This window comes from Lygodium microphyllum, chromosome 30 (genome assembly GCF_053477565.2).
Source record: "Lygodium microphyllum isolate KBCC chromosome 30, Lygodium_microphyllum_v1.1.10, whole genome shotgun sequence".
Lineage (NCBI taxonomy): Eukaryota > Viridiplantae > Streptophyta > Polypodiopsida > Schizaeales > Lygodiaceae > Lygodium > Lygodium microphyllum.
Genome location: NC_141164.1, coordinates 105,332,554 through 105,389,358, shown reverse-complemented (window position 1 = coordinate 105,389,358; position 56,805 = coordinate 105,332,554). Strand labels below are relative to the sequence as shown.

Sequence of the window (56,805 nt, the reverse complement as noted above, 5' to 3'; positions counted from 1 at the left end):
TGTTTTGGTTATAGTGCACGTGGCATTAGCTTAATTGGGGAAAATTGCAAGTTTTTCAATGACATTTTGACAATTTTAACCAGCTTACTAGTGAGAAGCTTGATAATAATAATTATCATGCTTAGAAGTTTAGGATGACTAATTTCTTGAAGGATAAATGCATTTAGAACTACATTGTAGGAGACATGGTAGTGGCACCCGAAGCCCCTTTGTGAAATGCTATTGTTGCAGAATAGATAAATGCTAATAAGAATTGGGAGTAAACACATAACAAAGTGATGTATTGGCTATCTGTGAGTATTACAGATAGTATAATGGTCTACTAGCATTCCGCACGTGCTTTGTTCAATAATCCATTTCTTATCTTTCTCTCTCCTCTTTTCCCTCTCTATTTCTAATTTTTTTCTTCACCCTCTCTCTCTCTCTCTCTCTATGCCCCCTTTTCTTCTCCTCCCCTTTCTCCTAATTTTCCTTCTTTTCTTCTCTCCCTCTCTCTCTTTTAATTTTATCTTCTCTCTCTCTCTCTCTCTCTCTCTCTCTCTCTCTCTCAAAAATTATTTAAATTTAAAAAATACTTTTCTCTTTCCTCTTTTCCGCCCATATCTCTTCCTCTTTTCCTCTTTCTTCTTCTTCTTTCTCTTTCTCTCTCTCTCTCTCTCTCCCTGCCTTTCTTCTCTCTCACCCATCTCTCCTCTCTTTTCTTTCTCTCTCCCTCTCCTCTTTTTTTATTTTTTTCTTCTTCTCTCTCTTCATTCTCTCATTATTATTTTTCATTTCTTTTAAATTTTATCTTTTCTCTCTCTATAATTCTCTCTGTGTTCAAATTCTCTCTCTTCTTTTTATTATTATTTTCTATCTCTCCTCTCCCTTTTCTTCTCCCCCCCCTCTTTTCCTCTCTCTCTCTCTCTCTCTCTCTCTCTCCTTATTTTTCTCTTCCTCTCTCTTTCTCTTTCAAGTTTTTTTCTCTCGATCTCTTTTCTCTCTATATATTTTTTCTTCTCTCTCTATTTTTCTATTTCCTCTCTTTCCCTTTCTCTCCCCCTATTTTCTCTCCCTTTCAATTTATATATTTCCTCTCTGTCTCTCTCTCTCTCTAAGTCAAAAACTATATAAAAAAAGGTTTAATTCAAAAAAGACAATTCTCTATTTTCTTTCCCCCCTCTTCCATCTTTTTCTCTTTCTTCTTCTTCTTCTTCTATCTCCCTCTCAAAGTGTGTGAAAAACTATGTCCAAGAAACTTTAAATTAAAAAAACTTTTAAAGATATTTAATTAAAATAAAAACTTTAATCTAGCACTGAGAGAGAGTGTGAGTGAGAGATAGCTCATAGGCCCTACAATGAGAGAGAGAAGGAGGGGGGAAAGGGGCTTTTAATTAAAAAGGGGAGGGGGAAGAGAAAAGGATAGATTACATGTGAGAGAGAGGGGAGGGGGAAGAGAAAAGGATAGATTACATGTGAGAGAGAGGGGAGGGGAGGGGGTTTTAATTGAAAAAGGGGTAGGTTTGGGAAACCTTCTAGAGGTTCAGGGCTTTCCAAACCTATAAACAAAATAATATAGTAGTAAGATTTGAAGGAATCTGAAACCCTTGTTCTTACTTAGAAGAACCTAGCAAGCTTATTTGAGGTAAACACAAAGGCCAAAAAGCTGTAGCTTAAGTTAAAACTAAATCAAGTTAAAAGAGGGAACTTGCCTATCAACGATTATGCATTAAAGATCAAGACTAGTGTGGAAGCTCTTGGATCTATTAGTGTGGCAATTGATGATTATGATGTTATGCAAGCATGTTTAGATGGATTTGAAGACAAGTATAAGAGCTTCAAGTCATCTATGAATACTAGGGATTATATCCCTAACTTTGCAGATTTGATTCCTGTGTTGTTACTTGAGGAGAAGAACCTTGGCTTGGATTCCTTTTCTTCTCAAAGTAAAAGCAAGTTTGAATAGGTGTTTTACTCTACTAGAAGAGGTATAGGTCATGGTTGAGGTCAAGGTGGTGGTTGTGGTCAAAGTTGTGGTGCATGATAAAATAGGCGAGGACAATCTCGAGGAAGGGGTAACCAAAGAGAGCAAGTTGCGTGTTTTAATCACAATAGGAAAATTCTAATGATAATAGGGAATGCTAGCATTGTGGTAAGAAATGATGCGTTTCCAATAATTGTTTTAAAAAGAAAGTTGAGATTAGAAAAGGCAAAAAACAACAAGGCAATTATGCTTCCACTAGCAAAAACAACGATGACAAAAGTGAGCAGCTTTTTGTCATGCAACATTTTATGAGTATTATAACTACTAATTGTTCATCTAAGAATGATGTATGGTATGAAGACTGAGGTATGTTTAACCACATGGCTTCTCATGGAGAATGGCTTAAAGAGACGTGCAATCCAGAGTCTCCAAGCTATGTGGAGACGGGGGATGCTACAACCCATCCCATTACCCACATTGAAAATGTTCTCTTGAGTATGCATAATAGTAAAACAAAGTACTTACTTGATGTGCTACATGTAGCAAACATAACTAAGAACCTAGTTCTATTGGTTAGATGGTAGAACAGGGATTGCAAGTTTAGTTCACATTTGATAATTGTTATGTTTAGCATCTTGGAAATGTTTGTAAGATAATTGCAAAAGGTAAGTATACTTACATATTGTTTACTCTTGATGTAGGTCTACCTAAAATGGATCCTACTATGTTTGCACAAGGTTCAAAAGTTGTGGTGAACATTGCAATTTGGCATACGTGGATTGGTCATGTAAATGTGTAGCATCTGAAAAACATGTAGTGTAAACAAATTGTAGATGGCTTATCAAAGTTCATAGTTGATGGGATGCATAAAGTATATCGAGCGTGTCAATTTAAAAAGTAGTTAATGTCAAGATTGTGGGAGAGAAGGAAGGAGTCTCACTTGTAGCTTCCTTGCTTGCACAATGGGGGAATACACACAAGGGTGGAGGCTGAAAACAGTTTTCCTCTTCTTAGTTGTGTAAGCCAAAAGAACTCAAGTACAAAGAAATAGAAGAACCCTATATATGGGTCTCAAACCAAACTCAACTAACTAAGGTGGCATACTAACTGAGCCACGAACTAGAGTAGATAAGGATAGCTATCATCTAGCTATTATTCATGGGCGGTGTACTAACCGCATCTACAACTGACAAGTCGGTGACATAAATACACAACGGTCACCCTGGCGTATCACAAGTGGAGCTCGATATCTCAACACTCCCCCTCGAGCTCAATCCCAATTCCTGCACACCAAGCAAGTCTCTGAACTTGCGCAGCTTCTCTGCGCCCAATGCCTTCGTGAATATGTCAGCTACCTGATCCTCTGTGCTGACATAAACTAGATCAATAAGACCTAGTAAAATCCTCTCCCACACATAGTGATAATGCACCTCAATGTGCTTTGTTCTAGCATGATAGACTGGGTTATTTGCCAAGTGTATACTACTCATGTTGTCACAATAAATGACAACTCGTCCATCTGTAGACTGATGCATATCATAAAGTAGCTTATGCAACCAAGCTACCTCACATGCAGCCATTGCTGCACCCCTGTACTCAGCCTCTGTGCTCGACAAGGCAACTGTAGGCTGTTTCTTGCTGCTCCAAGTGACTGCAGCACTCCCAAAAGAGAACACATATCCACTGGTAGATCGTCTATCAGAAATGCTACCAGCCCAATCAGCATCAGTGTATCCATGCAACTGTATCTGAACCCCAGTCTCATAAAATAGTCCATACTGCAATGTGGACTTCACATACCTGAGTATGCGTCTAGCCGCATCCAAATGTGGTTTCCTTGGAGCCTGCATAAACTGACTTACCAATCCAACAGCATAGCTCAAATCTGGCCTGGTAATAGTCATATAAATCAAACTTCCTACTATGCGTCTGTACATAGTAGGGTCTTCTAGAAGCTCACCTGTATCTATGCTTAGCTTCACATTCTGCTCCAAAGGAACTGAAATAGGCTTACAGCCTGTCATCCCATATTTGGACAGCATGTCCAATCCATACTGCCTCTGCAAGAGCTGTATCCCACTTGGTGATCTAATCACCTCAATGCCCAAGAAATATCGCAGCTCTCCCAAATCCTTCATCTCAAACTTCTGCTTCAATAGCATTTTCACACGAAGGATATCTTCATCACTGTCACCTGTCATAATCAAATCATCAACATAAATGACAAGTAGCATAATACATTTCTCTGTCTCACATAAAGTGAGAAATCTGCCTTGGAAATCTGAAAGCCAATAGTGACAAGATACTGTCCTATCTTGTCAGACCATGCTCTAGGTGCTTGCTTCAAGCCATACAAGGCTTTCTTCAACCTACAAACAAACTCAGGATGAACATCATGCACATAACCTGGTGGATGCTCCATATAGACCTCTTCTTGCAAATCACCATGCAAGAAGGCATTCTTTACATCCATCTAATGTAAAGACCATCCCTTTGATGCAGCCATAGCAATGACTTCTCGTACGGTTGCCATCCTTGCAACCGGACTGAATGTTTCTTCATAGTCAATGCCATATGTTTGTGCATACCCCTTGACTACTAATCTTGCATGTATCTGTTCACAGAACCATCTGCATTGTGCTTCACCTTATAAACCCACTTACAGCCAATTGCATTCTTATCTTTAGGCAAAGGTACCAATTCTCATGTAGCATTTGCTTCCAAGGCATCCATTTCTTCATCCATGGCTTTCTTCCATTTTTCTTTTCCCATGGCTTGCTCAAAAGAAGTGGGTTATGGTTCCTGTATCACTTTGACCATATATGCATAGTGAATGGCTGTAAATCCATCATATTTTAGCCTATCCACAGGATACCTAGCTCTCGTAGGCCTGCGCAAAATAGGTTCACTCCCAGGTGCTCTCAAAACATCCCTGGTCTTCCTTACTCCAGGTGTAACAATAGAAGGAATACCCAACTCATCATCAATGCTCTGTTCTGAGCCACTGGATTCACCATCCACATAAGAATGACCTGCATTCACATCAAACATGGGCTGATCAACCTTCTCTTTTCCTTTTCGTGATACCTGCATACCACTATCTGCATTGCTTTGAGAAGATTCTCCTGATCTCAATCTGCCTGTCCATGGCGAAGAATGTGAACCACTGCTAGAGGACGCTCCAGGTCCACTAATATTTTGTGACTGCTGCTGTGAATTCTGTGCAGCATTACCATTTTGTGCATCTACATCATCAATCAAATTTACTGGTTTATACCAGCTACTCATCTCATCAAAAACATCTCTGCTCACTGTAAACTTACGAGTAGAAGGGTTATAGCATCTATACCCTTTTTGCTGCAGAGAGTAACCAATAAAGATGCACTTCTCAGCTTTTGGATCCAACTTGGATCTCAACTCATCTGGCACATGTACATAGGTAATGCAACCAAAAATTTTCAAATGAGAAATATCTGGTTTCCTACCAGTGTACCTCTCCTCTGGAGTCATCCCATGTATTGCTGCAGTGGGAGTCCTGTTCATTATGTAGATTGCTGTAGCAACTGCTTCAGCCCAATAAAAATCTGGCAGGTCTTTTTCATTGAGCATGGCACGAGATACCTCTCCAATATGCTTGTTTTTCCTTTCTGCAATTCCATTTTGTTGTGGGGTATGACTGCATGAATATTGCTGCTTTATGCCATGCTCCTGCAGGAACCTTGCAAACTCATTTGAGAGGTACTCTCCCCCTCCATCTGACCTTAGGCATTTTATTTGCAGACCTGTTTCTTTTTCAGCCATAGCTTTAAGAGTTTTGAAATGCCCAGAAACTTCACTTTTCTTTTTCATAAAATACACCTAAACTTTTTTGCTATAGTCATCAATAAAAGTGACAAAATAATGACAACCTCCAAGAGATGCAGCTTTAGTAGTCCACACATCAGAGTGGATTAATTCCAATGGATTCTTACTCTCTTGAACATGTCTAGGAAATGGTTTCCTTGCCTATTTTCCAAATTGACAGGCTTCACATACCTTATGCATTTCTGCAACCTTGAATTTAGGCAATCCTGCAACAATATATTGGGCCTGCATTGGTTTAAGTCGATGTACATTAACATGACCAATGCGTTTATGCCAGATATCAATATCTGCAACTACACCGATCCCATGTGCAAACATTGCTGCACTCAATTCAGGCATGTCTGCATCCAACGTAAACATTCTGCCCTTCTTCTTTCCTTTTGCTATCAAGCGACCTTTATTTTTCATATCCTCAACAAAGCATTCATGAGGATTAAATCTGACCTGCAAGCCCTGCTCAACCATTTGACCAACAGAAACCAGATTCTTGGTGATATTCGGGACATGAAATATATCGAACAGGTATTTCTTTTTCCCATCCTGCATAGACAAAGGAAATTTTCCAATCTGCACAATAGGATGTGCAGTATCATCACCAGTCTCCACAAATCCTGGTTTTTCCATTTTCCTTGCATCCTCCATCCATTCTACATGACCTGTCATGTGGTTTGATGCACCTGAGTCAACATACCATACATCGTTGCTTTCTTCTGCACTTGTCACAGAATTGTTCATGTGCTGCACCATAAACAAATGCTCATTTCTGTCATCACCCTGTCTACTAGAAGATGAATAATTCCCTTGTTGCAATTTCCCATTCATGATGTCATTCTGCTTTTTATAGCAGTCTTTAGCCATATGACCCATTTTACCACAGTAGTAGCATTCAACATTGCTGTTGGCATTTTGGCCTCTGTGCCATCCACCACGACCTCTTTGGCTCCCCCTGCCTCTAGTGTTACCACGTCCTCCTCCATAGGACCAGTTTTCTTGAGTTTGCTGCATATTCTGATTTCTACCACAGCCTCCAAATCGGCCTCCTCTATCTCTGCCTCTACCTCTTCCAACATTTGAGTAGAAGACAGCTTCTTTTGAAGTTCCTCCTAAAGAAGATGCACCACTATTTCTCTGCTCCTCAGAAATTAGAAGAGCAATCAACTTCTCAAAATCAGGAAATCTTTCACGGACGGAAATGGATGTTCGAAACTGTGCATAATCCTTTTCTAGACCATTCAAGGTCACAGAAACTAAATCATCATCTTCCACTGGTGACCCAATGGAAGCAAGTGCATCTGCAATCTTCTTCACCTTCATGTGGTAGTCGTTGATGCTCATATTTTCTCTTTGCACATTGTGCAACTCTTGCTTGAGCTGCATTTTCCTGGGTTGAGTATTTGTGCTATACATTTTTGACAAAGTATCCCATGCCTCCTTTGGCGTACTTGCATCTTGAATATGCACAATCATAGAGTCTAAAATGCTGATAGACAGTCAGTACATAACTTTCCTGGCTCTCTCATGCCATGCTTTAAATGCCTGCATTTGTTGTTGATTGGGAACATCAGGAAGAACTGGTTCTTCTTCATTTCCTGCAACAAATTCCCAATATCCTTTTCCCATAAGGAAATTCGTCATTCTAAACTTCCATGCTTGGAAGTTATTCTTGTCAAGCTTTTCAGTGACAATCTGTGAAAGAGAATCAGACGCCATTACAGAACACTGCAAAAAATTCTGTCACTGCAAAAAACACAGCTTCACCCTCACAAGGGCAAATCTGCAAAACTGGCGAAAGTGGTATTTGACCACACAGTCACTTCCTAGTGACGATTTTGCATAAACAGGAACCAAGGATGATTCTGTAACTCCCAATGTCTCTGCACACAAGCATACGATGCAATTTCTGTGGCAACTTTTCACCGACCTGTAGAACAGTGGTCACACAACATAAAACAGGGCTTTTTCCTAAGTGCATGCAGAAAACTTCTGCTTGCAAAACAGGCCCCGAAATGGCCTCAAATAAAAAAAACAGGGTCACCTAGGGCTAATGCCCTTTCCCGCAGCATATACTGCCCTCTTGCTTCACCGCAAAGGGCGTCTCAACCTGAGACAATGCACTCTTGCAATTTCCAGCTGTGCTACCTGCAGAGATCTGCTCCCAAAACAGAAAATGAAAGCAACACTGCTCCTCTTACCAGAACACCGCGAGCTTGGCTTGCTTTCTTGAGCTCCTTACCACGAACAAGGCTCTGATACCATGTCAAGATTGTGGGAGAGAAGGAAGGAGTCTCACTTGTAGCTTCCTTGCTTGCACAATGGGGGAATACACACAAGGGTGGAGGCTGAAAACAGTTTTCCTCTTCTTAGTTGTGTAAGCCAAAAGAACTCAAGTACAAAGAAATAGAAGAACCCTATATATGGGTCTCAAACCAAACTCAACTAACTAAGGTATACATTTCCACATGAAAAGTATACATTTCCACGAGTGGAGCTCGATATCTCAACAGTTAAGGTATACATTTCCACATGAAAAGTATGTATGCAAGAAGGCACTTGAATTGACACCTTCTGATGTGTGGGGTTCTATGAGTGGTTCCAAGAATTATTTCTCTTTCATTGATGATCATACTCGAAAAGTATGGGTTTATTTTATGTGTGAGAAAAGTGAGGTGTTCACTCACTTTAAAAGCTTTAAAGCTTTAGTTGGGAAAGAGAGAGGGTTACATATTAAATTCCTAAGAGCTAATGGAGGGGGAAAGTACTTATCTGATGTTTTTTTTAATTTTTTGTAGAAAAATGATTTTTGGAGGTAATTTACATGTATGTATACTCCACAGCAAATGGAGTTGTTGAGTGAAAAAATAGGCATATTATAGAGGTGGCTCAAGCATTGATATCTAAAAGAAACTTGCCTCACTACTATCGGGTTGACGTAGTTACTATTGCTATATACATTATGAACATTACACCTACAATTGTTATACATGGTATGATACTTGAGGAGAAGTATGTAGGTTAAGAGCCTAATCTATTACACTTGAAATTTTTTGGATTTGTTGCTTATGTGTATATTCCTGATGAGTTGTATAGTAAATTGGATCCCAAGGTAGAAAAAAGTGCATTTGTGGAATATTCTCTTATGGATACATATGTTATGAACCTATTATATGTGAGTTAAGAGTTAGTAAGGATATTGTCTTTGATGAAATGAATAGCTAGTATACCAATGTGCAAGATAAAATTGTGGCTGATGTGTATTAGAGTGTAGCTGTGTAGAAAACAGGTCAACAATCGAAGACATTGAGTGGGCCATAGGATTCTCCTAGTCATGGGTATGTTGATAAACCTTAGAGTGGTAAATTATAGTCACAGGTCACTCCACCAAGTATATCACAAGTGTTAAGGAAAGGCAAGGAGAAGATTAGACACTCACCTATTATGATTGATGTATCATCATGTTTATTTCATGTTGATATGGATTTAGATGGTTTTGAGCAAAGCTTGGATCAAGAGTTTGGGATTCAATCTATTAAGACACTTGTTGTAAGGAAGGCACAAGAGGATACCAAGGCACTTGGTAGTGATCCAAGTCCATGTAGGTCAATAAGAGTAAGAAAGCCCATTAATCAATTAACATATAATAGCAATGTAGCTCATCACTATGTACACATGGCTAGGTTGTGTAGAATATAGAATCCACTAGTTTTGAGGGTGCGATGGGTAAAAAGCTTTGGGATACTACTATGGATGAAGAAATGGCTACACGTAAGGCAAATGATACATGGGATTTGGTGCCTTTACCTAAAGGCAATAAAGATATTGACTGCAAATGGGTTTACAAAGTGAAGTATAAGTTTGATGGATCAGTTTAGCATTATAAGGCAAGGCTAGTTGTCAAAGGGTACATGCAGAATCACGGTATTGATTATGAGGAGACTTTTGCTCCAATAGCTAAAATGGCTACTATGAGGGCCATCATGTTAAAAATGCCTTCTTGAGTCAAGAGTTACAAGAACAACTTTATGTGAGCAGCGACGTGGTTATATGGATCAAAGTTATCTTAATTATGTATTTAAGCTTCGTAAGGTGTTATATTTGCTAAAGCAAGCACCTAGCACATAGCATGATAGGATTGTAGAATATATTGTTAGCATTGGATTTTACAAAACATAAGTCGATCACTCACTTTATGTATATGGGAGTGATGTGTGTATTGTGATGATTACTATATATGTAGATGACTTGGTTATTGTGAGTGATAGTGAAATAGAGATTGACCATGTAAAGAGTCTTCTCAAGGTTGAGTTTGAAATGAAGGAATTGGGAGAGTTATGCTAATTTTCTTGGTATAGAGATAACCATGACTCCAGAGGGTATATGGTTGTCACAGAGATAGTATGCTTTGGGTATGTTGAAAAAGTACGATATGGCTGATTATAAGCCAACCTCGATACATTTGGATGTCAATGCTAAGCTATCCGCACATGAGAGTGATGTGATTGAGGATGTCACTATGTATAGAAAGATTTTGGGTAGCCTTATTGCTTTGACGATCACTAGGCCAAATCTAAACTACAAAATTGGTTTGGAGAGTTGGTTCATGCAACTTCCATGAAATCTACATTTGGATACAGTGCAACATAGATTGCACTATGTGAGGTCTACACTTGATTATGCCTTGTTCTATGCAATAGATATACCCTTGGACTTTCATGATTACATAGATGCAATTTGAGTTGGTAGTATGTTAGATGGGAGATCTATTGGTGGATCTATGGTTTCCTTTGGGATTGATGTTGTTACTTGGAGTATTAAGAAATAACCTACACGTGCACTATCTAGTACACTGAGGCCAACTATAGGGGTGTTGCAATTGTAACTCTAATAACCTTAGTAGCATTCACTTGGCCAAGAACCCAACGTATCATGTGCAAACCAAACACATAGAGATCCATTACTATTTCATTCAAGAGGGGGTTCTAGCATGTGATATTAACTTGGTTTATGTGAGAACATAGGATTAGGCTGCTGCACATATTTTCATCAAGGCCTTGGGAGCTGAGAAGCTTTGCTGCTTCAGGACTATGCTTGGAATACATGAGCTCATGTTGAGCTCGCGGTGAAGTATTGAGATATCGAGCTCCACATGAGATGGCATCCACTACATGCCTTGATGATATTGAGCTCCACATGTGATGGACATGGAGGATATCCTAGTGATTCTACAATTGGACTATACCAACATAGTTCACTATTGGTCATGACATATTCATTGTGCCATCTCATCTATCCCTAGCGAGTTCACACTTAGTGATTGCATGTACATATGCCCTAGCACTTTCATATTAGTCTTTTATCATGTTGTAGACTAAGTTCTTTTGTACGGGAAAAGAAGAAAGAAGAAGAATAATAATATTTTAGCCCTACTTCTTTGTGTGCTCGAGTCTCGATGTGTGTGTGTGCTCTTGGTTGCTTCACCTCTCTCTCCTCTTGTTTGTTTACACATATATATTCATCAGTGTGTAAGAGAGTAAGGAACCACAAAGGAGAAGCTTCTTCTCATCTTTTTCTTGTTTTCATCCCCTTGGCAACATGGATTAGAGCAGGAAAGTGGTCAATCAAGAGCTTGGCACACGAGGAACAAATATTTGCACCATGAGGCCATCTATCACTCCCCCTTGGTGATAGACCACAATGAGAAAGTGTTAAATATGTAAGCCTTCTAAAAACTTTGTGTCCTTCACGATTCCTTTGTTTCCATGGGATTGCACCTTAGAGATAGAGTATGAGTGAACTAAGTGAGAGGTAGTCTTATCTCAAGTACAGAGGAAAACGACAAATATGTGTTTATTCAAAGTTTCACATTGTTGAACTCTCATAGAACCTAACTATTCAATCAATTTTTTTTTGGAAAAGCAAGAACAATATAGGATTTAGTTAAATGGATTGCCTTTCTAATTTCTTTTTCTACATTATGAACAAAAAGCATATCTAAGGTAGAATAAAGGTGTTTAAAATTAGCATGGTTTTTAAAAAACTAATGAAAAAAAGAGTGATTCCTTTCTTTGTGATCATCATTTAGCAATTGTTAGCATGAAGTCTCAAGAATCTAAAGTGTACATGAAGAAAGTTCAAGACTTTTTAAGTCCATTGCACAACCTTATAGGTCAGGAGCAAGACTTATTACTTGAAGGATTTTCTCCTATGAAGTACTCAAAGAGGTGGTTTTTTAAACAAGAAAAAGTAAAACTTCTAAAAATGATGGTTTGCCAATTCAATTCTTTTAGGAGTTTTGGATCTTTGCTCAATTGATTTTTGCACTGTGCTTAATGAAAGCAAGAGTGACATATTCCCTCAAAAGAGGTGAATGTAGGAAAATTAAACTTATTCCAAAGAGTCTTAGGGAGCTTCAATGTAAGGATTGGAAGACTTTGCCCATGCATGATAGATCTTACAAAATCTTATGGTGAAGCTTCATTGTCAAAGTTAAATATATCATTGCAAATGTTATGCATAAGCAACTTGGTTTTGTTCATGGGAGAAGGATATCTTGGTCTTGATAAAGCCTACAACAAGATTAGGCAGGAGTTTATCTTTCTAGTCTTGAAGACAATGGGATTTGGAGAAGCCTTTTGTTAGATGTTCTTGGCTCTCTTTGCAATGCATAAGCTTCATATATGTATCAATGGCTATGCGAAGAAGTCTTCCTTTTTATCACATTTGTGAGACAAGTTTGCCATTTTTGCTCCATTGCCTTGTAGTTTTTTATGATCCTCTTTTGAGGAGTCTTGATACTATGATGAATGTTGGCACTATGAAGGGATTGCCTTTGTAAGAGGGAGCTACATTTAGGTTTAAATGTTTTGTAGATGATACTGCAAACATTCTTGAAAATAGTGAATAAAATTTGTAGAATTCTTTTTAGGTCTATCAATTATTCTATGAAGTTTCTAGATCTATGGTTAGTTGAGAGAAAGTTGAAAGTCATAGGTTGCACTTGTATGGAAGATGCTCACAAGCTTTAGGTTAATGAAATTGTGGTTAGTTCTAATATCATATACCTTGGATGTCCTATCAATATGATATCACTTTGAAGAAGAGTTTTTGTTAGCTATTGGAAAGATTCAAAGTGAAGTTTGAGGAATGAAGGAATTACAATTTATCTTTTAGTGGTAACATGATTATGTTAATAATATTCTTTACCCTACTACTACTAATATTGCTTTGATTTTCCCCTTCTTAAAAGATGCTTAGGACAAATTTGATATGCTTGTTTTAGAACCTTTTTGTGGTCTTTTGATGAGATCATGAAACATGACATTTGATTGGATGGAAGTCAATCATTACTAGAAATTTGAATGGTGGATTGGATATCTCTGATTTGTACTTGATTTGTAGTCAGAGGCTATTCAATTAACGTGGAAATGGCTTATTGCTCTTCAAAAGTCTATGCAATTGTGGCCAATCTTATCAAGGCACTAGATCTTTAACTATCTTGTTTTTGGAAGAAACTCTCTTATTCTTGGAAGAAAGTGGGAGATGGACAAAGTACTTGCACTTCCTTGGAAGATCAAATTTGTTGATTACGAAGTGGTGTCTTCCATCGTTAACAAACGTGCTACTTTGTTTTGGGAGGTTGAATGGGTTGGCTCTTTTGATCAAGGGGAGACTTCTTTATAATCTTCAATATGGCTTAATGCTTTTTCCTTGAAAGATTAAGTAAGTCCTGCTAAACTTGACTCAAATTGGCTCACAAGTTGGTCAATAAAGGAGTTGGGCAAGCATTGGCATGACTTATGGGACCCACATAAGCTTTGTTGATTGAGTTGAGTGCTAACATTATCAAATATATAAGTTTTGTCTTACCAATGAAGAGTTGGAATGACTTCATCAAGTGATGTCTAAATTTAACAAATATTGGTTGACATCTTTTAGGAAGACATTGAAATCTTAGCTAAACTTTGTGGCTTTTAGGGAAAACCCCCTTAGCTAGAATATGTAAGAAGAGGGCAAGTTTCGGAAATCATTGATTAATAAGCCTAAAAGTTTTTGGTCCAAGTTCAACAAGAAATGTGGATATGAGAAGCAAGAAGCTTGTTCATAGGTGTTGGAGGACTACTCCTTCCAATGGGATTAACCTTTAGCTTCGGAGAATCATCATGCTCAAGCTACCAAACTAGGAACCACCTATCCAAGTGGTAGGAATTACCTAGGCATTGTCCTCTCTATAAAGACGGGTAGGACTTACCACCTTGTAAGGTTGCAAGAAGTGCATGGAAGAAGAATGTTAAAAAATGGATAAGTAAAGTTGAGTTTCATGATCACATAAGATGGAGAAATGCTTTGTTAGGAATCAAAGGTAAGTTTCATGATCACATAAGATGGAGAAATGCCTTATTAGGAATCAAAGGTAAGTTGAATTTGGCTTTCCTTGAGTACTAGAAATTATAAGGGGCGTTGTATTCCAATCATTATGCAAACTGAGAAATAAGGCGGTACCTGGTTCTAAGATGGTTTTGATGATAAACATAAAATATAGGTTTGAGGAGCTTATTGGGTGGATTTTAGGTGCTATGGATGATCAAAGTAGCACTAAGATTGTTGGATTGAAGCTTAAAAATTGTTATGAGTTGTTATGCCATGTGCGTTGAATCTATTTCGTAATGTAACTTGTTCCCACATTTAAAAAAAGCAAGGTTTTTTAATTTCTTGAATCAATAGCAATAAGCAACTTTAATGAAAAATGAATTTCTTTACAAACTAAAGTCTTTCCACTCGCTATCCCCCATGCCACCATACCACTATACAAGCATATGCCCTAATGTTAACAAACATGGAAGGCAAGTCCAAAGAATGTGAAACGACTGCGAGATCCCAGGAACCCGCAGAACTTCAGACTTTCTTAATTCAAAGCCGGTTGGAAACCGGTTTTCAGTTTTGGAGTTCGGTCATGACGTACACGGTAGTAGGGCTTTTGGTGCGGGTCAGAATCAGCTAGTGGTTTTTGAACTCGTGGGAACAGGCTGCGTAGTACACACGCACTCACACACGGAACTGGAACGCTCTGTGTCTTCTTCCTCGCTCTCACGACTCGCATAAAGCAGACGGACAGACTTTCTCGGTACAACAATTCCAGCACTGAGCCGCCGCAGGAAGCCATTGCGGCCCGTGGGCGTTTTTATGATACAACACGATCAGGTGGTGCATTCGTACCACACGAATCATGCATTTGCGGTCTAGGATTCCTCATTCTTTCACTCATGGCGTACGAAAACGGTCGGTTCTGTTCATGAAGATTACTTGCTGCGGTCTGTCAGTTATGATTTGAGAGAACCCTCAATTTTGTGGCCATGGAGGAATACAAGACCTCCCAAATGTCCTTGGATGACACGGTTCTGGTCACGGAGATATAATTTGCTGTGTTCTGTCATTCATGCTTTGAAAGAACGCTCAAATTTTGTGGCCATGGCGGAATATAGGAGCTCCCAGACATCCTTGGATGACATGCCGCACGAACTTTTGGCGAAAATATTCTCTCGCCTTCCTGTGCACAGGATCTTGCAGCTTCGTTGTGTATGCAAGCTCTGGAAATCGATCATCTCATCGCACGCCACATTCCCCCTCCTGTGGTCAAAGCACTCGCTCCCTGAAGCCCCTTGGATCCTTATGTACAGCTCCCGTGATGCCGTTGCTGCATTCAACCCCTCCGCGGGCCTCTGGGTCACCCTCCCCATTCCTTCACCCCCAGGTTTCTCCCCTCACAAGCGCATCGTTGCATCATCTTCCGGCCTCCTCTGCTTCTGCATATCTTGTGAGTCTTGCCGCCTTTTGTTCGTATGCAACCCTATCACCAAAGAATGCAGGATCCTGCCAGATGTCCCTCTCCAGCAGGAAAATTTTCTTACAGTGATGTTTGCGGACAATTCTGGTGGCTACCGAATCTATGTTGCAGAGTCCTTTGATAGGGACGCGGCGGATGGAGGAACCCTGCAGGCTGCAGTTTACAGCTCTGCCGATGATTCATGGTGCTTCATGAATGTGAAGGATTTACATTTTATTGAAGGTTGTGGAGGTGACAGCAATGCCTTCCATGCAGGTATGATTCTTAGTGTGTCCAAGGGAGGACCACCTCATCAGCTGACCATATACAATCCTATGGAGGAGTTATGCACCAGCCTGCAGCTGCCATTTGAACGGTCTCTGTCTTTATATCCACCCCTATGTGTCGGCAGTGGAAGGCTATTTCTGGCTGGAGGGGTGTGGGAATATCTTCCTTTTAGTAGCCTTAACCTGTGGGAGCTTGATCCCATGTCTAGAAAGTTTGTCCAAGTGGAAAGCATTCTCTGTGCAGACTTGGACGATAGTTGCATAGCACCTCTGCCGTCAAACATTTTAAAACAGCTCGGAACTGAGGATTTCCTATTCTTTCATGCGAGAATGTTGCTTTGTCCCTTAATGTATAGTATCAGACAGAAATCTTGGACGTGTATGCCTCGTTACTATGGCCCATGCAAAACATGGGCACCTGCAATTATGTATGAGCCCAGTTTTGCAGCAAACGTGTGATGTTGTTGGAGAGGATCTGACAAGTTGACTTTGGTGTTTATTAATTGCTTCCTGCTTGGTCAATGATTAATGGAGATTTACAAGCAGAGATGCTGTACTAGGAGATAAGACATCGGACATGGAATATGGGTTTTGGGGTTAGATATTGACAGGCTGTGATTACACCACCTACTCAATATCTGTTGCTCAAGAGGCAAACAGATGTCAGAAAAAACAGTCTCAACATGCTTGCATCTTTGACAGTTCACTCTTCATCCTTAACAGTATCTGTCACGGAAGGCAGAAAGACTTTTCTCAAAGGGAGAGAAGAGATTCTGGTCATTCACATGTCAAAGTGATGGTCCTGACACCACAGGCACTTCATGGTGGGCTGAAGCTCTCTGTCGTGTCACTTTCTGTGAATATGAGGGCCATTGTGCTGCTTGTTGGGGGATTCTAAGGGTCACAGTTGCAGGTTATGGAATCTTGAAGGGAATATGTGCTTGGACAGGCTGCAGTATGAAGGTAAAGCCTTGTGTTTATTCCATTCTTCTGTCTTCTTTTGAAGTTATGTACCTTTTCTATTACTCTCTTTGATTGTGTTTTCATTAAGTATGCAAGTGGACACGTGCATGTTCCTTTCACTATCCACGTCTGCCCTTCTATGGAAACCATTTCCAGGTTATTATGCTAAGAAACAGTCAAATCGGTTAGGTTAGGTAAGTCTGTGGGTTTAGATCTGGAATTGCAACAACAAGTGCTCTTAGATCAGGCTAAGGGACTGAATGCAGTATAGGTGAATACTGTATCTCATGTCGGATGTTGCCATAGTGCATCTCAAAGCTAGAGGTGCAGAATTTAGATGATTAGACTAAGAGCACATCATGAAAAGCTTGTTTTCCCCATGTTTGAAAGGTATGCAAACTGGTATTTTGCATGCATTCTCTGAAACATACGCACAACTATCAAATCACAAGCCTGGCTGCTGCCTTCAAAATTCAGACATGGCCAGAGTCAAACAAGGCATGAGGGATTTTTGGCCATAATGGATTTTTTAGCCTAAGTGAAATGTGCCATGATCATGAACAAAATCTTTGTAGTAATTTGTTGATATCCAACTGTCTTGGTCAATAAACTTTTTGACTCTGATCTCTTACAAAAATGAGGCCCTGTGACCCACTTGTCAAATGAGACTGGAGGGTTCATATTCCACATGCATAGGTAATCTCCAAAATCTGGGCTGCATGCTTTACAATCAGACCTGGGTGGATGGCATTGATGATTGCTCTACAAGATTGCCACATGCCATGTCAAGGTGTGCAAGGGTAGAGCTCCTAATATTCTTAGGAAAGCCCAAACTAGACAAGATCTTCACTACCATGCACCCAACACTCAAGCATTTCTCATGAAAGATCACAATCTTGCCCAAATACTTCATGATCAATGGAATAGAACCCCAAACCCCTTCGACAATATTTGTCGCAATAGATGTCTCCCCAATGCTAGAAAACATAGCTTGGGAGACTCAAGCTGGAATAGCAGCACTTGCAAGTGTTCATGCTGAAATCAGGTCCACACAATGATATGTGTAGGACATAATTGCCATGTTGAAGATGACATTGCCATGTCCTCTAGATAAGTTTGCTAGCCCTTGAATAGAATGGCCAATCTCTAGATCAGGTTGCTAGCTCTAGAATTGTTAGCAATCATGTGTATCATGTAGAGTCATCTCTTACCTGTGAGTCTTAGTTTGAGTTAGATGGGGACATGAGAAGCTTTGATGCTCAGTCTCTCCTATTTCCTGTATTTTGACAGAGGAGGCAACTTTGTTTAGAGCATGCATTTCTTTTTCAGTCAGTTTTAGGTGTGTTCACATTGGCTGAGGTTTAATCTCCAGCCTTGGATTTCTTTTTTGGTGGTTCGAGGGTGTTTTCACACCAGATTTGGGGTGATCAGCATTTTTTATCTTGCATCGGCATTTCTTGCATTGATCAATGCAGGTTGGCCAGAATTTAATGCATGCTAGCTGGCCAATTTTTGACATTTCAGCAAAAAAAGTTGGCTGGCCATTCTACTTTAAGTTTCAGCACACTCCAACATTTAGGGACTTTCCTCCATCTTTTGGTCTGCCTGCCATCATCAGCCTGATCTCGTGCCCTCATTGATGCTTTGGGCTGGCATGGAGGGATTGATCAGTCCACCTTTTGTATTCAGCTTTCATTCAGATTCAGTGCAGATTTTCTTATTCAGTTCTCTTCTTTCTCTTGTTTCATTGCAGTTTCTCTTCCCTTTCTCTCCCTATCTGTATTTCCTCTTCTGTCACACACTCTCACATGGTATCAGAGCCAAAGTGAGGGCGGAGGTTTCTATGAAGAGAAGACCACACTCAGCTTGCTTGTGACATTAATGTGACATTAAAAGTGATATTTAATGTCACATTAAGGTCATAAATATGGAATGTGACATTAAAAGTGATATTTAATGTCACATTAAGGTAAATCTAGGGGAACATGCACGAGAATGACCGTCCGGGCTCTTGGGCGCCCGAACGGGGTTAAGGGGAGCCTAGAGAGTAAGAGAGTCCAGGAATAGTAGGACTCCAGGGAAGTTGACGGCTGGCAAAGGGATCAGCTTAGGGGGCCAGCACTGATCTAGGCGTGGTTGGGAGGAGGAGGACTCGTGCTTTTCATCGTTTTGTGTTTTTCTGACTCTCCACCATCTATCATTGGTATCAGAGCCTATGGTTCTATGTCTCAGATCGATAATCGTTCGTCAAATTGTCAGAAATTCGTCAGGTTGTCAGTCGCCAGTCAGGCCGTCAGTCTTTGTAACGTCGCGTGAGCACCAGACGACGGGCCGTGAAGAAAAACGGACGGAAGAAGTGCCACGTCACATCGCGTGAGTGTCTGGAACCAGGCGCCGTGAACATGCGACGGGCCGTCGGAACGGGCCGTGAAAGAAAACAAAAGAGAGGAGTAACCCCACATCACATTAATGTGACATCTAACGTTTCTGGCATCTAACGTTACGGGCAGAAAAAAGAAAAGAAACGGCGACCCATTTCTGGTCTGTCGACTGGCGAAAGGCAAAAAGGGGATTTCGTTTCTGGTCAACGCCTGCACAACGAACCAGAACCAGCGCGAGATAACACGATTCCGTTTCTGGTCAATAAAAGAAGAGGCGTTAGCTGCATCAGTCGAGAGGCATCAGCCGTGAGGCAAAAGTGATCTGATGGTGCTCAACGGAGGCAAAATGTGTCACGATTGCTGTGCGTGAGACAATTGCTGTGAGACAGACAAAAAAAAATCATATACGACTGAAGCCACAGCCTGCCATTAAAAATCAGGGAAGTATTTTACTTGTATGCAAATTTCTTATTTTTGCTTTCCAATTCCAGTGTATTAATGGCAGAAAAAGGGAAAGAAAGGGTAATGGAAAGTTCTAGTTCCGGGGATCAACCTATGGTAGATCCCCATGAACCAGATATACAAGAAGAACAATGGGAAGAATTTTTTGCCACGCGAGAGCAATTCGATGATCTTACTGCTCGTGTGCAGGAATAAAGATATAATCTTTAATTTCCTCCAAAAATGGGAAGATTTACATAAATTGAAAAATACCCCACCACATCTCCAAGCACTGGAGGCTAGTTTAACTTTGGGGCCTAAAGCATATAAGTGGTGGCGAACTTTAAAGGAGGCAAATAAAATACCTGAAACTTGGGCTCAATTTGAATCCGTCTTTTTAAAAGAATTTCTTCCTGAAAATGAAATGGAAAGAAATTGGGAAGATTGGGATTATGTTAGACAAAAGGAACGACCCCTACTGACATACTTGGAGGAATATCGTGAGATAATCCTCAAACTGGAAGGAATTGATGAATTCCAAAAAACAAGAGGATTCATTAGGGGACTGGATAAAGCCTGTAAAAAGGAAGTAAAACGGAGTTTACCTAAGACGCTTGAAGAGGCAATTAAATTTGCATTAATTTATGAAGATAGTACGTGACCAGGTACACTCACTAGTCTCACTGATATGGAGCGCAAGTCTAAGGAATTGGAAACCTCAAAATTTGTGGGCAAATTTAAAAGGAAAATGCCATTTTTCAAGGGTAAAAAACAACCTTTTGAAAAGAAACCATATATGAGGCCAAAGTTAAGTCTTGATGACTTTGATAAGGCCAAAAAAGAAAAATTGTGTTTTAATTGTCTATCCCCTAACCATGCTGCTTGGAATTGCCCTCAAAAGAAAAAGGGGGAAGACTAAGGAAAGGACAAGAGCAAGGGAAAAGAAAAACAAATCCATGTAGTGCAGACCTTAGAATTAAAGGGCCATGAAAAGTATAAATCTTTAGAGGTCTTGCACATGGATGTACAACATAAGTGTTGTATGTCAACTTCTATGTGGCAGCCTACTTTTGGGCCACATGATTTACTTAGAGTACATGGATTGATAGCTGGAAAACGGGTAAGAGTCATGATTGATGACTCTGCCACACATAATTTTATAAATTATGCACTTGTCAAAAAATTGAAACTTCCCTAACAAAACAGTGAGCATCAATATGTTTTTCGTATGATGCAAGGCCAAGACAATAAAATATGGGATACAATGGTATCCAATTTGGAAATCGAGATTCAAGGATATAAAGATAAGCTTGATTTCCAAATAATGAATATGGAAAGAGCTGATATTGCTCTAGGGAGGGAGGGGCTATGGGGATTGGAACCATCCTTAAAACGTAGCTATCACCATAATACACTGGAATTTGAAAGGGATGGTAAGACTTTTGTCATTCAAGGTGAACATGAAGTATCTGATAATCCTTTGTTGTGTTCTGCTGAAGTTCAGAAGCTGATAAAGAAGGAAGTTTGTGAGGTATATATGCTATGGTTTCTTCCTGTACAGAATACTTTTACTTTCTGTAATATTAAGCAACAATTTTCTTATGTTTGTGAGTTAAATGTTAATAATGAATTGAACAGTTTGTTAGATGATTTTAAAGATGTGTTTCCTTCTGATTTACCAAGTGGCCTTCCACCTGATAGGGGTGAAATAAATCACCCAATTGATATAAATAAGGATACACACCCAATTTCAAAACCACTGTATAAGTTAAGTGAAACACATCATCAAGAAGTTGAAAGACAAATTAAGGATTACCTGGATAAAGGGTTTATTCAACCCAGTAATTCACCTTGGGCTTAACCAATTTTATTGGTAAAGAAAAAAGATGGTTCTATACGACTTTGTGTTGACTATAGAGCACTTAATAAAATAACGGTGAAGAATAAATTTCCTATGCCCAGAATGGAAGATCTTTTTGATCAATTGCAAGGGGCAAAATTCTTCACAAAGATAGATTTAAGATCAGGCTATCACCAAATAAGAATTAAGGCACAAGATGTTTCCAAGACGGCATTTCGTACTAGATACGGGCATTATGATTTTTTGGTGATGCCTTTTGGCCTCACTAATGCACCAGCTACCTTTATGAAGTTGATGAATAGTGTTTTACGGCCCTATCTAGGACATTTTGTAGTAGTCTTCTTGGATGATATCTTGATCTTTAGTAAATCAAGAGAAGAACATTTGGAACACTTACAATTAGTATTCCAACTGTTAAGAACACATTCCCTTTATGCGAAGAAAACTAAATGTGAATTCTTTGCACAAGAGGTCAAATATTTAGGGCATACAATCTCGAAAGAGAGAATCAACATGGATCCAGAAAAAGTAAGGGCAATTATTCAATGGCCACCTCCAAGCAACCTGGAAGAGCTGCAGATCTTCCTAGGTTTATCTGGATTTTATCGTAGATTCATTCGAGATTATGCCAAAATAGCTGTTCCAATGACAGACCAACTTAAAGGGAAAGGGAAAAGTTTTAATTGGGGAACAGACCAAAATGAAAGTTTTCAAAAACTTAAGGTAGCTATTGCTACAGCTCCAGTATTATTAATAGTGGATCCCAATAAACCATTTGTGGTTGAAGCTGATGCCAGTGATAAGGTAATAGGCGCGGTCTTATTACAAGAAGGTCGACCAGTTGCTTTTGAAAGCAAGAAATTAGATCGTGCAAAACAGAATTATTCTGTTTATGAGAGGGAGCTGTATGCAATAGTACATGCAATGAAGAAATGGAGGCACTATTTGTATGGTGCCAAACTTCTGATTTTATCGGATCATGAAAGCATTAAGTGGCTTAATGATAAACTAGATTTACACGGGCGTAAAGCCAGATGGGTCGAACTCCTCCAAGAGTTCGACTATGAGATAAGATATAGAAAAGGAAAGTATAATATAGTAGCTGATGCACTCAGCAGAATACCCATCATTAATGAATTGAGTTTTACTCAGTTCACTTCCAATTTGCTTGAATCTTTAAAAGGGAAATGCCAGGTTGATCCGGCATATTCCAACATATGGGAAGCAATAAAAAATGGGGATTCAAATGAAAGTGCTTCTACTGAGGAAGGAATATCTGAGGATGTTCAACAAGGAAATGGAGCATCAGGGGTTGCTCAACGTGGATTCAAGTGGAAGAATTTTACCATTGATAATGGTTATTTACTCTACAAGGGTAGGGTATGTGTCCCGAAAGATATAGAAATAAGGCGCGAGATACTCTTTGAGTGTCATGATACCCCTAGTGCGGGACATCCAGGAGTTAATAAGACTTATAGTCTTATTAAAAGGCAGTTCTATTGGCCTGGAATGAATAAGGACGTCCTTGACTATATGGTCAAATGTAATAAATGCCAGGTTAATAAAGCTGAAAAATTAAAAATGGGAGGACTTCTCCATCCATTAGAAATTCCTTCGGGAAAATGGGAGAGTATCTCCATGGACTTTATTGTTGCTCTACCTAGAACATAGAGGGGGCACGACTCTGTGTGGGTGATTGTGGATAGGTTAACCAAAATGGCTAGGTTTATTCCAACTTCAACTGATGTTAAAACACCAGAATTAGCTAGATTGTTTGTAGAGAACATATACCGATTGTATGGCCTTCCGGCAAATATAGTTTCTGATCGGGATAGAAAATTTGATAGCCATTTTTGGCGTGCGGTATTTAGGAAATTGGATACTAAACTTAGCATGAGTACGGCGGATCACCTGCAAACAGATGGGCAAACTGAAAGGGTTAACCAAATTCTTGAAGATATGCTTAGGGCATATGTAAGCAAAAGGCAAACTAATTGGGAAGAGTATTTACCGATAGCAGAGTTTGCATATAACAGTGCCAAGCACTCTTCCACTGGATATAGTCCATTTATGTTAATGTATGGGTTTCAGCCCAGAGCTCCTTTTGCAGTAGGACTGTATAAGGAAAAGGTTCAGGCGGCTAAAGATTTTTTGGAGGATATGAATAGTATGTTAAAATTTGCTCAAGAAAATATTAAAAAAGCTCAAAATCGAGCTAGAGCATATGCAGATCCTCACCGAAGAGACATCTCCTTTGAAGAAGGAGAATTGGTCTATCTTAAGGTGCCTGAACAAACTAAAACTATGAAAAAGGGACATTGTCCAAAGCTTTCACCAAGGTATTGTGGTCCTTTCATAATACTTAAAAGGGTGGGAGAATTGGCTTACAAGCTCCAACTACCTGCTGGTAGTAAAATACATCCAGTTTTTCATGTAAGCAAATTAAGGAAGAAGCTGGGTGATTTGGATAATCTAATCTTAAATGATGATATTGAGGAGTTATTCTATGACCAATCTAATCCACATGAACTAGAAAAAATATTAAATGTTCGTAATAGACGAACGAGGAATACTATTTATCAAGAATGTTTGGTTAAGTGGAAAGATTGTTCGGAAGAAAGCTCAACATGGGAGCGAGTAAGTACTTTAAAGAAAAGGTTTCCCGATTTACAGTTAGACCTTCCAAGTATCGTTTTCGAGGACGAAACCGATTCTTAAGGGGAAGGAAATGTGACATTAAAAGTGATATTTAATGTCACATTAAGGTAAATCTAGGGGAACATGCACGAGAATGACCGTCCGGGCTCTTGGGCGCCCGAACGGGGTTAAGGGGAGCCTAGAGAGTAAGAGAGTCCAGGAATAGTAGGACTCCAGGGAAGTTGACGGCTGGCAAAGGGATCAGCTTAGGGGGCCAGCACTGATCTAGGCGTGGTTGGGAGGAGAAGGACTCGTGCTTTTCATCGTTTTGTGTTTTTCTGACTCTCCACCATCTATCATTGCTGTTTCGAGCAGATCCGTCGTGAAGACTGCAGATTTTTTGCCTTGTTTGGGCCTCCTATGAAGTGGCAAGACATCTACAACTTCTCTTTACAGTTTGTAGCTGATTTTCCCTCCGTTCAGAAGCTTGACATCAAAACATAGCAAATTGTGTCTGTTTGTAGGTCTATAAGAGTTATAGAGTTAAATTGGTTCAATGCTTTTGGTGACTCAGATAAGAAGATAATTGAGTCTCCTTGTAGGCGATCCCATTAGTCACAAGTCCTGTATTATAGGTCCTCACATAGCCGTTATGGTAGAATATGTTCAAGTGCCCATGCTTCCTTCTTTGCCCAACAAATAGAAGAGAAACATGAATTACAGAGAGAGAAGGGAAGAGAAAGACTGCATTGGAAGAAGGAAAATTGCATTGAACTCTGAAAGAATGCTGAATACAAGAAGGTATGATCGATCCTTGCATGCAGCCCAAGGTGTTAGTGAGGGCGTTGGATTAGGTTGGTGACAAAAGGCAGCACTGGAAGATGGAGGAGAGTCCCGAACATTGGAGTGTGTTGAAACTTGCAAGACAAAATATGATTTGCCTCCAAAATACAGCTGCTATAAACAACCAAATCTCAGCAAAATTGGCTGACCTGTCAAAATAGGGGGTTAATGCTGGCTGACCTGCATCTAGGAAAGAAAATGATAAAAACATCAGATAAAATGCTGATCTCAGCTAGTATGCACAAATCGCTACCTGTCCACTGTGAACAGGTCCACCCCATTGAAAAGGAAATGTAAAGGCTGAAAACTAGCTGGAAACAGTGTGAATACACCTTAAATTAACTGAAGAAGAAATGCGTGCTTTGGAAAGAGCTCCCTTCTCCATCAAAATACATGATAGACCGAATGTCGGAGCTTCTAATGTCTCGTGTGACTCGGACTGAGTTTAACAGGTAGGAGATGATTGTGCATGACAAACATCATTGGTAACACCCCCTCTCAAATCCTGGATGTGGCTGAAGGCCAAAGAAGATAGAATGGATCCAAGGGTGGTAGAAAAAAATGTCAAGGTTGAAGAAGTTCTTTGATGTAGTTCGGCGATGAAGAAACTCATGAATTTGTGAATCTTCCTCTAAAACACAGGGGGCCAAGGAATCCATAGTGGCATCTCTAATATTGTCCCCCTTTGAAAGGGATGCGGGGGGTATAGGGCAACTGCTAGAGGAGATGGTGGGGGACTGGATGGATATTGTGGAAAAGATTGCGCACAATCGGGAACGGATATAGCAATAGACAAGTACCTCAAAGGACCCTACACAAGGGAAGGAGAATGGAGCGTGTATAGCCTTCTCTCTTGCCAACTTGTTACTAAAATGGCTCTTGTAGAAGAATCCTTAGCAAAAACGTCTTGCTTGGTGAAGACAACCTAGGTACTGAGTCTAGTAAGGCCATAAATTGAGACGAGTGGGAAGCCTAAGTTCGGAACATGTAGGACTTCCGAAACGGAGCTTGATGAATGGTATGGCAATAACGGCAAAGTGCCAACACCACTAATGGGCACTCAACAAATGTCACCAATAGTGACTAGACCCTCAGATGGATGAAGATCCTATAGTGAGATTCCCTCTCTATGTTGCTTGCCAAGAATGCAAGATACACATGGCAAGTGGTTCTCCCCAATCTGCAGCAGTCCATGAACAAGTTGACTTTTGAAAGTACTCGTAATTGAGGTGGCTGAACCTAGCATGCCATAACTCGGTCTGTGTCTAAGAAGAAATAAGAAGAGAGGTAAAGGCTAAAGAAGTCCATATCTTGTAGACTCCATTCTCCTTGTGATCTGCACAAAGAATCTGTCTCGAATCTCCATAAATAACTCTTATTGAACTCAACCATAAGGCCAAGAGCACAAATCTTGGTCACTGAAAGAAGATGATAACCTAAACCTAGTATATAGAGAACCTTTGATGTGTGAGCACCACCATACCCATTCGGAATGAGCTTCATATCACTTTTGCCTTTGATAGGGACTAAAGAGTTGTCACCAATGAGAATTTGCTCATGCATCAGCTGCATATGGATAATACTATTTGTGGGAGTCATGTAGTGGAAAGCACCACGATCTACAATCCACTCACAAGTCTGTGGGGTCATCATCATTACATTGGTAGCTGCTGATATTGAATTCTTAATCACTTCCAAGTGGGGAAAGGTGGTGAAGGAGCAGCCATTGCTTTTGAGTTTTCCGTAGATTTATTCTCCTTGTTGTCCTCCTTTTCCTTGTCGGAGCAATCCTTTTTCCAATGACCTGTCTTTGTAAGAGTGCGCAATGTAAAGAGAAAAGTGAATATGGAGAGGAGACAAAAAGGTAATGAAGGAGAGAGAAGGAGCAATGTGACTGCAATGGCTGAAGATACAAGGCTGCAATAGTCAGCCCCAACCCTTAGCTCTACATGTTAGTGTGGGCGCTAGACAGTAGCAGGGGGATGAGAGAATGAGGAGGGCTGGTTGATCAGGAAGGATCAATGATGGATAATGGATATTGCAAGTGGGAGGGCAGGCTGCCTATATATAAGCGAAAAAGAGAGAAAACCCTAAATGTGATCAAACCCTTAAAAAATAGCCAAAAGTACACAAAAAGAAATGCACTAATGTCCCCTTCATCTTAAGTGTCTAAAACACATAAAATGATAGACAAATACAATGTCAGAGCTCATAATGTCCTCATCTGACTCAAATTGAGGCTCATAGGCAGAAAATAACTACACGTGACACGCGACCGCTAACACCCCCTCTTAGATTGTGGATGTGGTGGAAGATCAAAGGAGATGTGGATCCAAGGGTGACAGGAAGAGGACCAATGCCAATGTAGACCGCGATGAAGAAAGCTAGCTAAGGAGCAAAATCCCCTTTCTAGATAAACGCCTGATCAAACGAAAGGCCACCAAAGGGCAAAGGAAACTGAGAGGCCTCGAATAGATGACTCCTAAAGACTCTAGTCGGGGATGGGTAAGCTAAGTCTTGAATCCAATGATGAGATGATAGCGAGGAACTATCAAAGGCGCCACAAGTTGCATAGGAATACCAAGGACCAAGGGCCAAGTAGTAGGAAATGGTGGCTTGATGATGAAGAAAAGGGATAGTTGCATAAAAGGAAGGATCAAAGTAGATTGGAAACCCTAAAGAAACTCCTCACAATCCTAGGAAGCCCCCTCTGGAACACAAAGGGCTAGGAAATCCACGATTGCATCACCAATATCATCCCCCTTTAAAAGAGATGGGAGGTACAAGGGAACCACTAGAGGAGATGGGATGGAACTTGTGGGATAAACGGTACACAAGAAGGAACGGGTATAGCAATAGTTTTCAAAGGGCCCTGCACAATGGAAGAGGAATGGAGCATGGATAGTCCTCCTCTCTTGCCAACATGTCACAAAAGTGGCTCCTATAGAAAAATCCTCAACAAAGATGGTTGGCTTGGTGAAGACAATGCGGGTCCCGAGTCTAGCAATTTTAAGAAAGAAGCGCGAATCAGGAACATATAGGTCCTTAGAAATGGAGCTCGATGGATGGTTAGACAATAGAGGCAAGGTGCCAACATCACTAACATGCATTGAAGAAATGTCTCAAGTTGTGACAATACCCTCTGACGGATGAAGAACTTGTAACAAATCACCTCATGGAGTCAAATGCTCGATGCACCATTGTCAAAGAGCCAAGGCTGCTCAGAAGTCAAGATAGTCGAAGAAGGCTCCTTTACCTGATAAATGTGTAGAAACATCGACTCACTTAGTAGAGTCTCCTGGCTATTAGAAGTGAGAAGATTGGTGTAGAACACATCATATTTCGGTGATTGAAGATCTAAGAAGTGTCATAGCTAGGTCCTCCGAAGAAATATTTGTATCAAGGAATGAAAACTCATCCTGAATCTCCTTCATCCTATGGATGTGATTCCTCATTGTAGGGAAATTAGCAATAGAAAGTTCTGGGAGCTTCAACTCAAGAGATAATCGATGCCCAAATGTTTTGATTCGGAAGAGAGATGCAAATCTCCAAGCTTTGGCATTCAACCAATCCCATAAAGTTACCGAATCCGTGGTCACACCATCATGAGGATCCACGGTAGGTTGGGGTATAAGGACTGTAACAAAATCCCAAAGGTCACAATCGTCAAGTAGACACTGTATGTAGTACAACCCTAGAGGGTATTTCGTCCCATCTAGCTTGTCGGATGAGGAGAGAGAAGGTAGTGTTAGCGATCAGGTCTTGGCCGTGCAGGCGCCACGTGACAGTCTGGTCGGATTGACTAGTCGGCCAGTCACGTGGCAGTCCGACCTGTACTGACCAATCGGCTGTATTTAATGCAGCCGACCTACCATTTCTGGGCGCATTCTTTTCGGCTATTTATAGCCGACATTCTGCATAGTCTTCCACACTTCTGACTACAGATCTTAGGCTGGAGATTCGTGCAGATTACAGGCTGGAGATCGTGCAGACTGCAGCGTACTTCGAGGTGGACAGCAGGTTGCATCGTCGAGGTGGAGACACGCAGTTTCGTGCACTGCACCCGTGTACATATCTGCATATCTTTGTATACAACACACTTTATACATCAGATCATCTTCCACTGTCTCTTTCTCTCTCTTCTCTCTGTGTTCACTCTCTCTCTTAGTCTTGGTCCCACGCTTCCGCATCGCTGCACTCTGACATGGTATCAGAGCAGTGAAGAAGGGCTGACTGAGTGAAGAACCTACCTGAAGAGGAGATTCCATCGTGACACAAGGCTGCGTTTCCAGCGTTCGAGGGCGAGTGGAAGGGCTGTGCATCGGAACAAGGCTCAAGCGAGCGTGGGCGCGCAGGAAAGGAGTCCAGTTGGTGGATTTGCTGCTGTTTACTGCTGTTTGAAGAGGAGGAAGGCTGAGTTTTCAGCTTTTAAGTGCAGGTTTTACTTTTTTCATCGCCTCCGGCGGGCGAAGAAGGTTTGGGACGCGGAAGAAAGAGCCCTAGCAGGCTGCGTTTTCACAGTTAGAGGGGGTTGCTTTTGTGTTTGTGAAGGCATTACAGGTGAAGATGTCTACAGAGATTGACTTGGAGTTCCAGACGATCATGGATCGGAAGGTGCCTGTCTTATCGGCTCTTCCTGCAGATCAAAAGCTCGATGGCGACAATTACCGCATCTGGCGCGTGATGATGTTGGCCATCCTTGAGTCTTACGATTTGGCGGAGCTTGTACAGGAGGAGATTGACCGGCCCTCGGTGAGAGATGAGTCCAAACTCTCTTCCGATGCTCGTGCGGAGTTGACCAAGGCACAGTCTCAGTGGGATGAACTGAATGCTCGGATTCGTTCTTTTCTTTTTTTGTCTTGTACTATAGCCGTGATAGCCCACATTGAGCACTTGACGGTGGCTTGGGAGATATAGCTGGAGCTTGACTAGATGTATAACCGGATGACCCTTATGAAGCGGGTTTCTTTGGAGGTGCAGATGCGGACCTTGTTCGTGAACAAGTCTTCTTCGTTGCGGGAGCACATCAACAAGCTTAGACAGCTTCAGATGCAGGTTCAGAATGCGGGGATGCCGATTTCCTCCGAAGACATGGTGATCACACTCTTGTCCCAGTTGCCGCCACGATTCGGTGCTTTTTACTCCGCCCTTATTGCTTCGGGGCGTGAGTCTACTCTTCGGTGGGAAGAGTTGGTTCCTATGGTCTTGGACCAAGAGGAACAACTGAAGGGACATCATGCTTCCAAGTCGGAAGCTTTGATAGGTCAAGCCTCTCAGAAGAAGGGGAAGGACCAAAAGAAGAAGAAGGAGGACAATAGGTCAAAGAAGGACAAGGAAAAAGAATCCACATGCCATATTTGTGGTAAGACCGGTCATTGGAAGAAGGATTGCCCCGACAAAGACAAGAAGGACACCAACAAGAAGAACTCGAAGGATTCTGGAGCGGTGGCTGCACCCTCATCAGCTGCGTTTCTTCATCTAGCAGTCATTGAGGACTCTACACCGAAGGCTTCTGATGCTGCGACGACAGCTCCCCAGGCTCGAGAGTGGATCGTTGACACTAGTGCCTCCCGGCACATGACTCCTTTATTAGTTGGTGTTGCCCAGTTGCGCCCTTTGCGTGGGCAGATTCTCATCGGAGATAGCTCTTTGGTGTCTATTGCAGCAGGACGGGGTGAGATGCAGCTTATTCCAGATGGACGTGGTGGTACTCATACCTCAGAGGTCTTGCATGTGCCAGGTTTAGGGTATCATCTACATTCGGTTCATAAGATTTGTTCACTTGGACTTTTGGTGGAGGTTGACAGTGATTCGGTGCGAGTCCTTGATCATGGGTCAAGGAAGGTTCTCTGATCAGGATATGAGGAGAACGGCATCTACAAATTGACGTCTTCTACTGCTCTCCCTACTCTTCTTCTTACCTCTCAGACACAGTCAGAGCTATGGCATGCTCGGTTTGGTCACCTCAACTATGATTATCTTCGGAGGGCGTCACGTGGACAGCTTGTTCGAGGGTTGCCGGACATAGTGGTGAGCCAGCAGTCATGCATCTCTTGCATTCGTGGGAAACAACATAGGGATGCGATTCCCAACAAAGCTTCGCGGTGGTCTACTTCCCCGATGGAGCTTGTATCTACGGATCTTTGTGGCCCTATGCGGACCAAGTCCTTGAAGGGGAGCTCGTACTTCATGTTGATTGTAGATGACTACAGCAGGATGACTTGGGCCATGGGATTTATCAGTCTCAGAGGGGGATTTTCATCTCTCAGCAGAGATATGTACAGGAGCTCTTGGTTTCTTTTGCAATGGAGGATTGTCGGACCATTTCTACTCCTATGTATTTGAACTGGAAGGCCACTTCATATTCAGATTCTCCCTTCGTGGATGCTTCCCGCTACCATTAGTTGATTGGATCATTGATTTGGCTCCTCAACACTCGTGTTGATCTTTGTTTTGCTGTTGGTCTCTTGGCGGGGTTCATGAGTGAACCTCAGACAGTGCATTGGTAGGTTGCTCAGAGGATACTTCGGTATTTGAGGGGGACATCTGACTTAGGGCTTTATTATCCAGCAGGCACAGGCGGTTCAGATCTTGTACTTGCAGGTTGGAGCGACTCGGATTGGGTTGGTGATGTGGACGGCAGGCGGTCTACTACAGGCTACTGTTTTACCTTGGGTGCAGGTGTTATCTCGTGGAGTAGCAAGAAGCAGACCACGGTAGCCCTTTCGTCTGCTGAGGCGGAGTATCGGGCCATGTCTTCCACCACATGTGAGGTTGTGTGGCTTCGGAGATTGTTGGAGGAGCTTGGCTGCCCCCAGACTCGTCCTACTTTGCTGCAATGCGACAATGAGAGTTGCATTGCTTGGCACGGAATCCTGTTTTCCATGCCCAGACGAAGCACATAGAGATCCAGTATCACTTCATCAGAGAGAAGCTTCTAGATGAGACCATCGCTGTGGAGTACTGCAAGACGGAGGACAATCTTGCAGATTTGTTTACGAAGGGGCTTCCCCAGGCTCTACTTCGGAGACATGCCAGATCCCTCAGGCTTCTCCCCCGTCCAGGCTCTGAGAGGGGGTGTTAGCGATCAGGTCCTGGCCGTGCAGGCGCCACGTGGCAGTCTGGTCGGATTGACCAGTTGGCCAGCCACGTGGCAGTTCGACCTGTACTGACTAGTCGGCTGCATTTAATGCAGCCGACCTGCCATTTCTAGGCGCATTCTTTTCTGCTATTTATAGCCGACATTCTGCACAGTCTTCCACACTTCTGACTACAGATCTCAGGCTGGAGATTCGTGCAGATTACAGGCTGGAGATTGTGCAGACTGCAGCGTACTTCGAGGTGGACAGCAGGTTGCATCGTCGAGGTGGAGACACGCAGTCCCGCGCACTGCGCCCGTGTACATATCTGCATATCTTTGTATACAGCACACTTTATACAGCAGATCTTCATCTTCCACTGTTTCTTTCTCTCTCCTCTCTGCGTTCACTCTCTCTCTTAGTCTTGGTCCCACGCTTCCGCATCGCTGCACTTTGATAGGTAGGACTAGCACTTGCTTAGGAGATGCCATCAATGCCAATCAGGGACTAGAAGCCCTGGAAGAATATAATGGGAAAGAGTAATAAGATGGTGGTTGGTCTAAATGATCCCAAACCACATGATCCCCCATAGCATACATGTCAGCCATAGATGTCCTTCAAAAAATATGTGCAAGAAAACAAAAAGGTGTTGCCACTGGAATAAAGGTCACCAATAAGAGGCGTCCTTAGGATAATCGGGGTCCATCAAGCCACGGTATAGAAGAAGACTGATTGGGGCAAGATGGACGGGGGAGTATGCGATGCTGAAGGGAATACACAATGCCGGGCACAAAAAGGGAGCAATATATGCAGAGGAAAATAGGGCTTGAACTTGGAAATACAGCCAATCTAGGGGCTGGTAAAGGACCAAGAGTTCTTGGAAATTGAGTCCTTGCAATAAACACAAATTTGCCCTGTCGCTGGCCTAAAAAAGAGGTCACCCAGCAAGAAAAGAAGTCACCCTAGTCAGCATAGATCAGCCGGTTTGAAACACAGCAAAGAAAGGATGTTGTCCACCTGTAAATAGGCCACCCAACAGAGAATAGTGTGGCCCAGTTGAGAAGAGTTGCTACCTAGCCTTAAAGGCTGCCGCCTAGTAGAAAGGAGGCTGCCAGTAGCAAAACATAGATTCATGGGGCTGCATGTAGAAAACGTAGGCAAAAACAAAAATTTGCTATGGTAAACGCAGCAGTTAGGGGCTGGAAACAGGCCACTTTGCCTTGTTTGATCCCAGACGCAAGATTTGGAGCACATGTAGAAGGCGCCTAGCAAGTTGAGCAATGGTCAAATGCTTGATGTGGGCTATCATAGTGCGAGTGCAGGAGAGAAATAGGAAACGATCGGATGTGGGCATTCCATTTGTCCTAATGTGCCTATACCTTCGCCAACTTAGCTTTCTCATCAAAAGATCTTGGATAAATCACTGGCTGTAGGATGGTCTATGGCCTTGGTCATGAGCTTTGCCAAATCATAAGACTTGCCAAATGTTGGGAATAAAGGCCTCGTGCCTTTAAACGTGCTCGGGTGTGAACATACCCTTAGCACTTGCACTTATCTAAAAACTTAGAGGTACTCACTCGTCATTGTACCTAAAACCGTACTCACTCTCTACTGCTCTCACTCACTCTCTTTGTCTCTTGCTGCGCGTAACGAGTCACTATCTCAATCTTCGTGTCTGACCCGTCACTATGAACTAGTATTGGAGCCATCAGGTTCTGTGCGCTTCTGGAGATCTGACAAGACCAGCATTCTTGACGACTTGCGTGTCGGGCTGAGGCAGAAGGCATGTGCACAGAGGGTGACCAACGTGGTGACTAGGCAACGTGTGTGGTATCAGGCGTAGATTGCCAAAAGTTCAGGCGGGCAAGACCAGCGGGCAGCACCAATTGACAGGTTCAGGCAGCTCATGAGACGGCAGCCAGGCGTTAGACAAGCTGACGATATGCAACAAACGGCGTCAGACGGGGACGGGGCTGTAGGTATCAGACGAAAACGGTAGGCGTCAAATGGGGATGGCGACTTTGGGGATGACAAGGCACACGGGCACCAAATACGCCATGCTAGCGACTAGGCGCTAGCGCGCGGTGTCACCGGATGGCGGTCGGGCAGGCGACGTGACGCTCGCAGGTCACGCGACCCGCCCCACAGGTCAATGGGGTCAATTTTTTTTTTCTTCAAAATTCTTATTGAATTTTCCCTTGGCCTGACGGGAGTTCGTGCACATAAGCACAGAATTCAAATTTGTGCATATTTTGGCCCGAAAATTTGAGGCTTTTCCCGGAATTGGGATTGTGATGCAGAGCAAGGTCATTTGTGTCAAAATTGCAGGAATTTTGTGACATTTTGTCCCCGACATTTGGGGCTTTTCATGTACATGCACAAATTGGGCTGAAATTTACCCAATTTCTCGACATTGATGCACATTGGACCCCATGTAATTTGGGGCTTTTGTAGTTTGGGCAAAATTTGTGCAGCATTTGGTGAGTTTATGTACATGTAGGTTGAATTCCACGCAATTTGGACATCAACACTTGGTAAAAATTGGGGGTTTTGTTGAAATTACGCTATTTTGGCAAAATTGGCCTGATCTATGCATGATAGAGAAAATGCAGATGTGTGGTTGATGCTTTGAGCACAAAAATTTTGGGGCTTTTGACCGTTCGTGTCAAATCTTATGCCCGTCGGTACATGTACAACAGAAATTGCAGCTAAAATTTGGGATTTCTCATGTAATGTGATGTATATGCCCTTGGAACAGCTGTAATCAGTTGTGGAATGCTATAGCACATGGTTTGGTGCTTTTGAAAATTTATTTACAGATCTGAAATCTGTGCTTCTGCATGGTCATTTATTGTTGGTTGGTACTTGTTTGTACCTTGGTCACTTGGGTGACAGTTTTGGGCCTGTAGTTACTGGTTTTTTTTTTGTCACATTTGGGCTGAAAATCATGGCTGGCAGCAATGACAGCAGTAATCTGATGCACATAAAGAAACTTGAAGGAGCACATAACTTTGCAGTTTGGCAAAAACAGTGCTACAATATCGTGTTACAAAAGCAGGCAAAGCCAATCAAGACACAAGGGGCAAAGTCCGCAGATATGAAACAGGACAATTGGGATGAGTTAAATGAGCTTGCACGCTCAACCATAGAGCTATCGATTTCCAATGCCTTTCTATTCAACATTGAAGGTTCGGATTCTGCATGTGCTATATGGACTAGATTGGAAGAACTGTATGCACAGAAGAGTGCTGCAAGCAAAGTGTATTGGCTGAAAAAGCTTACGGATTTGCGTAGGAAAGAGGATACAGCAATGTCTACTCACTTGAGTGAGTTTAACTCCATTTTCAGCCAGCTGGTTGCCTTGAAGCTCATGATTGATGAGGAATTAAAGGCTACTTTCTTGCTTTGCACTCTACCAGAGAGTTGGGATACATTCAGGACTGCTATGAGCAATTCTAATGTGATCCTTTTGTATGTTGATCTAGAGAGTACTCTACTCATGGAAGAAATGAATCGGCAGAACAATGCATCCAGTAAGTCTTCCAGTGCTTTGCATACTAGGGGCAGATCACAGCAGAAAGGCAAATATGATAGCAAGGGATGCAGTAAATCACGTGGTAAAGATGTTGAATGCCATCATTGTGGCAAGAAGGGTCACTTTAAACGTGACTGCTACAAATGGAACAAAGAGAAAGGAAAGGGCAAGAAGACAGATGATAGCAAGGAAGAGAAAAAAGGATAGTCAGCCTAAAAAGAGCAGTGTAAAAATTGAAGAGGTGAATGTAGTCACTCATGATAGTGATAGTGGGAGTGACGTACTTTTGGTCTCTTCACACTTTGGTGCACATGCTTTACTTGCAGATACAGATGATGACATGCATACCTGGATTCTTGATTCAGGTGCTTCCTTTCATGTCACCCCTCATCGTGAGTGGTTCTCTGTCTATACAGGGGCTCGACATGGTGTTGTCCATCTTGGGGACAACTATGCATGTGACATTGCAGGTATTGGCAGCATGCAGTTGCAGTTTCAGCATGGCTCTATCTTCACACTTCATGATGTACAACATGTACCTCAGCTCAATAAGAGCTTGATTAGCACAGGGTAGCTAGATGATGATGGTTTTCATACCACCTTTGGTGATGGAAAATGGAAGATTTGTAAGGGATCTAGGATTATTGTAGAGGTGCAAGAGTGATACTTTGTATCCACTTAATGTATCCAGTGTGCGTGACCATGTTGTTGTTGTGACCGAGCAGCCAAGTGTTTCTTTGTGGCATGGCTAGTTGGGACACATGAGTCAAACTGGAATGAAAGTACTTTCACGTTTGGGTTACTTGCCTTGTCTTCGTTATGCTGATTTTGAGCACTGTGATCATTGTATTTATGGTAAACATGCACATACGTCTCATAAAAAGTCTCTTTCTTTAAAATCTTCTACTCTAGAGTTAGTACATTCAGATGTATGTCAGATGCCAGGATTATCTTTAGGGAAAAAGAAATATTTTGTCACCTTTGTTGACGATGCTACACGAAAGGTATGGGTTTATCCTATTCGTATCTAGGATGAAGTGCTCGACAAGTTCAAAATATTCTTGACATTGGTTGAAAATCAGATCGATAAGACACTTAAGTGTCTTTGTTTTGACAATGGTGGGGAATATGTGTCCAAGGCCTTTCAGGCATTTTGTGATAGCAAAGGGATAAAGAGGGAGTTCACTGCCCCTCACAATCCACCCCAAAATGGAGTTGCAGAGCGTATGAATTGGACCATAGAGGATAAGGTTCGTACGATGCTGTCTCATGCTGCATTACCCCATGGTTTTGGGCAGAGGCTGTTATGACAGCCATTCACTTAATTAATTGGTCACTAAACAAGTCTATGGGGGAGGAAGTTCCCCAAGAAACGTGGTCGGGCAAGCCACCCTTATATGCTTATCTGAAAGTGTTTGGCTGCAAAGCTTTTGTGCATATTCGTAAAGAAAAATGCAGCAAACTTGAGCCAGAGTCTTGTAAATGCATTTTCCTAGGATATGGTGAGGAGGGTGAAATGGGGTATAAATTGTGGGATGCCGAGAAAAGGAAAGTAGTACGCAACAATGATGTTTTTTTCCGGGAAGATCGCATGCATAAACAGCCCAAAAAGACTGAGGAGGTCCGTAGGGTTGTATTCGGGGAAGAAATACCTTTTGGACAGCAAAATGTGCCCATTGTACAGCAGCAAATACCTGCTGTAATTGAACCTGTGAATGTAGGAAATGATGCTGAAAATGATCAGCCAGCTATTGCCCATGATAATGAGCCACTACATGTGCAAGAACAGGCAGGACAGCAAGCTGTTAATGCTGATTTGCAGGCTGAAATGACAGGACAGCATGCTGAAAATGGAAATTTGTAGGAACAGCTAGCAAACAATGATCATTGGTTTAGGAGATTGTCTAGGGTTACTAGACAACCTGACAGATTTGTTTCTGGTGCAAATTACGTGGCTGATTATGTCATGTTGACAGACTATGGTGAACTGTCTTGCTTCGAGAAAGCAATGGACAAACAGGACAGCAAGGAATGGTATAAAGCCATGTTATCAAAGATGGAATCTCTTCTAAAAAATGGCACTTGGGACTTAGTGCAGTTGCCTAAAGGGCAGAAAACACTTCCATGCAAATGGGTTTACAAGATGAAGGTCACTTCTGGTTTCTCACCAAAGTACAAAGCAAGATTGGTTGCAAAGGGGTACAAACAGGAGTATGGAATTGACTTTGATGATATTTTCTCTCATGTAGTTAAGATGACTACATTGAGAACCATTTTGGGCTTGGTTGCAGTTGAAGATATGGAGCTCATACAGATGGATGTAAAGACTGCGTTTTTACATGGTGATCTTCATGAAGACATATATATGCAGCAGCTTGAAGGGTTTGTGGAAAAAGAGAAAGAAAAGATGGTATGTAAACTCAAAAAGAGTTTGTATGGGCTGAAACAAACACCAGGAGAATGGTATCATAAGTTTGATACATTTATGTAGTCTCAAGGTTTCCATAGAAGTCAAGTGGATCACTGCTTGTACACCAAGAAGGCAGCAGATGGCAGCCTGATTATCCTCATTTTGTATGTTGATGACATGTTGATTGGCAAGGATACTCATGCCTTGGATTTCTTGAAGCAAAGTTTTCATTGCAGCTTTGACATGAAGGATCTTGGTGATGTAAATCACATTCTTGGCATGCGAATACTGAGAGATAGGTCAAAATGATCATTCTATCTATGTCACCAGGAGTATATCTCCAAGGTTTTGCAGCGTTTCAATATGGAGGGGGAAAAAACGATTGGGTTTCCATTGCCTCCATATGTCAAACTCAGTGCAGAGGACAGCCCTATATCTGATGATGAGAAGGTTGAAATGGCCAAGATACCATATGCTTCAGCTGTTGGCAGTTTAATGTATGTTAAGGTTGCTACACGTCTTGACGTTGCCTTTGCAGTGGGAGTGGTTAGCAGATATATGGCAACCCCTGTCAAGAAGCATTGGGATGCAGTGAAAGGTATTATGAGATACCTCAAAGGCACAAAGGAGTTGTGCATTTTCTTTGGGAAGCAGAAGGCATCTGTTGTTGGCTTCATGGATGCAGACTGTGTTGGTCATGCGGATTGCAAGAAGTCCACTTCTAGGTATGTGTGTTTACTTTCACAGGAGGTGCAGTCTCTTGGATCTCCAGGCTACAAGAGTGTGTAGCATTGTCTACTACAGAGGCAGAGTATGTGGCTACTACTGAGGCATGCAAGGAGGCTTTATGGTTTTCACGTTTGGTGGGAGAGCTTGGCATCACAGAGTTACCTGTTCTCTATTGTGATAGTCAGAGTGCTATCATGCTAGCACGGAATCCTGTCTTTCTTGCAAAGACTAAGCACATATAGGTGAAGTACCACTTCATTAGAGATATACTTGACAGCAAGAGCATTGAGCTTGTCAAAGTGCATACAGATGATAACCCTGCAGAACTTCTCACGAAGGGTCTTCCAGCAGAGCGGTTTGCCCATTGCCAATAGATGATGGGAGTTGGATAGATATATGTATTTCAGCTTTGTACATACCTAGACTTAGCTTATTCTTTTCTCCTCTTAAGGCACATTGCCTTTAGGTGGGAGGTTGTTGGGAATAAAGGCCTTGTGCCTTTAAATGTAATCGGGTGTGAACACACCCTTAGCACTTGCACTTATACATATATATCTATCTAAAAACCTAGGGGTACTCACTCGTCATTGTACCTAAAAATGTGCTCACTCTCTGCTGCTGCTCTCACTCACTCTCTGTCTCTCGCTGCGCGTAACAACTCACTGTCTCGATCTTCGTTCTTTGACCCGTCACTACACCCAATGCAGTAATTCTCCTTATCAAGCGTCTAATCTTGAGAAAGAGCCGGTAACATGGAGACCTTACAGCCCTTAATAGCTTGAAACTCCACATGGAGCTCAGAAGACATTGTCACGTGAATAACTTGCACAGAAACACCGGCAGCCCCTATGACTCCGAAAACATAGCTTGTTATGGCTTCCTCCACTGATGCTGAACCTATTGCAATTGCCGAAGGTGATGAAAACTCAAAATCTGCAGCAAAAGACTGAAAACACAGCCTTTTGTCCCTCAGCAGAAACTTGCCAAAAGTCAGCAACCTTGCTCCGTTCCCACGCTTCACTGTTCATCTTAGCCTTTTGTCATTGTGCAGCTCTCTGATCACCCTCAAATGTTGAAAACATGGTCTTTTATTGCACTGAAATCTCCCCTTCAGGTCTGCCCACGATCAATCAACTCTTCAACGCTGCTTTGTTACCATGTCAAAGTGCAGCGAATACGGTAGCATATGACCGGACTGAAAGAAAATGGACATGGAGAGGAAAGGGAGAGAGGGAGACTCAGTAGAATGCAGAAATTTGTAGTAGATGAATGCTGAAATGAAGGAAGTGGATATGTATAATGGGCTATTGAGTGTATCTCCACCTAGAATGTCTCTCCACTTGCAAAACTCAAGTGGAAATGACCGGGGGCAGTCTAGCCATATATAGCAATAAAAAATAGGAAAAAATGACCAGATCAGCCAGTAAAAACTGGCTGATTGCTGCATAAATAATCACAAAAATAAAAAACAATAAAATAATACTGCACAAAATATACTGCATGACACGTGGCATCTTGCGTGGCCTAGTCAGCACTGTATGACCTGCTCGTCTACCTTGATTTGCTGCGAATCAGCTGGTGATTGAAACCGTTCGACCTCAACCAGGAAATGCGTAAACCCCTAAGAGTAATAACTATACTTTGCCTGTGCCCGTCTAGGGATGATATAATCTCTAATATGGGGATGGGTAGGAACTTGTGGAAGAGAAGCTAGCTTGATGGGTGAGGCAACGGGGAGATGTCAAGGACCCTATATGAGAGACGAAGAATGGAGCCAATAAAGTCCACTCTCCTGGCGACTTGTCCAAAGAATGGCTCTTGGGGTAGCATGTGAAACCGGCCTTCCTTCTTGGATAGGTTCGTAAAACCTAATTAAGGACTTAATTATAGCAATTAATAATTGAGCATAAATTAAAATGCACACATTGCTTCAACAATCTTGGACAAAATACATTATGTTGGCCCCAAAACTGATGCCCCTTTCGGTGCTTCTTTAACTTCAATATGGACCAATTATGAGTTGAGATTCTCCAATCTCTTGGGCTAATCCAAAAGCCCTTTGTATAAATAATCAGCAAGCAATTTGGGTCAATTGCCTCTTGACTTTTACCCAGAACTTGCATAAATGGAACCACCAATTGGCCAAATGCTATCCCAATTCACAATGGATGGCGTGGCATTTGACAGCCATATTTGAAGTTATCTCAGCATTTTCCAGTAATCTAAGCCATCAGAGGAAGAGATTTCACTCTATCTTTGCTATAAACCCTAATTTACAGTAGAAATTAGGGTTTTGACAGTTGCCCCGAGGTGCATGCTCAAAATTGAGAGCCTAGGACTTGAATTCTAGTAGCTGAAATTGAGGATTTGGGGTTGAATTTGTCTTTCAAGGAGCAAGGTGAAGGCCAATCCCAAAGCAAACTAAGGGGCCAATTGGTTTGGAGGCTTGTAGTCAATTTTGACAGCAAGAGGCATATGGATTAGTGGAGGAGATCAGTGGATCTTAGTTTTACTCCTTTCATTTGCAACATAAGATAAAGAAATACTGCAAGGGGCACCAATTTTTGGGCCAATAGGGTATCCAATGTCCAAGATTAAAGTGCTAAAGTGTGCATTTTCAGTTTATGTGAATTTTATGCTTGTTGTAATCAATGCTTATTCAAGTTATTTACCACCCTATTTGAGGAGGAAGGTTGGTTTCATGGTTCTATCGTTGGGATACCATCAATTATCTTGATTTGGTGGGCTTGAGGCCTGTGATTGCAAGCCAAAGAGCTTTGTGCTAGTGCTGATTTTTACTCCCAGCTGAGAAATTACAGCGATATATCTTCATATAGTGAGATGGAATCAAGCAGTGATGATGCCTCTCGTATGTAGGGGATCTCAGATATATCAACATACATCCAAGGTACTGTGTTGATAATATGTTTGCCATGGGGACACAACTAAGTGTACTAGTCACTGTGAGATATATGTAGATGAGTATGGTTGTTACTGTGGCTCTGAGACTATACTTTTGCATTAGTTTGGAATCAGTTTATGATCAATTGGGCACGAGTTTTTGCCTCAGATTTGAGATCAATTTCTGATGAATTTCAACTTAGTTTTTGATTAGTTTGAGAACCATTTATGGTCACTTTTGGGATCAGTTTATTGATTAGTTTTTGCGATTGGTTTGTGATCACATTTGCAATAGTTTGTGATTAGTTCTCAGATTAGCAAATGATATGTTTATGATTAGATTATGCTTAGTTTTCAATGGTTTACAGCTGGTTCCATGGATAGCAGTATGTTAGTAAATGCCATTGATAGTCTTAGCCATGGTTTGTGTTGAAAATATGCTTTACTGTGGTTTTGAAATCAGAATAGTTGAGAAACATGAGTTATGGATGTATCCAATGGGTTTCTAGCAACAGCTGTGGATTGTTTTTTAGATTTATGTCATGTTTATGCTGGCTGGAAATTTTCAGTAAGATTTGGGGCATGTAGCATGGTAAGACAACAGTGGCCAATATTGTGATTGTGATGCCTTTGGCACTACGCTTCTTCTTTGGCACTATGTAGTGTAATTGAGAACGACTACATGGTTTTCAAGGGGGAGGTTTGCCACGGGGACGTGAAATTTTGAGATGCTCTAATATTGTCGATTACATTTGATTAAGATATTAATCAAATGTGTAAGGTTGTTTAGCACATGTGATGCACATGGCAATTATTTCATAATAACTGGCCAGTTAGTGTTAGATTTAGGCCTAGACCAATTTATTTGCCTACTAATGCCAGTGGTGACATTAGAGGCTAGACATTAATTAATTAACGCAATCTAAGGGTCAATAACTGCTTAGGGATACTTGAAAGACGAATTGACCTAGCCAATTTCATTATTGACTGGTGAAATTAATTTTTGGAGCCCTAAAATAGTTATTAAATTAATTTTCAGATCTAATTTTTTAAAAATTAATTTAATAATTTGGATAATGCTGAAAAATGAGATTTGAAAGCTGTCACTTGGCAAAACTTGCCCATGCAAGTGAAAAAAACGTTTTTAGGGGTTGATATAAGTCTATTCTAACTTTCGTAAGAGAGGAGGAGGTTATTAGAGAGCAAGGAGATGTTGATGTAATTTGTAGCCACTATGGACCAGCTCTATAACAAGTGACATCAATTTGGAGCCCTCTAGGAGCAAGTGATAGTAGCCCAAGGTTCTTCTAGTGTAGATGACATATATAAGAGGGAGCAACAGTCTTTCTGGTGGTCCTAAGCTATAGGTGACAGCTTTCATGGCTCTTTAAGCATGGCAGCAGCAAATTTTCAGCATTTCTCGCAATGAAACTCTGAAATTTCTCTTTATAACATTTCTTCTCATCCCCCATCCATCTCTCAAGTTATCTTAGCATTTTTCAGCAATTCAAGTCATCAGAGAAAGAGATTTCAATCAATCTCTGATTTACAACAGAAACCAAGATTTTGACAGTCGTCTCGGGATGCGTGCTCAAAATTGAGAGCCCAGGACTTGAGTTCAAAAAGCCCGATTGCATGTATTTTTAAAAGGAACAAGAATGCAATAATAGATAAATGCAAAAGCTAAAAAGAATAAGAAAGATAATAACTCTTCCTAAAAAAATAGAGAAGGCAAATGTGGTGTCTAGGGTTGTCATTGAAGAGATAGAAGAAAATGAAGGTACTATAGATTTATTGCTTGTATCTTTAGATCCACATGTTATGACAATAGAAGACATGTATATGAGTAAAAAGGATGTGATAGATGCCTTGTTGTCTGCTTATGATAGTTTGTCACAATCATGGATGGTTGACAGTGGTGCTTCGTTTCATGTAACTCCGTCTTTGGAGTGTTTCTCTTCTGATGCAACAGGTCACCTTGGGAAAGTTTACATAGGGAATAACTATGCATGTGACATAGAGAAAGTTGACACTATACACTTGGATGTTGAAAACGGCCAAGAATTGATTCTTCATGATGTTAGGTGTGTACCTAGCCCAAGCGTCTTGGACACATGAGCCAAAAGGGTTTATAGGTACTTTTCCATGTGAATGCATTGAAAAGACAACTGAATTTAGCCTTCTTCATGAAGGATTTGGGTGCAGCTGAACACATTTTGAGCATGCATGTAACGAGAGATAGACAACACTATCTCTTATTTCTCTCACAAGAAAAATACACCAGTAAAGTACTTGATAGGTTTTCTATGGCTGATGCTAAGCCTCTTGATTTACTGTTACCACCGTACACTAAGCTTAGCAAAGTAGATTGCCTAAAAGATGATAAGGTAGCTAATACTATGAAGTTTCCTATGCTTGAACTTGTGGGTCACTCATGTATGCTATGGTTGCCACTAGATCTTATACTGCTCATGCAGTAGGAGTCGTGAGCAGGTTTATGTCAAACCCTGGCAAAGCACATTGGGAGGCAATGAAATGCAATCTTCCGATGCTTAACGGCATACAAAGATGTATATACTATGAAAAGGGTATATTAGATCTGTAGGGGTATTGTGATGCAGACATGGCAGGTGACTTGTATATTTGCAAATCTACTAGCAGGTACATTTTCACCTTGACCAGTGGGGCAGTTTCATAGTGCTTTAGATGGCAAAAGATAGTAGCACTCTCTACCAGTGAGGTTGAATATATTTCAGCCATTGATACTTCAAAAGAAGCTATCCGACTTAGCCGTTTAGTCAAGAATTTCAACTTGTCCACCAAAACACTTGTATGTGATAGCCGGTGCTATATGCGTGGCTAAGAATGACATGTTTGATGCATGTACCAAACATATTGATGTGCGGTACCACTTTATTAGACAGGTTTTAGATGATGGTCTAGTCACATTGACTAAGATCAAAACAAAGGATAATCATACATTTGTTTTTACTAAGAGCCTTGCAAATGATCAACATGAGCATTGCATTTAACTAGTGGGAGTTGGCTAGAGGTTCTCACTGGACCTTTAAGTGGGAGGTTGTTGGGTGTAAAGGCCCTTCATTACGCTTCTTGTGTATATGTTCATTTATACATGTGAATGCACCCTTACGGGTGTAATTGTATAGTATCCTAAGTCTAAATACATTCTTTTATTCTTTGCATGTACCACATTGGTACACACCCTACTCATGTTTCTACTCTCTTTGCATTCTCTAATGCTACACACATTGCACTCCTGTTGCACACATCCCCTTCATGGGAATAGGCTATGCTATTTAGAAGTTTAGCCATTATTTACTAGGGATTCCATTCACCTTCTTTGTAGGTCTTCAGTTATCATTGTATTGCCTAGTTGGTCAACATATGCAAATCAAGTGTATGTACTTCGGGGAAGAGTAGCATGAGTGGTACCAGTTGGTGCGCCGCTTGTTTGAGTTAGAATGCAGCTGTCGGTAACGGATTTGTGGATTCCAATAGGTCATACACAACTTAGAGAACTCGACTAAGGTGACGAGGCTGTTGGTTGTAGAGACGAGCTATTGGGTGATGCAACACATGAAATAGTGGGTGAGGAAGAGAGTAACCGAGCTTGAGGCTCAACAACGACTCAAGCAGTGGTGGTGGCAACTAAGAGCCAACTAGAAGATGAAAAGTACTTGTGGATAAGGGAGCGTTCACACTAGAACTTAGGAGGAACATGATAAAGTGTAACACTACCCTCTCTCTCTGCATGTGATATGCTACATGGGATGAACTACCCTCTATGGATGTGTCGAATGGAGTGCCTCCTTGACGCCTTTGACCTTTGGGATTTTGTCACAGTCCCTATACCCCAACCTACCATGGATCCCCATGATGGAGCGACCTTGGATTCAATAGCTTTATGAGATCCGTTAAATGCCAGAGTCTGCTCTTTTTCTCATTTTGAGTTGTACAAATTCTATGCTCATGCATCTTAGATGTATCTACACTACCGTAGAGATTTGGAAGAGATTGGTATCTCTCTATTGGATCTAGACATTTGGGCATCGATTATCTCAAGTTGAAGCTATGATAGCTTTCTTGTAGATTCCCTTATGATGCAAGATCACATCCATAGGATGGAGGAGCTTTGGGATGAGCTTGCATTCCTAACGAACATTTCTTCGAAGGATCTAGCTATGACACTTCTCTCACATCTTCCGTCATTGACATATGATGTGTTCTACACTAGTCTTCTCACTTCTCGTAGTCGAGAGCCTCACTTGGGAGGAGTTAGTTACCTTACCTTCTCCAAGAACGAAGGGTGGGTGTACAACGGAGTCTTCGTCTACCTCTACTTCGTCACCCACTATTATCATCGAGCTCATGTTTCTACACTTTCATTAGGTGGAGGAGCCTTTCGACTGTCTCACCTTCTGAGCCGCCTTGACTCATTGATAGTGGTGCCTCAAGTCTCATTGATAGTGGTGCCTCAAGTCATATGTCTCCTCGAGGTGATTTGTTGCAAGATTTCCATGCGCTTGAGGGTATCATCACAACTACTGGCGACATCTCTTTGGTGCCTATTAGTGGTGTTGGCACCTTGCCTCTATTGTCTAATTGTCCATCGAGCTCCGTTTTTGATGCCCTATATGTTTTGGACTTGGGCCTCTATCTACTCTTAGCTCATGGCCTTTTTAGACTTTGTATTCGCACTGTCTTCATCGGGTTGGCCATCTTTGTCGATTATTCTTCTATAAGAGCCACTCTTGTGATAGGTAGGCAAGAGATGGGGCTATCCATGCTCCATTTCCCTTCCATTGTCCAGGGTCCTCCGAGGCAGCTTTCTATTCCCAGTTGTGCTCCATTTATCCCATAGGTTCCCTCCCATCTCCCACTCTCGTGGTGGTTCCCTCATACCTTCCATCTCTTTTAGATGGGGGATTATATTGGTGATGCGACTATGGATTTCTCAACTCTTTGTGTTTTAGAGGGGCTTCCATGAGGAGTTTCTTTAGGGCTTCAAGTCTACTTTGGGCCTTTTCTTTATACGGCAATCTCTTTTCTTTGTCATCAAGCCACCATCCCCTACCGTTTGGCCCTTCATCCTTATTGTTTCTATGTAGCTTATGGTGCCTTGGATAGTTCCTTGCTATTGTTCCTTAGTTGAGTCATAGGCGTGACTCACCCATCCTCGAGTGGAGTTTTCAGGAGTGATCTCTTCAAGGCCTCAGCGTTTCCATTGCCCTTTGGTGGCTTCAAATGGAGTTTTATACGGAGAGGAAGTCTTGGTCCTTGGCTGGCTTTCTTCATCGACGAGAACTTCATTGGCATTGAGACTCTTCCTATCGCCCTCGGATCTGTATCTCCTTTGGCCTTTCGCCACATCCAAGATGAGGGGGTGTTAGCAGTTGTGTGTTAGGTGTGGTCATCTCTTGTTGCCTATGAGCCTCATGTGAGTCAAAGGAGGACATTAGGAGCTTTGACATTGTATTTGTCTGTCATTTTATGTGTATTCATTATCCACTTTCTTTATTCATAATTTGATCCTTCATGATTAACCAACCCTTCTCATTCTCTCATTCCTTTGCTACTGTTTGGCACCCACATTGTACGCGTAGACTTGCATGTTAGGGCTGATTGTTGCAGGCTTGTACCTTCAGCTATTGTAGTCACATTGTTCCTTATCTCACTTGCGTTCTCTTTGTTTCTTGCTTCTCTTCGTGTTCACTTTCCTTTTTGTTGCGTGCTCTCACACTTTTGAGAGTGATAACTAGTACTCATTCTTAGGTTGATTGTCTTTGAGCTCATCTTAAGGGACTTGGGGGTTGCGTAGAAATACATACCTTTGTTGCCGAAGGGGGGGTGCGGGGGCAACAAGTGTTTGCCTATCTTCAACCCTCAATTTGATTCCATTTCTTTTAAGTGCTTGTTGTTGTAATTTTTTGAATGATTGTTTTTTTGAGCTTTAAGGATTCGTTTTCCTCCATTTTCTTGAAATTTGGAGTCTCAAAAAGATAGGAGTATCGTAATTATGGAGCATACTACGTTGTTTGAGGTGTATACAGTTCGTGTGGTTCATGATCTCTTCTGGTTGTTGATGGTTATAGAGTTGCAAAAGGGTGTTAGAAGTTAATCATCTCCACATGTGAGTTGACCCAAAGGTTGTGTGCATTTGTTAAAAAATTGGCACAACAGTTTTTTCTTTCGCTTCTTAGGTAGGTGCTTGCATTGATAAGCTACAACTTTTCTAACATTTCTCTCTTAGCTCACTAAAATGTTTAAATATGTAAATTTGCCTAGTCTGAAGGTGGAGAAACCCACTGTTTTATCTTAACTTTCATGAGATTGTTGGCCTTGGTGTAGGTCATCTCCATTATGTTTTATAAAACTAGCGTCCAACCAATATCAAGACCACTTTTGTGAGTCCATTTAGGGTATAAAGTTTGAAAAATGGCAAATAGATTGATCTCTTGTTGTATGTATGAAATTAACAATTTGCTCACATTTTCCATGGAGGTCTCCATTGTGGCATTTGAGGTAAACTATCTTTGTTGCATGTGGGCATTTGCTTAAATAAATGTCTCTACTACTTAACATAAATGTTTGATTTGTTATGATGAATTTTAGTGATTGAGCAAGTATAGTACCTAGTTGAAGAAAAATGTCTTGAAATGCACTAACTTTCTATCCTCTTGCTTCTATAGAGATCAAACCAAGTGAGGTGTCAATAACTCTGTGAGTGGCAAGGATCTTGTGAGCCCTTCATACCCCAATCTTTGATGACACCCATGCTACTAATGGGGCAACCTTAAGTGCCCTTTCAAGAATGTAATTATAGCCTAACCTCATTTGTTGGGAAGGATTATAAGCTGGGGAGGAACTCCTCTTGCTTGGTGAAAGGGTTCAATTAAATTGAAGAAATAGTAGTATTTATTTCATGATTTTTTTTCTCTATTTGTGTCTCTCCATGGTTATTAAAGAAGATAATAAACTTATGTTTAGAGTTTGCTACATGGTTTACCTTTGCCAATTTTAAGAGTTTGATTCCCACAAGCTTTTGTAAACATTCTTTCTACACCAATGGAACTATATAGCGAAGCTCCAACGTGTAAATCCTTATTCGAATTGGAAGTGCTTAAATACTCATTTAAGTTTGGATGCCTTTGAAATTCTAGATCTCATGAAATTTGTATGGTTGAGGATCCTCAATGTTGGCTTGAATTGTTGTTTATCTAAATAAACTATATGTTTGATGTATTTGGTTTAACTTGATTTTAAGAGCTAATGAAATTTGAAAGCTTGTTTGTTGCAAACTAACCTTGTCCTTGTGATTCAATACTAGTCAAGACATTTGAGCTTGGAAGGTATTCGGAATGATAATTATGCACAATTGCAAATAAACATGTTTTTTTGGATTGCACTTTATATCACGTATCCTAAACTAGCTGATTATCTCTAAAATAGAGATAATTACAAGCATTTACAAACCTTTGGTCTTACTTCATAAGCGAGTCATAATGATTCAAAAGAATTGATCAAGTTTGAATATAAGTTGTAACTATTGTGACAACACCAGAATTACTTCAGGTTGCCCTCTTGCTAAAGATTATTGAAGCAATGTTATATTGACCATCAAAAAGTAATCTTTTGTGATTTGTGCTTTTTTAGACATACATTTGGAAAGTAGTAAGTCCTCTCTATTGAAATAAGTAATATTTGCAAAATGAGAATAAGGTATCCTTGAAGATTCCCATTTTTCCTTGGACGAAGTAGTAACTTTAAGGGGAGTAATAGTCATTTGAATCTCTAGGCAATGCATGTGTTGTCCAAATGAGGATGACATTATGAATGTATAATTTATAATGTTGGGTTGATCTTCAAGCGCTTGTACTAACTTGTTGACACATCTTTTTTGCATAACAACTATGTTGATGTTGATTCGAAACATTTTGTAGTGTCAAGGGGCTATGATGTAATGGATTTTGATTTTCAATGCTAACCTTGCTTACTTGAGATGTACTTTGGGCTATGGCATTCCAAGAATGCTGGCCCTTTACTCTAAATGAGTCCACTTGACAATTTTTCATCTCAAAAGAAAGGAGAGCATGTATGTTAATGATGTGGAATCTTCACATTAGCTTTTTGTTTGTGTTTGCTCTATCATAACAAGGTTTACATGTTTAGAGAAAACTTAGAAGCTAGTAGTGTTAGGGAACCATGCGTAAATAGGTCTCTTAATTTTTTAGTTTGCATGTTAGAAAATGGTGAGCACTAAAGTCCATAGACCTTGTAAGCTAGAAGTCAACCTCATGGCATTTGAGGGGGCTCATGTTTAGCCCTACAAAATCTAGCTCTTCTATGTTTTGAAAAAATAATATCCTAGCCATTTGAGTTTCTAGTTTTTTTAAAAAAAGTACTTAATTGCACTCCATTGTTTGTGTTGTACTTGACATAAGTGTTAAAAGATAAATGTTTAAAAAACTTCTAGAAGTTGAATTCAAGCTTCGTTACCAATTATATGAAAAGAAGTGAGCTATCAAAACTTTGCCAATGTCAAAATACCTCAGAAGTCCTTCATAGACCAATCTCATGGCACCCTTGGTTACTAATTAGAAGAGCTTATGTGGCCTTCGAAGAGTTAAAATGATAACCTAAGCTTGGGTTTGATGGGGAGGCTTACAAGTTGGGGAGAAACTCCTCTTGCTTAGTGAGAGTTAAATTATATTGAAGAAATGCTATCATTGTTTTCAAGGGTTTCTAAAAAAAATCTCTATCTCCACATAATTATTTGAAAAAGATGGTCAATTCATTCTATGAGTTTGTCACATGGTTTATCTTTGATGTTTTCATTAGATCCAAAGACACACTTTCAAACATGTAAAAGCACTAATCACCATATTTGAGAATATGGGAATTTTCCATAAGTTTGGGACACATGGTCAAATATTTGGATTTGTCATAACTTGAACACGATAACTCCAAATCAAGCACTCTATAGCTCAATAGATTCCATTTTTCAAGTGTTTTCCAATGATAGGTCACATCATATGGTTTTGAGAAACTTATGGACATATTATTCGAGTGCTACCTTTTTAGTATTCAAAAAATGAAAATTGGAAGATTCCCAAACTCGCTAATATTATGTTACTAGCAAGCCGTTTGTAAGAGTTTGATTCTCATAAGTTTTTTTGGACGTGTAAACCACCAATCAACTATATAATGAATCTCCAAGGATTTGAATGTGGCATCGAAGTAAAAATGCTTAATCACTCATAGAAGATTTGATGCCTTTGAATTTCTAGATTTGATGAAATTTGTATTCTTGAAGATTCTCAACTTATGATTTGAACTTTTGTTGTATCTAAAGGAAAAGTATGTATGATGTTGTACTTGGTAAATGCTATGTTTCCAAAGGCTAATGAAATTGGGAAACCTAACATGCTTGGAAACCAACCTTACTGGCCTTGTGATTCAATGCTACTTAAGACATTTGAGCTTACAAGGTATTTAGAAGGACCCTTATGTAATATTGAAAAGAAACAATATCTTCTATGATTAAACTTTATAGCAACTCTCTAAACTAGATATATTATTTTGTAAAATAGAGATAATCACAAACATTAGCAAACCTTTGATGTTAGTTGATAAGTGAGTCATATAATGATTCAAACCAATCAATCTAGCTGGACAAGCATCGTACTACAATAGTACAACTATTTGGATCCAAGCTATTAGTACTATGATGGCATGAGAGAGGGTTGCTTCAAGTTGCCTTGTTGGAGATATTGCATGAATCATATGAAAGCAACATTGTGTGATTTTATATGCAAATACTTGCAAAGTAAGAAGTCTTATGTATCGAAACAACAAAAACTAGCAAAATGAGAATATGTAGCCACAAAGATTCCCATTTTCCCTTCCATTAAACACGTAATAATCATTTAATATCTAGGAAATGGATATGTTGTCCAAGTGGGGATGACCTTGCCAACGAGTAGAGTGTAGGATTCTTGATTTATCTTCAATTTCTTGTTAACACACTTTTTTGCATGATAATTATACTAATTTTAAATATTTTATAGCATTAAGGGTGTATCATGTTATCAATTTTAGTTTGAGACACTAACCTTAACTTGATTAAGAGGCGCAGTTTTGGATATTGTATTCCAAGAATGTTAGCTCTCGACTCCAGGTCAATCCATTTTGACAAATTTTGTTTGAATTATCCTCCTCAAAAGAAACAAAGATTGTGTATGTCGATAATGAGGAATCTACACCTTAGTTTTTTACATGTGTTTGCTCTATTGTCAAGATTTACGATATGTTGAGAGGAATAGGGTAAACTATTACTGTTAAGAAAACACGAGAAAATAGATCTCTTAGTGTTTTAGTTTGCCTGTTAAAATGGAGAAGGAATCATGACAGTGGAAAATGTGAGCGTTGGTCCTTGAACCTTGTAGATTAAGTTGTACTCATTATGTTTGAGGGGGCTCTTATTTAGGCCTAAAAAATCTAACTTGTGTATTTTGGAAATATGATATCCTCATCACTAAACTTTTGCTTTATTCATTAAAACTTTAAGGTAATTGTTTAGAACCATTGTTTATAACATACTTGATGTGATATACCCGCCTTGATTCCTTGATGGATAATGTTTTAGTAGTCGCCCCTAGAGTTTACCTTCTAGTTGTTGCCATCCGTACTCTAACCAGAATGATTGGATTTTGTCCGACTGGTTAACCCTAGGTCTACCTCACAGTGGAAGCGTCCTGCCGTTGCTCACGGAGGACCGACCTGAAGGTTTCTAATTGATCTAACGGTCACCTATCAAAAACTAGCTCACATCCGAAGGTGTCCTTTGAGAGGCTTCTTGTCCGGAAGGCGCAACTGCCATTACCCTTGGTTCATGGTGTACAACACTTTTTTCCGGTAGTAGACTAAGGATTTATGAAATCCCTCGCATTGTTCTAGCATAGCTGCCGTACCTTTCCCCTAAGATAATTTAGAGTGCGGGTTTTGAGACCAAACCCTAGGTAAGTTAGCGAATCGGCCCTTCCTAGAGTTTCTTCCTAGCGTTTGTTTTTGGGGAAACCTCTCGGTTAATAGAGACCACCCTGCCATAGGATTGGATTCATTGAGAATCCATCCACCCACTTCTTTCTATGGAAGTTCTTATTATGTGAAACATATAAAAACAACTTCTTTAATTAAATTTTATTTATACAAAGTTGTTTATTTACGTAATTTACTCACAGACATACAACCAGAATAAAACAAATTCATTGATTATATTTCATAATGTGTGTTCTCTTGCCCATATAAGAGAAAATAAAAAAAATTACAATATCGCGTGCTGCCTCATTCAACGCATTTACACTTCACCAATATCAAATCCACCTATAGCTAGCGTTTATAGGTGTTCCAAGTAGAACTCGGGCCATACAGGGGACCAAGTAGTTTCTAGGTGCGAAAAAGGGATTTACTATAGCCAAAGCCCCCTTGGCACCCTATCCAACTCCTACTTAATACGATCCCTGTTGGGACACCTCTCGCCAACGGAGCCGGTCCATGCTTCCGCGACGGTAAAAAAAAACATCCCCTCTTGGTATGGGGATTCAACATCTATCCTTGGGGGAGGTATAGGGCTCCTCAATTTTTATATGTAAGGGGGGGATAGAAGAGAGGACGGTTGCTTTTTTTAATGTTTTTTGATGGCATTATCGATGACAAAGAGAGAATGGTTTCTTTTAGCGTTTTTTTAATGACATCAGGGAGGGGCTCCATTTCTACAGCACAAAGATAAAAATTGACAAACATATGGGCGAGGACACACTGCGCACATACTTGACAACGGGCTACAAAGTCTTCGTTTGTGGCGCTGTTGGATGCGCGCGAGAAGCTCCCACTAGCTTGTAGGAAAACCTTCTTGGGAGGTCACCCAACCCGGCAGTGTCATCACCCAAGTGCACTTAATTGCCAAGTGACTATCCACTAGGCTAGTTCTTTTTTTGTTGTTATATACTACAACATAGTTTTAATAAGCTAGTCTTGGGAGGGTCTCCCAAGTCTTTCTTCCAGGAACTGGCATATAATGCCTCATTAATTATCTTCATAATGAGAGTCAGTTTCATAATAAGACCTAGTATTTTTATTTTTATTTTAAAAATAAATGTGCGACATGAATCAATTTTTCTTTGGAATGTATACGCGCATTAGAATAAACTAAGTAATGGGGACATTACACTTGATAAAAGTGTACAAAGAAAAATGTTCAAAGAACTTCTTGGAGTAGAATTCAATCTTTATTTCCAAGAAAGTATTGTATTAATTTGGGAAATTTGCTAAGCTTTCATTCAATTCAAGTTTTATTTTGATGTTTGAGCCTTTAGAAGCCCCAATATTCAATGCACATAATTTCAAGTTGAGATGCAACAATGGATTAGGGTTTGACCAATATGATAGACCAAATATAATCATGAATGGGGAGGAAACATTTAAACGTTAAATATTAGAAGATTATAAGTGGATTGCAATAAAGTGACACTGTCAAAAGTAAAGTGAATCCCACCCCAACACAGTGACATTTTTTCCCAAAAGATGCATTTCAAAAAGCCTCTTAAAGCAAACAAGATGCCAACCCTTGTAGGAGCAATCCCAAGTTGTCGTGCAATTGGGGTCAAGGTGTGGTGGCTCCATTTTCGCTATGTTCATTGTGTTGCACCTTACACAATTCCTCCCTTCCTTTTAGCCTTTTTGCCTTGGGCCTTGGGGACTTGGGTTTCTTGGTTCATTTTCCAAGATGCTTTGCCCTCATTGCCATGTCAAGTACTTGGACCTTCTTCTTTGGCCTCTTCGTTGGATCTTTCTCGCTTGCCTTGAACTTAGAAAAACTGGTTGGTTCAACTTGTCTTTTCACACATGAGGTGCAGTCTTGGTGCATGGCACCTCTTTGGCTCTTTTTAGTTGATCGGGAGTTGAAGTTATTTTGGGGGTATGGACTTAGTCATCATAGTTAGACCAAATTCATGGCATCGAAAGTAGTTGAAGTACTTGGGGTGACGCCCATGTTTGGAGTGTTTGGCAAGTAAAGGATTCATAGGATCAGGATGGCATTGCCTTGCACTCCATGTGACATGAAAGCCAAGATCTCAATCTTTACCAACATTGAGTATGGTCCCAATGAGTTCCATAGTCCAAAGACGTTCACTTTAAGAGTGAGTTGGAGGATTCTCTAAGGCTCAACCATCAAGGTTCCCTTCTATAGCCCTAAGACACTAAGTTGCCTTGGTCGGATCAAGATGGCATTGCCTTGCACTCCATGTGCACGAAAGCCAATATCTCAATCTTTACCAACATTGAGTATGGTCCCAACAACTAGTTCCATAGTCCAAAGACCTTCACCTTAAGATTGAGTTGGAGGATTCTCCAAGGCTCAACCATCAAGGTTCCTAAGACACTAAGTTACCTTGGTCGGACCATATTGCGAGCACTCCCTCATACTCTCCCTTCTCTCAGGATTCATTCTTTGACTCAATCTATCCAAGCTCATAAGGATTCACCTCTTTGAGTTCAAAGGAGTAGCCAATGACTCCATTATTGAAGTGCACTTGGTTCCTACTTGATCTAATTTGGCTAGGATGGGTTGTGGCCTTGGATCAAAAGCATGTTTTGCTTTATCCTTAGCCACAAGCTTAGCTTAGGGGGTTTTAGAGACATCTTCACTCTCATCTCGCATCCTGGCTCTAGCGGTCTACCTCAGTTTCTTGGCATTTGGTTTTGTCTGCATCTTCTTCTTCTCCTGATTCTCTTTCTCTTCTTTCTCGATCGTTCCTTCTTTCTTTTCATCCTTCTTTGCGTAGATCTATCTTTTGCTCCTCTTCTTCCTTCATCCTCTTGCCTATGTCTAACTCATCTTCCAACTTCTTTTCTTTGGCCTTCATGCCTATATGTATCTTGATTTGGTCTTCTTGTTCTAACCTAACTTCTTCTTGCTTCTTAGCTTCTTCCTTAGGCTTTCTAGCTCTCCACACACTCTAAACTAGGTTGGCTCACTCCACCTCTTTCTACTCGTTCAGTCTTCTTCCAAACTTTTTTCTTGTTTTCTTTTACTTGTTTCTTCTCATATTGTTCTATCTCTTCTTTCTCACTTATCTTCTTCTTTAGCAAACTCTATATTTTCTTCTATCGCTTTTCTTCTCCTTTTTTGTCGCATCTTCTTCTGTCTTTTCTATAGCTCCATCTAATAAGCCTTTCCCTCATTTTCTATGATCTTCTTCTATCTCTTCCTATATTCTTATGATTGTCTCTTTGAACTCTCCCTCTAATCTCTCATCATTGAACTGCTTGGGGTTGGGTTGTTAGGGATGAGGTGTTCCAAGATTGGGGTCATCAAGCTCATGCTCTCCCTTCTCTTCTTTTTCAAGTTGTCGGGACCAAGGTGTTTCAAGATTAAGATCGATATCATCCTGTCCCTTCTCTTCTTCTTTACATACTTCTTCTTCTTCTAACTCTTCTCTCTTTTCTTCTTAATTACCTATATCCTCTTCTGAGCTTGTTGGGGTTTCACCCTTGCATAATGAAGGGTTGGCTCCATGTAGAGGACCCCGTTCCCAAGGCACTTTCACCCTTCCATTTTCATCTTCTAATTCTATCTCTTCATCTACTTCATCATCTTCCTCATCATCAAAGGTATTCCATGCCTCAAAGGAGGGTGCCACATGGCATCACCCTCAATCTCAACACGGAGAGTTGTTTGTTGACTCATGTAGTCACACGTCTCCTCTCCCTTCTCAAACTCTACCTCCTCTAATAGTGTTTCTTTTTCAAGTTGGGCTACAACCTGTGGGTGCAAGGGCTCATCCTTCTCACATGTCCACCTATCTTCAATTTCTTTATTATATCCTAACTTCTTCATGATCTCATCTATCTTTGAACTCACATTCATCCTCTATGCTTCTACTTTCACATGGTATTCTATCTTTTTTTCTTCTTATTGAAATCTTTTGGATTGCTATTCTTTTAGGTATCCTTTGAGATAGTATTCTTCTTTTGGGTGGTAGTCAATGGGGTAATCTTCAAGGTAGTAGTA

General features: G+C 40.8%; 1 protein-coding gene across 1 annotated transcript; it reads left to right on the top strand.

The window, feature by feature from the left end:
• The first annotated feature begins 14,859 nt into the window (after positions 1–14,859).
• LOC148010220 (F-box/kelch-repeat protein At5g43190-like) lies at positions 14,860–48,658 on the top strand. Its single transcript, XM_087672569.1, has 2 exons — positions 14,860–16,894; positions 48,422–48,658. Exon 1 carries the CDS (start codon positions 15,209–15,211, stop codon positions 16,388–16,390), a length of 1,182 nt encoding a protein of 393 aa, XP_087528695.1. The 5' UTR covers positions 14,860–15,208; the 3' UTR covers positions 16,391–16,894; positions 48,422–48,658.
• Positions 48,659–56,805: the final 8,147 nt, after the last annotated feature.

Excerpts from the sequence above, each read along its gene's own strand:
- LOC148010220 (XM_087672569.1), top strand. The coding sequence starts at position 15,209 with ATGACACGGTTCTGGTCACGGAGATATAATTTGCTGTGTTCTGTCATT.